Consider the following 72,089-nt stretch of genomic DNA (forward strand, 5'->3'; position numbering starts at 1 on the left):
ACAAAAAAACCAAGAGTTAACACTCTCTTCCTATAAAATTATCTTAAAATTAAGAATTCTCAAAAGAATCTGTATTCAATATACTGTTATCTTTGTACTGATTTTCTGCAGTATCACACTGAACTGAAAGGGTACTCATGATTTAATTGCAATATCATTTCATTTGAACTTCTAACATGAGTTCCAAACCAGCCTTTATAACTTTTTCTCTCCCTTCTTTAGGTTATATTTTTATTTGATCTTTCTTCTCATAGTCCCATTTTATCTGTCCTCCCTTTCTCACAGCCCAAGGCTTACAAGGTCACGCCAGTGACTCCCATATTGAATGAGACACTGAAACCAGGTAACACACAGTGCAATTGATCCCTGATGAGTAGGGGGATATTTCCATCTAAACGAGCAGACTGAGCTCTGTGGTTCCCATTAAGGTTAATGGAGGTTATACAGCTCAGTCCTGGTGTATCATAACAAACGCTTACCCCCTTAGCTAATCCATTTCAATCCTTTAGTTTTAATAGAGGAATTTAAAAAAAAAAAAAAAAAAAAGACAAAACAAAACATCAGATTTAGAAGCCAAATTCAGACTTGTTCAATGTTTCTTCACTAACTTTCAAAAGTGTTTAAACAGCACATTTTACCACTTTCCACTTCATCTGCAAAAGTATTCAAGTTAGGGAGAGTTCTATGAGAGCCATTAAAAATCTGTCAGAGAAGTGCTGGTCATGGCAAAAACATTTTTCAGAAGCTGTCAATTTGCCCAGATATCCGCCAGTGCTACCAGGCACAACAAGGGATTCCTCATTTAGAAAGTGTCAATTCTTATTATTAATGTCATGATGAAAACACCTGCTAAGTGTACGTGTCTGACAAAGTGAGGCTCAGTCACGGGAACGAGAGGGTGAACGCCACTCAGATCAGTGAGCAAAGTGGAGCAGGAAACATTTTTTCACACTTAGCTAAAGACAAACAACCTATCTTTATCCTGCGCTGGGGCTCGTTAAAGGTGGGTTACAGAGAAAGCAGTAAGGTATAACTGATGAAAGATAACGCGAATCTAATGTATTAGGTAAAATTACATGTTTGGAGAGATCAGGTTCTTAGTCATTCATTTTGTTTGCAAACTCCAGGTATAATCCGTATGAGATATACTATACAGTTCATGTTACACTACAGATGTTGGTTGCTGTCAAAGTGCGACTGTAGCTCCTAAGGACACACCAAGCGAGTTTGGCTGCTTCTAGCAGTACTGCTACAGCTAGGTGGAGGTCAGGGCAGCCAAGCTGCAAGCACAATCGTCACAGGCACACACAAATTTCCAAAAAGCTCTTTCAACCTACGTGAACCTCAGGATGCAGTGCCTTGCCTGCTACTGCTAGATAGGCATAGAGCGCTGCAAGCTGTGCTCTGCTTTTAAATAGCACATAGAGAACAAATTTATCCTATGCCTCACTACACATTCTTGTATATATAGATATAGACAAAACTGAAATGGTAGCTGCTGTCAGTCTTTAAAAAAAAAACAAACAAAACAAAACAGAAACAAAAAACAAAAAAACACAACACAACCCTACCCCCCCACCCCACCCCATCCCCAACCAAAACCAAAAAATATGTCAATATTGTAGCCATGGAATTATGTGAGCTACCAAAGATGATACCATTTGTGAAAAGTCTTCCTGTGTTTCAAAGGCAGGGTTTGGAAGAGGATTTCAGACTTCTCTTTTGTATTAAGACAAATCATATTCAGTAAGAAAGGTTGCCATTAAGGAAACTATTCAACGACTTCTCTCCTTATTCCTACATCCATGACACAAGTTGAGAAAATACTTTGAGGCAGAAGAAAACACTGTAAACAACAGTTGATCCAGCTGGCCATATGCTGACAAACAGCAAAGTTGCCCACCATGAATCAAGTTTCCTTTCAAAGCAATTGCTATAACAACATCTCGGCTGGCACCAGGCAGGTCTGCATTCTGATGCTGACACCACAAGGCACTTAAATATCTGCTTAACTTTAAGCTCAGGGCTTTAAGCACATAGCATTAACCGTAATGAGTGTTCTTGTATTCTTAATCACATACTCCGATTCACTGCTAGAGAAGGCATGAAGAAATAATGGGCCATATCTTCAGTTTGTGTAGATTGGTGTGACTTAATTGAAATGAATAGAGTTGTGTCAATTAATACCAGCTGATACCAGATCCCAAGGGTTCAAATTCTCGCAAAGTGTAAAGTCAGCCTCCAGCGCAGCTGTTACTGCAGAGTTGTTGCTCTCAAACTATCCAACTCCTCCTTGCCTTTCCACCAAGCAGGAGTTAATGATCATACATCTCGTTTTTGAGATACTGAGAAGGATAACTCCAGTCTTAGCCAACACACTTGTTCTCTCAGTAAAAAATTCCATTATCAAGGCTTGTGTGAGTTATTAGAGCACACTTTGGCTATCATATTTCACTGCAGAGCCTGTAAAGTGTAACTTACTGTTTAGCTGGGTGCCTTAAAAGCTTTTGCACACGTCATTTCAAATAGAAAACAGATTAATTTGCTTTTAAATAGACTTCATTTAGATTATCTAAATCTTATCTTTTTTTTTTCTTGTTGCCTATTTTAACAGTCTCTCTAATAGGATCAATGTCATCTTTTTTCTAGTCAGTGCAGAAGACAGTTTAGCACATGACTGCTGTCCATCCTACTTGCACACTGACCTGGTATTTCTGGAAGAAAAGTAGGATTTAAAAATTTGTAAAAATTAGATGTCACAACTACTTTTTTGCAAACATTCTCATGGGGAGAAACAAAAAGCAAATTTTTTTGGACCATGCTACAGGACAAAAGTTTACAAAAATGCCTACAAAGAACAAGAATGGTTATATTTAACCAAAATATAACTTATTAAAGGAGGGCAGTTTTTAAGTATTCAATTCATATGATGTTTTTGCAGGCACCCACCCAAATAAAGACTCTAAACCTTGTTTTCCCTAATATTTAAATCTGATTAATCTATTTCCCCATGAAGAACTTCACAATTAAAAAGATTTCTGTTCAGCAAAGGACTGAACCCAATGCCTAAATCCATCTCATATCAACAGCACATGCCAACAGAAAAAAACAGTACTTTGGTAGAATTTCATTTCATAATTAGAAGTGCTGGTATGCATCACTGCATTTTGACCAGAGATCAGGTGCATTGGAGGTCTCCTACCAAAGCTATGTTATTCAGTCTGGAGCACTACCTTATATTAGCTCTTGATGGAAAAATTAGATCTCACCTATATCACATTTTGCAATTAAAATAACCATGCTCTGAAATACACACAACTAAATCTTAAAATATTTTTTAAAAAATTATGAACCATGTAAACTTTATCCATAATTCTTTGCTTGATCACTTTTACCAGCTAACTGCTCCTGACAACAGTCCAGATTATGCTTAATAGATTTTGGGTTTTTTTCCAGATAAAACTTTCACTTACATATTGTTGTACAATCAGTATTTATTTTAATGGGAATATATACACTTCCAAAGTTTTTAGTTTTTAACTGTAACATGTCAGTACATAAACATTTTACTAAATACAGATATTTGGTTTTGGGGGAGGAAAAAGCTTAAAGCAAAATATTTCAAATATTTCAGGTCCATTCATGCAATCCTAAGCGCTGAGCAGGAATTTGCAAAATCCTCCAGCAATTCCTGCTTCCATACATAGTCCTTTGGCAAAAGGACACCAAAATGATTTTCTGTTCTAATGCTTCAAACAGAAAAGTGGTACCAGTGAATATTTTTGGGGATAGTAACTAGATTTATAACACCTACAGGAACCATGGGGTAAGGATGGCTTGCAAAATGTTTCTTCTGGCCATGGTATGAAACAATTAATTAAGACAGTAACGCTGCTGAGAGAAGTGACTGCAAGTTTTTTAAGTAAGGGGTTCAAACATAAACATTTGTCTGAACTAAATAGGATTTGGGACCTGTTGTCACTTTCTTTCAAGAGAGTTGTTGCTGTAGTACATAGCAATATTTTCTGACTCCTGGTAAGTGGCTACTTATAGAAACCAGAGCAAGGATGTTCTGTAAGGTCTAGTAGTGGCCATGCTCCAGGACAGGAGCTGCTGCTTTCCCAAAACCAACATTCTGTCTGAGAGAGGCAAGAGCTCCTAACTCCCCTGTGTTCCAATTCCCACATGATCATTATCCCAAGTGTACTGGACACTTTTCCTCTCAGAGGGTGACAAAATTTGATACACTCCTTCCCCCACTTACTAGTACCGAGAACCTAGATTTATAGCACAGGCATTGAGCAAAATGTCTAAAGTCAAATATTGGAACTCTCCTATAGTAAACTGTTTGCTTGGCTTCAAAACAGCTAGTAGATAATAACTTAATGAGCTACATATGCTGCTATAGTAAGGGGAGAAACTTAGAATTTTAGTGGCCCAAATTCCTCTTGGAAATCATCCATGGTACTTTCATGGAAACAGAAAGAAGATGGTGGCACTCTGTTACATGGTGAAGGCTGGAATAACTGAGCACTGCTTTATCTAGCACAGGTTTGCTGCATCCAGACAAGAGCAAGGAAACTTCCCATGTGTCCAGCAATAAAATGTTGGGATGGGGAGACAAAGACATGAAGAAGAAACTCTTACAATTTAAATTTTATAAACAAACTAGTTCATGTCTTCCTGTTCCTTTAAATCCTTTGGGTTTTGTAGATCTAACCGATAACCTCTAAGAAAGCACCATCACTGTGCTTCTTGTGGTACCACATCTTAGATGTTTAAAAAATAACCACCAATAATGAGCAAAGCATTATTCTCACTTTTCTGCCTTCATGTAAGAGGTGAGGTGTGAGACCCAGCCTCAATAAATACACACAAAATATTAACAGAAAAATAGTGTGCTCTTAATGCATGATACTTGGCATGAAATGAACACTGAGTTCATTCATTTACTCTATTTATATTTCAGTTTTAGCTCCTCTCCTCTCCACTACTTTTTTATATTACTTCTTTAGGGAAGGGATAGAACAGGACAAAAAAACTAAGGCAGCTTTGTTTACTTTTGTTTTGTAAAAAGCTAGAAAGTTTTCATTAAAACACACATGTATGAGAAAATAATCCTTTATTGTGGAAAAGGTTTAAGGATAAACAACATGAACTAAAATGCCTGAGTAGCTCTACAAATTTTCCTACTTCAGGCTTGGGTTTTTTTTTCTGTCCATGTTCAGTACTTAACATTACCCTCTGTTTCTGCAGCCCATCTAAAATTAGATCATAAACTCTTCAGGGTAAGGATTGTGATATGTTCTTTGCACAGTGCCTACTGTCATTTAGATGCTTGACAAAAATAATATTGAAATGTTATTTTTCCACTTTCTTGTCTAAAACTCTAAAGTACTACGAAAGTATTACCCAAATAATGTAGATGGCAGAGATAACAGCCTGTTTTAATGACTGAACACAAACACTCCAGATGTTTTGCCTGTATTATTCGCTCACTGCTTTTGCTGTTTTCTTTACTGTTTATAAATCCCTGTTGGTTTTGACCATTATATCAGTATTTCTTTCCTAGTTAGCCCCTGAACCCAATTCCCATCAGAAAAAAATTGAGAAGTACACACCCAGTATACTAACAACCACTGCATCCAATGCACATATGGGTTCTATTGTATGAGTCACTACCCTAATGATAGCTAAGCATATTACTGCCTAGAAAATTAACTCACACACTGTGAATAATCACAGAAAAGAAATTTGTTTTGCTACAAGGTTGTTTTCCAGCTGTTTTAACGCAGACAATTTTTTCCTGAAACACAAATTGGGGGGAAAAAAAAAAAGAGAGAGAAAGAAAGAAAAAGACTTTGAAAATCTGCATAATTTGAAAGTGCTTAATGTAAATTAGATAGATCAGCCTAATTTTATTTCAGTACTTTTTAATTGCATTTATAATTAGTAAAATACATTAATGTGCTACACAGAAGGTCAGGAGTTCTGGTGAAAGAATCTAATTAAAATGCTCTACTGCATTTATGTCACACATGCGCTTAGTAACCTTGAGGCCTTTCTGCAGCAGCAAAGGAGTTTTTTGTACTTCTGTTATTTATAACTTTTGTCTTCAACAGAAAAGCCATGACTGTATGAGTAGCACATGTAATGGGAGTCTTCTAATCTCTCACCCTATCAGAACAACATGCTAATTATGATGGCTTAGTCCATTTCATATTGTACTTTTGCATGACAGACTAATAAATAAAAACAGGTTGGCTCCCTTTATAATGAGGACTCCTAGATGCCCACCTGCTGCCCAGTCTTTCCCTCTTAGCGGCCCTGAATCAAATTATACCACATATAATGGACAAACAGAGAAAGATCTGAAGTTTGTGCCAGTCAGAAATTTGAGTATATGTGATGTTAGGTATTTACCCCAACACCTGAATCCACTAGCAGCATGTATTTAAAAAAAAAATAAAATATTTTTTTGGAAGAGCTTACAGCAATAATCAGCAAGCAATAATTAGTGATTATAATTTTTTCTACTTAGAACTCATATTGTGATTTTATTACATTTAAATTACACATGCTCAGGTGTTCAAATGCTCTCCTTTCATCACCCTCTTAGGTGGTAAAACATCATTAACATCCTTCTAGCAGCAGAATGATTACTCAGTAAGATTACAGATCTCTGCTTTGCTGAGTTTTACACATACTCCTGTGATAGGCCTGAGCAAAATCTAAGGGAAACAAAAAAGGGAGGGCAGACTTGAGTGTTATACATACACTGTTATTCCAGCTTTTGTCTCTCTACTAGTAACATAACTTTCAAGTTTTGGAATAATCACTGGAATAATAAATTAGTGAATGTCAGCTCTGTCTTCAACCAGAAGAAAAGTTACCTCAATCTTTAATAAGAAGGAAAACCACAAGAATGATTGCTTCTTCTCAGGATGGAACACTGAAGTTTTCGAAGATTTGTTGCTTCATACCAGCCATAAAGGTCGGTCAGTGTCTGTAATCACTATTTATTGGCCTGAACATCACTGGAAAGAAAACAAGCTACGAGGCATACAGTGTAAGTAGACTGAAACTTATGTAAAAACAAAAAACATTCATTCCTTTCTATTATAACCTCTCCCACCAGTTGTAAAGCAGTCACCGGGTCCTGTGGACATATCTCTAATAGTTTTGTAATAGAACAGAAATGATTCATTTCTCTTTCTGCTTTTACCTACGGGGTGGAAGTCTTTTCTGAAATAAAAGAATGACAAAAAATGGCAGGGCTGCAGGCTTGCTCGGCCTTCTGGGACTCAGCTATTAGAAAACCTGCCTGCCTACGGGACAGGGCTGGCTCAGATGGCCAGCGAGTTGGACACAAACTTTTGAGAACTGGCAGCCATGAATGCAGAACATGTGAATTGGCAATAGAGTGTGAACAGAATATACTACAAGGACTGTGTTTGCAGAGCACCAAGAGAGGAAGATAAGAAATCTCGGGAGCTGTGGAGCAGGGAGAGAACTGACATTCGCTCACTTAAGTTTTGCTTTGCCACTCTAATGTAACACTAAATATTGTATTACAGCTGGCAGATAAACACTGGCTTGCTTTGAAATGTCTGTCCTGAATTGCTGGCAGTTCCGTCAACCATATCGCTTCCTGTTGGCGTCCAGCATCTACCAGGGGACCAAACTCATTTGGATTCCACAAAGAAATGAAGGGATATTGAAGCCAGATGGCCCAAACCCAAAATAGTTCAGCTTCATGGCTTGCACTTTCAAAGACACGGAGAGCTCGGCACTATTGCAGAGAAGGGGATGTTCCCAGGAGATCCACAGGAAGGCTGGGAGCAAAGCCTGCTACCCCAGACCATGAAAGCCATCCACTCCATTAACCTCAGCCGAGGACCCGTCTTGCCTCTGCATCAGAACTGCGGCAGTAGTTACATATAGTTGCCACCACCACTGCATGATGCATGGACATGGAGAATCTCGAATCCATGCACCTTAATGAAATTCTCCTCTAATCCTAATTCAGACAGAGAATCAGACAGCTACTGGAAAGAATCAGCAGCACGGAGGACCTACGGCTAGTAGGCAGCAGAAAGTTGATGCTCATAGTAATGGCTCATTTTCCCTAAGCCAAATATTTTTGGTTGCTGCCTGCATTGCAAGATAGTTAATATGCAAAAGGGGTTGAAGCTGATGTCAATGGCCAGTATACTAATGTGCTGGAAATTAAATGTATTTGGACAATAGCAGCAGAAAACATCTCAGTGCTGTACAACTTATTTGTAATTGCTTACTTCATCTAAACTGGCCGAGGAATTTAATTTTTTAACTGCATGTATATTGGGCCATATGTAACTAAAAGCACAAACTGTACCAAGAATGTTTTAATCCTTATTCTTGTCCTTTAGACCACAGAGCAACAAATCACCAATGCCATTCCTAAAATTATTTATCAATTACAGTATATAAATTTGGCATTGCATACATTTGTGAATGACACAAAATATCAGGTTTTCAAATACAGGTCATCTTCTTCTCCAGTATTCAGAATTCTTGTATATTGCAAGTCCTATACAGAATTCACTGCTGATTATGCTTGCTATTTCAGACAGGAAAAATAGTTTTAAAATAATTATACTTCAATTATATAATATTCCTCAAAGTGCTGAACAGTACTCTTGGGAGAACTAATCTCAACTCCATACATTTATTCCTAGTTAAGATTGCTCAGGTAGCTTCTCTGAAAGTGAAAACTAACCTCGAGAAAGTATCATATCCTGCCATAAGCTCCATGGAGATGTTTAAATCTCACATTAAAAAAAAAGAAAAAAAAAAAGGGGGAGTGGGGTGGGTGTAATTTTCATGACATTTAAAAGTATCAACATAAGGCAGACACAGATTATCGTGAAGCCTTAATTGTGCTAAAACCCATGAACAATGTGCTGAAATTTTGCAAGGATCTGTTTTCATGGCAATCATGAACTCAGAAAGAATGATACATTTAGGGAAAACACAATTAGCATCACAATACTCAATAAGCTTATCACTTTACATAAATTAAATTATATATATTATATATATATAGATTAATAAATAAAAATCACACTCATAGCAAGAGCGTACAGAGATTTACAGAACAGAGAAGGAAGTAAAACTCTTGGATTAGGCAAATGTAACCCTCCCAACCTTGACTTTGCAGTCCATAATATACACAGAGAGATTAAGATGAAAAATAAAATCTGACACATATAAAATATTAGCTTTTTTCCTAATGATTGGTATTCATATTATTAGCATTATTGTCTCCATTCAAATCTAGATGTCAATTTCTCATTACACACACAGGGGCCAGGTCAATGTTACAGTTAATGAATATCTGCTGGTGCAAATGCTTATTGTATCTTAGCCTAATTCTAGTAAAATTTAAATGGTCTATTAATTTTCTTAATAAATTTAGATATGGCTTCTGACTGCAATCTGTCTTTGATTAGCTAACAAAAGTGTGCGAAGATCCTGCCAAGCTGATGGTTCGGAATATTTCAAGGAAATCATCATCTACATCAAAAAAAAATTAAAATAAATTTTCATTTCTCTTCCGTACAGGCTTTTAAAATGGGAATGATCCTAAAGTTTGGTCTGCGCAGGCCTTCTCAGTCCTGCTTCATCAGGACTTTTGAAACATAAAAAAATGTTACCACTGTTGGAAAGTCTCTTATATGCATGTACTTTCTGGACTACGATTACAGTCCATTGGTTTATTTGGACATATAAATAACTTCAAAGATTTTTTCATCTTTGGACCCAATAAGGCTTAACCTTTGCTAAAATCAAACTCTGTTCTACCCTGCCCAGCTGAATGGCCTGCAGGTACAGTACCGCCCGGAGCACAGAGCAGTGCTCAGTCACAAAAAAGATTCTCTTCTGCTGACTTAAGACTTCTACGGTGGTTTGCATCTCTTCATACTCAAAAAAGAAGGGGGATATGTAAAGAGCAATTCACCTGACCTGTTTTAGACCTGTACCTCAAGGAAAATTTTATTTATGGAAAAGCTACTTCTGGATTGACTATGGAAAAAGGCAATCCAATCCAATGTATACAAGAGAAGTTATCCACCCAGCTGATTTTTTCTCAACATTTATATAGCATAGGACTGAAGTAACAACGGCATCCATGAAAAAGGATTGCAAATATACATTGTTATTTAGTGGTTTGTGCTACTTCTGAAGTGGCAATACAGAGGAAAAAATATCATCATCATGACCTAGAATCATCAGGGGAAGGACCACTTCCTTGTGACATCATCATGAATTTAGCTTGTTCACAAAACAAAAACACAGTGGGACAATGTCTACTGAGAAGATATACCTGGAAAATACCCAAGAAAAGTGCAGACCAGAGAAGGGGAAAAGCTATTTAAACTAAATAACATTGTGTAAAAACAGATAGACAGTCCAAGAATAAGTTCAGGATTCTTGAATACGTTCAGTTTTCCGAGCACCGAATGAGCAAGCCTCTGACATGGCCTTCCAAAGCAGCAAATGGTGGCGTTTCCCAAGTTTATAAATATATGACCTTTACCTGAGACTACAGGGCTAGACCCTTCTTAACACTCTTTTCATTTCAGATCAGTTTCTAAAGATGGTAACACACAAATCCAAGGCAGTAGAAGCCAGGGATGTAAATCTGCTAGCTGTACAAGACAGCAGTACAACTGGTCCCAAATGCACACGTAGTGAGAGAAAAGTCCAATGGTACCTCTAAAGAGACCACTGCAAAATTTTGATCTTTGCTTGCAAAGCACCTAGGTTCCTTCAAACATGAGCAGAATCAGAATAAAGTATTCCTGTGACATACTGCAACACTGAAAAATCCTATAAGTATTAATACAAATTATTCAAATGTTATCTGTGTTATTCATCGAGACAAATCTGTACTAAGATGGAAATGATGATCTAACCCCAGATCCAAACAACTCAAGGAAATAGATGTTTGGAGACATAATATTCAGCTTTCCTCGGCACAGTAGTACAAAAGTTCACTGGAAAATAAATGTTTTGCAGCCTTAATTATCTCTGAACTGTTTTTTGTTTCTTGTTTTGGGGCTGGGTTTTTTTACATTTTAATTACAGTTGGCAACCGAGTGTCTCCTGCTGGTAGCTGTAATCAAAACTGCAAACTGATTAAATGATGCAATCTATGCCACTGGGCAGTTGTTGGGGTCTGCAGCGGGTGTGCAGACAAGTTAGTTGACTTCAAAGACTTAGCCTTGTACCTTTAAGACAGCCACAAATTGTCAGGTATATAAACAGGGTGTGAAGAATCGGAACTTAGAACCACAGCATACGGGCACCTACAGCAACAGCAAATAGCAAGCAAGAAGAAGGACACAAAAACCTATCAGGGTCTAACACCTGCACTGTCTAAGATATATAAATGGTTTGTATAAACAATAAAGGCCATTTTGTCCGAATCCAGCCACGCAGACACAGTGTTTAAGTCCGCCTCGACTTGCGTCACCACAGGCAGTATTATTAGATCCCAGTGCAAAAGACACTAAACCAATCCAATATTTAATATACAAACAATATTACAGCTCTCTTTACAGTAAATAGTTTGGAACATTCAAACCAGGTCTCGCTACCTACCCAGTCATATATGAGTAACACCATGCCACAAAGCAGTCATCTCTGGATTCAGTCGACTGTTCCCATTACATACCAACATTTCTATCCATTACAAGCCATAAAAGCACTGGTGTGTGGTAAAAGCTGCACACAGCACTGCAAAGCACCAGGCTGCATTGGTCAGAGAAAGCCCCATATGTAACAACATTATAGATTCCTGAGTGCCATCTACTGGCACTTTAACTGTTAACTAAACCTAACAAAATTTTAAGTTCCTCATCAAAATTTCTGATACATGTATATTCATTTTCATTCCACGTCATCCCATATGAAGTTTAGACAGATTTTGATGCATACTTTTCCCCACATTTTGCTGTATTCACTGGAAAAGAAATGTTACGACGTTATCTAGTCAGACATACATCTCAATGTCAAAATCAAGTGAAACATTTTACTTTGTCTGCATTCAAGACTGAAATATGTCTGGCTGCACTGATTTGGTGCCTTATGGAAGTGAATTGTTTGCCCATCCTCTTATATAAACCACCATTCTCCACTGGGCCTGTGTACACCATGATGGGTCACGACAACATTTTTAGGGGACGGTTTGATGTTTTTTGTAAAGCATAGTGCAGATTAGGAGCCAAGGGAGTCAAATGGAGATAAGAATAGTAGAAATTGCAATCCCTGTGGACTAATATTTAGGCAAATAACATATACCTTATTCAGGAATTGGTAGAGAGGATCTCAGGCATTTCTGAGGGGCAAAAGAGCTCAAAGCAGCTGGCAGATCTTTTAGGACAAAGCCCTCCAAGCACAACAGTCCATCCTGGTATTCAGGAAAAGGAATAGAGGTAGCAGGACACTGGCTAAGCAGGGAAGTCATGACTGATCTCCAACAAAATAGGATGTACACTGGAGGTAGAAGCAGAGACAGGCTACAAGGAGGAAGATAGATGAGCTCATTGCTCAAGCATGCAGGGAGGGTGGCAGGAAAGCCAAAACCAGGAACAGTTGCTGTGGATGCACAAAGATAAATCATACCTGACCACACTGACTGCATTCTGAGCTAAAATGACTAGGGAGTTGGACTAGGGACTTACCACAATTCCTTCCAACCTGAATAATTCCATGATAATACATTTTTTAGAAATGTTGTTTTTCAGATGAAAGAAAAAAAAGTATTTTTTTAGAAAGCACGCTGTAAGGTAAATAAATAAATAATAAAACAAAACAAAACTACCACCATGAGAAAACACACACACAAAGAACAACAAAAAACCCCAAACCAACAACTAACCCTCAAAGAACAAAACAACCCACAAATACCTTCACTGTTTTTAAATGGGAAAAAAAAAAGGATTTTTCAAAGCTCACAAAAAAGGACCTATCTGAGTAATTTTCTGACTAGCAGTAACTGGAGAATGCAGTGGAGAACCTCCTGCCAAGCATTTCTCAGGATTATGACAAGATATTATTCAGCCCACCAGGATGATGAAGATGTCTTATTTAGTGAAAGTCTTTCCTGTGTGTAAGCTCATCCATGACCAGCAGTCTTTTCCACAATTTCTTATATCAAAATGGCAGATTAACAGATGGATTAGGGGAAAAAAGCAAAACCCTTCAAGAGCGAAATTAGTTTACTTAAAAGATACTCAGTGGTTCCTCCTCCATTCCAGCATACCACTGAATGGGTGCCTTTCTCAGTAACACTGTATTTGTTACAAATAGAATTTAATAAATATGTTGATTTCTTTAAAGTGGTCTTAATCATGGGAAATGTTTGGTACCTTTCTCCTCTCTGGTTCCATACAAAGTACATCTATTAACTAGGTGTAAAGCATCCAACACTAGAGTTTCAGGAACTGTACTTTTACTCAAGCTTCTTGATTGCCAAAGGTAATCAGGTGCTAGTTACTATGTCAGTTTGCAACTATGGTAAACAAATAGTAATTTCAGTGGTTTGAAACAAAGCAACTTCAAAAGACAGCTATAACATACTTCCAAAGAAGTGTTCTTGACTCAGCAGTATGTGAACTCTCAGGAATTTTAGGCAAAGTTTGTCCGAAATTAATAACCTCCTCATTCTCAGCCATGACACTAACATCTTACCACCTGCCGATCACAATGAAAAATCTCACACAAGAGGAATTCTGTCTCTGTAAATCTTGAGGGCATCCAAAGCATCAAGAACACACAAGCTTTCAGTGTAACTGCATGGCCTCTTAATCACCAATAAAATCAATGAATCAACAGGCAGAAAGGTAAACTGTAAAGAAAGGAAACATTTTGTGCTCACACTGGAAACCAGAAAAGCTACAAAAGATGGCTGCTGAAATGCCTGGTAGACCCATCATACAAGTCAAATTTTGTTCAAAATATACGAGAATACAAATGTAATTATACATGCTTCATGTTTTGAAAAATATATTTTAATTAGAAGACTTGGAGTTAGAAAGCCTTAGGAAAAAAAAAATATCGAAAAACCTTGTCTTGATAGGAAGAAAAATAAACTGAGAACAAGATTAATACAAACCACAAGGGCTGCTAAAAAGATTTTCCTTCGAAATATCTTTCCCAGATCTGGATTACAGATGGAGCAAAAATTTTTAAAGTATTTACTTTCAGTGGAACATTAAGTCTTTGGTTATTGATGTTCAAAAACGAAATGCCAGAAACCTGAAATATTTCAGTTTAACTATATTCTAAATCCCCTCAACTCCCTAGCATGAGAATTCCTACATCAGTTCTGTTCCTTTTCCTCCAACGTAACAACAAGCAACCACTTCACTAGCAAATCTAAACAAACTGAAAAGACATGAGCACCTACACAAATTTGCCTCTAAAATTCCATTTCTTGAAGACAATAGGACTACTCTAAAACTACAAGTCTTATTTTTTTGTATCATATTTATCTTTGCAAGCTTAACGATTATAACATTTGATTGCACTGGCTGTTAGGAACTGATACCTAACACATGGCTGTTTCTGCTGGACTGGGCTGGGAGGGAGCTAATTTTCTTCACAGGGGCTGGTACGGGGCTGTGGTTTGGATTTGTGCTGAAAACTGTTGCTATCACAGGGATGCTTTCGTTATTGCTGAGCAGGGCTTACACACAGCCAAGGGCTCTTCTGCTCCTCACCCCGCCCCACCCCACCCCACCCACCAGCAGCATGGGGGGCACAAGAAGTTGGGAGGGGGCACAGCCAACCCCCACTGGCCAAAGGGATGCTCCATACCATATGGCGTCATGCTTAGCATATGCAGCTGGGGGAAGAAGGAGGAAGGGGGGATGTTTGCAGTGATGGCGGTTCCCTTCCCAAGTCACCCTTACGTGCGATGGAGCCCGGCTTTCCCGGGGATGGCTGAACCCCTGCCTGCTGTGGGGAGTGGGGAATGAACCCCTGTTTTGCTTTGCTTATGCGCGCGGCCTTTGCTTTCCCTACCAACTAAAGCTTCTTTATCTCAGCACACGAGTTCGCTCACTTTCACCCTTCTGATCCTCTCCCCCATCCCACTGGGGGGGGAGCGAGCAAGCAGCTGCGTGGGGCTTAGATGCCACGTGGGGTTAAACCATGACATAAGAATACTTCTTTAACACATTATTTTAAAAACAGGCAGGTTTTTTAAGCAATTAGTCTTATAATACAAGCACATTCCATAGCAAAGAATGTCCAAAGGAAAGTCTAGTAATCTGTAAATAATTTGGTCCTAGTCACTCATTATTAGCAGTGCTGCCTACTTTCTCTTAGACCTTTTAGAGTTGCTTTTGATTATTTTCCCCCTTTAGTTGGGTATGAGGATACTTACAAGGCATAATTAATTCATACTTTGGACTCTCAGGATTATGAAGTATTATAGGATGGCAGTGCTAAGACAAAATGCTTTAATTCACTAGCTGTCATGTATTTAATTAGAGATTTTGATGAATCTTTCCTACTTAGATGAGCTTTCATACTTTGCGTTCTATTAAAAAAAAGGTGAGACAGACAGACAAGAAAGAAAGAAACAAAAGACGCTTTTAAACAAGGACTCTAGGACTCTGATAAACTTTTTGTTAACATGGCAGACTTATCTATCACATTAATGTTAGACCTGGAGTCAAACAACTTGTCAACTGCCAATGCTGACGTTTTCCACAAAGCAGGAGTGAGGGTGCAGGCTCAAAAATGAGGCTTCTATTATAGAGAGAGACAGAGAGAGCATGGACAGAACTCCCTTTCAAAAAGCTGGCAAACCATGCATTTCCAACCTCCCCTATTTTGCATCATCCAGATACTCACAAGGGCAAAACAAACTTCTTTCCCAAAAAAAAATCTAAAAATACTTTCCTTTATGATCTCAAGAATAGTTTATATTTTGTATTTTCCATATGAAATAAGGCTATTCAGCAATAATTAAAGCTATAAATATAAATATTTAAATGGATCTAAGAGTCACGGGTTATCTTTGTGTACATCATATTAGCAGCAGCATATAGAACACAAAGTGTGAAAGATGAGTTTATAAAACTGATTCTTATTCATGATATTGTGAGACATCCTTTAAACATTTTTGCATAAAAATTTCTCTTCTTATAATGGTAGTGTATAATGCACCGTAGTATTTTCAGTATCAGTGTCTATGTTAATAAAGCACTTCTATGACACTGCAATGCAGTTAACATTGCATAAATATTTTAATTTTTAGGTTTTTTTTTAAACAGGTTATATAGTATCCAAAGTATATAATAAATTGTTGCAGTAGAAAAAATATCCTACTATAATTCTATCTTGAATCTTATTTCTTTATTCAGCATGCATATTAACGAACCGATTCAATGATTCACCTTTCTAAAAATCTTCCATTTTATTTAGGTTTGGCAAGCCTGACTCCCCCATGAAAATATAAGTTCTTGATATCCATTTCAGTTAGATGGCCAAATGACAAATCAGAAACAGTCATAGAAGGAAAAATCTAGAAAGTTTTTAGAGAGAAACTTAAATATTGCGCGTCATTTTAGTTTGCATCTATTAAATAGCCCTACCAATGTGAGGTGGTTCTTGATGTACTGCATATTCTTATCTTATGTTAGGCTAGTAATTATTTAGTATTAATTATTAATTAATTAGCATTATCCATCTCCACTCCCATTAAAGTCAATGTATGATTCAATATTTAAAAGGAGAAAAAAAATTGAAACCTGAAGTATTTCCTTGCCAAGGGACCACGAGGGGAAAAAACAAACAACAAAAGGGTATAAGAATTGTTCTTTAGTGAGTCCCTCTGCAATAAAAGGATAATGATTGCGGAGCGCCAAGCACAAATAGGTACTATTTTTCTGGCTGCTGCCTGAGATGTCTTATCGGTGTGGGCAGAAGGAGCTTAAAGGAGATCTTAAATTTATGATCATTTTAAAACAAATTCCCTGGAAAAATTACTCACCCAATTACCAAGGCTTTGTAAATATAAGACTAGCAGCACAGTACAGGCTTGTAGAAATTAGATTTCTAGTTCTGTGAACAAACTGAGGTTTAAATTTTGAGCATTCTGTCACCCCAGACTGGAACCGTGTCCTTACTCCCCTTCCTTCCCCCTGGTGCTCCCCTCTCACCGCAGGGCTCAGTGGCATTGAGAGGTCTGAATGCCCATTTTGCAGAACCGAAGATGACAGCTTTGCAATTATCTATGTAACCGTTATGTGGACAAACCACCGAGCTTTCTAGCACCTTGGTGCCCTCAGCTGCTTCTCATACAGGTATTGGACTACCAGCAGCACCCCAGACCCAGCCAATGAAGAATCCCACAAAGTCTACATCAGGCTCCCTAAGCTCTCCAAACTGAGCAGCTACGGAGGAGAATAGGTGTTTGGCTGGGAGACAGGCTGCCAGGAGCCCTTCACGCGAGATGCAGGGTTACAAAACCTCAACTATTCTAAAATCTTTATTGGCTAATGCAGGAGGGGAATGGAACTGGACAAAGCAAGGGAGATGATAAAGCAGCAAACTATTTGCCTGTATGGTTTCTCTGAAATGTTTTAGTAGAAACACCTTCTCAGCTCTAGTATCTGATTAACAGCACTACTAATCATCATTGCATCTTATGGCTGATGGCCTCTAAGACAGAGCAGGACTCAGTGATATTACAGAACAGCACACGTTGCTGTAAGCCATTCAAGGCCATTTTGCCCGGCCCCTGACTAACTGGCATAGCTGGACCTGCTGCTTCCAGCACCCTGCAGCGCGAACGGGCACCACTGCTACATCAGCAGCTGCCGCAGAAAAAGACTTGCTGCAGCAGCACCCTGAGCAGGGAGGTGAAAGTTATTGGAATTCATTTATTACACGCTTGAGCAATGGCTGGAACAAGAATTTGGTTGGGGCCAAACTACTTTCACAGCAGGGCCAGGTGATGGTCAAGGAGAGCAGTTCAGCCTTTGGCATAGAAGAGATGTTATGCTCCACTGAAGAAAACGTCTTGCCATCATTATTGACTGCTGAGAAAGAAATATTGTTATTGGGCATTAATTCAGCAAAGCAGCTTTACCAAGGCTAGATTCTAATTGCACATGATGACTTAGAATCACTGATTGTATTTAGCTAAATGCAGAAAGATTTTCATATCTGCTTTTGTTTTACAAATGAAAATATTTTCCGGTTTCAGGTGTCTGTGAGGACAGCATGATCACAACAAATTCTTGCATACTGCATTTTAAATAATGCAATAGGTCTATTAATTAACTAGTGCAAAATTTTTGCCACTGAAAGACTAATCCATGGGCCACCACACAGCCCATGCCCCACTCATACCCCAAATACTCACTTGTAGTAATGGAAAAATTATGTTTTCACTAAGGAAAAGAGGGGTTTTTTTCTTTCTGTATATTATATTGAGTTTCCAAAGCATTAAATCTGTCTAAAATTAAGAGCCATGTACCTTGCAGATAATATATTAGGCCATCTCCTGGAATCCATATGACAGGACTACAGATTATGGTGCCATATAGAAACATGGCATCACTGAGCTTTTACTGTAATGCATCAGAAAAAAAAAAAACCAACACTTTTTAGCATGAAGTTAGAATTCATTCTTTTTATTAAGAACAAATCTTTTTCAACAACTTTTGACTTGGGTTTCCAATTCCATTTCTTATGTTCTAGATATACTATGAAAGTCTAAAATACGACAGGAGTATTTTCTGGCATAGAACCTCCTCAGAAAGCTGTATCCCCCTGTTCCAGAAAAAAAAATTCCATTTCTTAATCTATTTTTACCATATCTGAAACTATTATTTCTAAAGAAAAAGCAGATTTGCTGCCTATTGAATTCTTCATCAGGCTCAGAACAATGAAACAACTGGAAGCTGAAAATGGCTCTTCAGCCCATGATATATATCTATAAAGGAACACTTACCTAGTGTGCAAGACATTTTCACTTACAATTTAAAATATGTTTTCTACTGACTGAAAATAACAAGGAACTATATATACACATATAAAGACATGTCCCAGTTTTAGCCAGGACACACCATAAAACATAACTACGTCACTGAATATTAGAGATTAGTCCATCTCAAGTATTAACACATGAATTCATCTGCCTTATGAAAATTTAAATTGCCCTTTTGTTCCCATGGACCCAACAGATGATTCAGTCAATGACAAAGTGTAGCCCAACTACCCCCAGGTCCTGAATTTTGAGTTTCAGCGAGAGAATCACCTCCAGGATTAGACTTCAGAAAGTCTAACAGGCAGAAAAATGTTACTAAACAATACCCCACAGAGTTTCCAAGAGACATCTGATATTCTTGTATCATTTAATAGTCTGATTACTACTGCTACCATTTTTCCTGCAGTAACACCACATGCAACGTTCTTTCCCAGATCACTGTATCACATCATATATTTAAACATTGTTCTCAAATACTTATTCTCAAAATGTTATTCACTTCCCCTTCTCATCACTTGCCCTGCTCCTTGTCCATAGTATGCGAACCAGCAGTCCTGGAACAGGATAGTTTATTATACTTTAAAATAAACAAATGTGTAATTTGTTTCCATGATGCAGTTGGTAATTTGCATCACAAAAGTAGTAAATCTCAAAATTTTTTCTACAAATCTGACATTAAAAATGCTCTTTGCAGTATATTTGAGGACTAGTTGGACTGACAACCCCTTCAAAGGAAATGATGGCCTCCAATTAGTTCTCACATAGCAGACAGTGCTATCAGAAACTATGAATAAATGATTGTCTTTAATTTTCATGACCCCTTTCATGGGGTATTTGAAATTTATATTTTGATAGAATTATGCCTATTAAATGAAAAATAGCACACCATTTTGCAATTCTATCATTATTTATGTCAGCTATGGGCACTTCTCAAAATACAGAAGTTCTGCAGTGGAGTTTGCAGCACCTCCGCAGGACAGAGATAACACAGCTGAGCATTTCCCTGAATCGAGATCACGACCCTGGGAGAAGCTGAGGGACAGAACTGCTGCTCAAGTATTGCTCTGACAGTACATCACAGCAAAAAGGACCTAACATGCCTGCACGCATCCTCCGTTTCTTTATAAATTGATATGAAAGAAGTTTAAAGAACAAGACATGATTCTTACTAGATTTGGAAAGTTTTGTTTTTTGTTTTTTTTTTTTAAAGGGAATGTATTCTACAACACAGCTGTGCTTGAACAAGGATACTACTTGGAAATACCGCAGTTTTCTTGAAAGGCGTATGCTTTGCTGTTTTAGTGAATAAACACAGGCAAAAATTGCCTCTTTATAATCCTTTCAGATTTTATTGAAGAACACTTTTGATTGATTAACATTTTTCTCTGAAGTGCAATAAGCAAATCCTTATGGAAGAAAACTTTTTGCTTTGCTATCCTCAAAATAATAATATTGCATGAGAATGCTTGTCTGCCTCTTGATGTGTTTATAGAATAACAGATGATCAGAGGCTCCAGGAAAAAAAAAAAAAAAAAAAGAAAGGAATAATTCTTTGAAGAAATAGATGAGATGGGTTATATGTATGATCACAAAAAGATTTTTTAAATGCACGTAATGAATTTTGTGGTTTGTAAAATCCTGACTCTGAAAAATAATTGGTTTATGCATAAATCATCTTCAGAAATATTTATGATGAAGCTTCCATTCAAAATAAAACAGACAAATGTCTTTAACCTAATGAAATTGCATAGTAAATTATTTCCAAGAACATTCCAATGTCAAGGTAACTCACTTAATTATCCATTATCATAGAAATGTAGACATAATGTTAATTAAAATGAAGGGGCAAAACCATTTCCATTTTTTATTAAGATCCATTGGCCTCTTGAACAGCTATTAGCCTTGCTGTCAGGGTTAGGTGGAGGACAAAATTTGCCCTGGTAGGTAGACCATTGCAAGCTGATTTCAACAGCTTCGGAACTGCAATGTCATAATGAGAGGCAATTGAAAAACTATCTGCAAGCCATTTGTATTGACAGCACACAGGAAGCTTTTGTACGACAACCATTATTTCTGCAGTGTACTTTGCAGCTGCAGTGCACAGTCACCTCAAACAATGAAAAAAATTATCCACGCTTGCAGCTGAGAATACAAATATACCTGCACATTGTTGGCAATTCTAAGTGACAATCTGCAAATAAAATTTTCCAGCAATATACTTGTCTTAGTTAGAACTTTGTCAGATTAATTATACTGCTTGTACATGCAGATATTTATTTTAGGAGTCAATTATCATATGCTGTACGAAATTTTACCTTCAGGGCTTAACAGCGTAGAAGAAGGAGAGTGAAAGGCCTGTGTACATTAGAATGCGCATTATACAATTCTGGTTAAAGTCCACTTGGAGCAAAGTAGCTGTAGAAATAAAATGGCACTTTTGGGAAACTTTTGTATATACTTGTGTCTGTCTGTACATTCAATTACAGTTCCAGAGGAGAAGCATTCTACATTTGTCTAACACTGTTATGATAAATCATCAACCATCTGTTGCAAATTAGATGCAGACTGATAGAACACATAATGCTGCTCTGCCCACCAAGACACCCCCACACCAAGGTGGTGTGTAATAGCTAAAACAACGAAACAATGATAGTACATTGACTCTGCTGGCATGCTGCTGAAGTTTATTTTTCAAAATATATTGTCGTTGATAAAATAAATTCACAGAACATGTATGTTTGAGACACAAATGCCTGTATAATTCTGTTTTACATTCCTTTCCTTTTTTGTGCCATTCAAAGACTTTTATAAAGCTCCAAATAACATGACTTATGGTTTTATTAAGTAAAATATTTGCTTAAGTGGTTCGAATAATGGGGGCAACAGCACTCAGTCTTGTGCAAAACTGATGTACTGCAAAGAATGAAATTCAGTATTTTTTGTTTGTTTGTTCCACATTTAGTTCCATGTCATTTTATCCTTGAATCACATTTATTAGTCTAGAATCAAATTCAGATTGCTACTGTTATTTTTCTGACTTCTAGTTTTCAAGTTATACATTGTATAGTGAAATAAAAAGGAAACGCTGATGTAGTTAAAAGGACCTAGTCTTGATGAAACTGTTGTCAATGTCTGTCTTCACATATGGAAGTAGCTTATTGTAATTCAAAACTTCTAAAGTATTTACATTACATTTAGATGTTTGCTGTAACAATACTTGAAATATGTCAATAAATGCTGTAGGTGAGTGCTATATACCACATTATGTTGCATATTATATGTAAAAGTGTTTAGAGATATACAGATTCAAGATCTTGTTCATAAAGCATACTTCCACGTTTTCACTGTCACAACTTTATTTTATCACACTATCTAAAAACCTGCTCACCTTATGCACATTAACACGACTCAACATCATTGGGGATTTTCATGAGTAAAGTGTTTCATGAAATTTAAAACATATATTACTTCCTTCAGTCCTTTGAATGGTGAATTATAATTGCTTTAATAATTCAGAATGACATAAAAATGAATCTAAGGTAATAACCGGCTTGCATATTACCTACCACATATTGCACTTTAAAAGGAATCAGGATAGATTAATTAACCAAATCTTTTTTCTGACAAAAAAAGGCACAGTCGCTGGCAACAGAAAGTTTCACTGAAGTGTACTAATGTTTCCAAGTTGTTTGAATAATCTTTTTCCATATCCCTAATAAACCTGAGACACTTCAAGAAATTCAGCATATCATAGTAATTTTCTAAATGCCTAAACTTCTTAATCTTTAATTCAGAATTACTCTTCACCATTATCTTACAGAAGTTAAAAATAAATTTAAAAAATCAAAACAATTTGTTTTCTTCTTATCCCAGAATAAGCTTATGTTTGGCTTGGGATTTTTTCCCCCAATTTTGTAGTTAACAAATTGCCTGGATTTACTTTAGAATTCTGCTAAAATAAGGAGTAGGACAGGGAAAAAATTGTATCACATCACTAACCACAGTGTTAAAGCAAACCTGCACATGAAATAGAGTCTTCTAAGAATTTGGATGCTACTATGCTGCTAAATATAATTTTAGAACGAACAGCAATTATGGAAATAGATAATGCTAAAAATTTTCAAAATTTTTGCATGCAAGCGCACCCACTGTCTCAGAAAGTGCAGGAAAACACATCAAGGACCCTGAAAAACTGAGCTAGAATAACAAAAAAAGGAATTAATGCTAAGCAGGTTCCTCCCAGCTCTCCTCATACCTGTTCAGGACATTCTTTAATCTAACAACATGACTGGCTTTTGTAGGAGGGAGAGGTCCTGTCCTCTCTTCTTTCCAATAATCCCACAAGGCCGGAGGAGGTAAAGCAACAGTTATCTTCCCAAGTACTAGCAGTTGCTTTCCAACGAGCCGACTGACTCGCAGCAGCTCAAGGAGTTCCTCAGCAGCCACCCCACTATCCAAGTAGATCTTGCACCTTGGCAGCTGCGAGGCAGGCGCCCTGCACCTTCTGAGCACTCGGGCCTTTGGGAATCGGGGGCAAACCCTGAATGAGGTTTGCATAGCATTTTAGCTCTAATAATCAAGTTAATCACATCTGAAGGATTCTTACAACACTGTGTTTAGGTCCTCAGTTTGTAGAGTTTCTGTTTCCATGGTTACCCACACAGTCCACATTTCAAAACTGCCACAATAAAACAATGATAAAAATGAGCCAACTTAGCGTAATACAAGTCACTGCACATCTAACAATCTTTCCCCTCCTTTCATCTCCCCTCCCTGCGCTTTATAAAGCTCTCAGATTTCTCGATATAAACAGCCTCTCAAGGAAAGCAAACACCTCTTTTATTGAAAATGCCCAATTACTGGACAAATTTCTTCTCTCCCCCCAAGTAACTTTACAAGTCCTGTAACAATGAGGTACAACGGTTACTATAGTAACATTATTCTGGGACTAAATAACAGTATTTCTTCTGTTTCCTTTCAACAAATAAAACAAAAAATATGAGCACACTCTGGATTAGCGGCATTATTTATTTAGAAGCCTTGGTGGATTGTTATTTATATTCAAAACCACTAGCTAGTTTTGGTGCAGCATTCTGTCTTCTCTGAGTAATCAGGGCTACACCGAATAAACAAGATCTTCTAGTTGCACTAGTGTTATGATCTCATTTGTCAGAAGGTCATGACTGACAGTGCTAAATTGATGGAAAAACATGTTACACGCCTTGAGGGCATCAATAGGTTTTACCAGCCCTGAGCAACCCCACCTGGGACTAACACCCGGGGGCCCAGGAGCTCCCATCCAGCTTGGGCCCCTGACCCTGCCTCTTGCCCCAGCTGATTCCAGACAGGCTGACAAGACGTTGCCAAATGCCTTGTTACACGTCTGGTTCCAACAAGAATCATTCTTTTCTGGGACTGAATACCCTGAGGGGGAATCCTGCTTTAAACTCAATTGCAGAATGTTGTTACTGTGGCACAGACACTCGCGGACTGTTTAAAACCAAACCAAAATAACAACAGACCTGCTTGTTGGGAGCTCTGCATAGGGCAATGCTTGCCTGGGGAGCCAGATCGCTTGAACAAGACCAGTGATCTGTGTCATGAACGGAGTCTCCACTGCAAGCATGCTGCAGCTGCATCTCCAGGTGGACTGGAGCCCAGAGAACACTATTCTGCTGAATTCTTAGGTGCTGCTGGGTCCATGGTCCTGTGTGACCACTCCAGTACCCGCATGATCTTAAACTATATACAAAACATCCAGCTATCCTAATTATGTACAAAAGAACTGTCCTAATGTCACCATTCCTGCATCTGCAGGACCAGTTTCTACTGGCTGTGTACTGGTATCTTACGTATACAGCTTGGGTCACTTCTGCAGCAGGAACTCCTAAGAAGAGGCTCTGGGACTGCTAGACTCCCCGCCGGGGAATTAATCACACACTGAAGCACCAAGTTGGTGTATGCACTGCAGGAGCTGCCCGAAGGAACCTGAGACTGTCCAAAATTCCCATCAGGAGGGGTCCTGCAGCAGTTAGTCATTTGCTTTACTGGAAAGGTGCCATGGTGTTCAGTCAATCAAGTCACCCCGACCTCTCAAACCATTCCATGTTCTCACCCACTGATGACTACGCTGGGGAGTTCCTGGACCGCACAAGGAACTGAGGACTAAAGAGCGCCAAATGCACACGTGCACAACCCTGATACCCAGGCACACCACGAGTGTCACTACAGGACCAACCTGAATTTCATCTTTGTATTTCACACAGTGTAAATGCTATGACTCTTACCACACCTCCTACACTAATAAAGTAAAATTTACATAGAACAGGGAGGCTGGAAAAAAGTATATTATTATCGCAGTGTTTAACTGAGGTTTAGTTTAGATTAATATTTACGGAAGAGGGATCTCAAAGTAATAGAAACTGGAGGTTGTATCAGAAATCACAGTAAACTGTGGTAAGGAATTTGCCATGGATGAATCATCCATGTTATTATGGAACCAAAAATGATTCTCCACATACTAATGGTACAAACAGTACAAGATGGCCACCATTACAGTAATTCCGATTGTTAGGTTTTGTTGCATTTTATCTGCATTTGTCTAGTCAGTTTGCATCACTCTTGATCCTCTGCAAAGAGGGGAGTTTCACCCTAAGGCAAACTCAAGGCTCTTTGAAAATAACATTACTGTTTTTCCACACGAAAAAATACACTGACAGACAGACATCAGCTTCACTATGGTCAGCTATTGCACTTGCCAGATACAATCCTTTTCACACAAACGTGCAAAGAGTAATTTGGCAGTTCCATACACAACTTTTCAAAAAAACAGATAACTGTAGAAAGATCTGCTTGCATAGCTTTCTGCCGTAAATCCTCTCTGCCCATATGTATCAGCAATAGAGTGAAAAAGCACATTAAGACAATGAGTAAGTGTTGCAGACAGCCACATTAAAACCACTGGGGATTTTGCAGAGTATCTTGTGATCACAGATTGAATGTGATTTTTAACTGAATGTGATCACAGACTGAGCGTGACCCATTGGACTCAAACGTCCAGCAGCAGATAGGAACATACGAGTGTCAGAGTCCCCTTGATTATTGAATCTGGTCTCCTGCTCATAATAAACAGTGCAAAGGACATCGGAAAAGTTCAGGAAGGCACGCAAACCCCTTTTTCTACATATTGCTCCTCAACATCAGCCAAAATTTCTTCCCTGGCAGCCTACAACCCACTGCAAGATGATCTACAAAATTAAACTCCCAACTGTAAGATTATACAAGAGGAAAGCAAGCTGCAAACTTGGACAGTTAAACTCATGGGAAATCAGCTCACCATGAAACATATAAAATAATTTAAAATATTTAGTTTCTTAAAAAAATAATCATGAAAGTTTAAAATTTTTAAGCATAGTCCATTGGAGTGAAAATTGATCAAAACACTAGATGTTCCCTCAGAATTTCTGATGAGTTGTTAAACATAAGTTCAGTATATGCAAGACAGCAGCTCTTGAAGGGATAATATACTGGATTGTTTGCAGTGAAAGAAAAGTCTGATCAAAATAAGTACAAAGAAAAATACCAGCTGATTTCAGAGCGCTGTACACTTTCAGTCCATTTCAAATATCTCCAAAGCCTGGAATTTAAGGTTGATGCTCTTTTACAAGAGTCAAAAGAAAAGTGCTGAGTTTCAGAGTATTAAAGATGCTCTACTTTTCTTTTTTTCAATGCAAACCCACTAATACCAGTGTCTTTGCCAGCCTTTACACTCTCAGTTGGGAACTAGATGAAGACATGTCCTAAAGCCGAGAGGAACAAAAGCAGCCAATGAAAAAAGCAAGCTACAAAAAGATAGCGTATGTGAATTGTTAACCAAATTGAACAATCATATTAGCTTTCATGTCCAATTCCAAAAGTCCTTGTATTCCTGCTCACAAAGAAAATAAATAAGCAAGCTATGTCCAGGAAAAGTGCAAAATAACTGATACTGCTGCAGATCACAAGCACCAGGGTTCATTAGAGGCAATGCTTATCACAGTTATGGTGAAGGCATATCAAATACCACCCAAAACACACATTTCAAACAACAGTTGCTTCTCTCCCTTTCATGAAAGCCAAATCTACACTTTCACCAATTTTGAAATGTTTCCAAAGCCTTTTAGACCGAAAGGACCAGGCCATTTTCTGCCCAAGCAGCCTCATTTTCATGGAAATGGTCAATGTCTTCATGCAATAATTTGCTGAAAAACACCTTTATCATTCAAATTTTTCCCATTAAGAGTAATAAATTCATAAATAAGAGGTGCGATGAACATTCCTAAGACATGATTTTTTCTGTCTTGAATGAAGTGAACAGTTTATGACTCAAGCAAGGTATTGGCACTAATAAATTATAAAGGCCTCTCCTCATGAGTGGGATTAATCTTACATATCATAAATACTGATTAGATATTCTATATGCAATATGGAAATAAAATGATCGGTTTATTCATCCTAATATTGTGAATTATGTTCAAACGGCTTTAGAGCCACATGATATAAAATCAGTAGGCCGTGATGAGAAAGCATTTCTAAACAAGATACACATCATAGTTGCAGCAGAAAGCAAGAGAAGCCACTGACAAACCTACAGGACCCCTCATCTACTGCCAATGAAAAATGATTTCATTCACCACTTGCATCCGCACTGCCTGAGTTGAAAAGGTCATATCCGTCGCCAAACACACACATCAGGATTTAAGGGGCAAGAGGGCAGGAAAATGCTATCATTAATATAATAGAAGGTAATGAAATTAGTGTTGTACAAGCTTTATCTTCCATATAACAAATACTCCCTCAAAACGCTTAGAATTGCCCTTTAAAAAGTGCCCACACTTGGCTGTAAAAGAGATCCAAATCTGATTTTAGCATTTCTAACAAATAAAGAACTCTCTATAAGATTTCTTGGAATATTCTCCCAAATTACTAATCACATTTAAAACCGGAAAAATTACTTTTTTTCTCCAAAATGAACTCTTCCTGTTCCAACTTCCTGTCAACAGCTTTTGCAAAACTTTATTCTGGTAGGCTGGAAAACCTCTATTAGCAAAGTTTTGTTCCTGATGTTACTTATGATTTGTGATCCTATAACCTCCTCCTGGTTAACTTCATCAGATTTTTCTCCCGGAATCTCTCACTACAATTGAAACTGAAGGGTAATTTAAGTTGGCTGAAAGTAATTACATTGGTTAGTCAGAACCATAGCACTAACAAGCCACTTTGTATGGAAAGTCCTTGGCATCATTAATGACCACAAGCCCTCTAGGTCTCTTTGACTCAGAAGAGCTTTGAGTAGCGCAGCACCTCTGTGAACTGTACTGGGACACAGGTGTATTACTCACTAATTTTGTGACAAAAAAAGTTCCCTTTCCTGAAATCCAGCTTTACTTTTGACTTTGCCAGAAGCACTTGACTGATCTGCCTTTCTCTTTAGCTTATGAAGCTTCCAAGTTGCGTAGCTGGGTGAATGTTTAAAAAACCACACAGTCAAACTATGATGACAAACGCAATACCAGGTTCTTGACATTGAAATATTAAAGTAGTTTTACAGTACATTTGTCGCTTTGTAGCATGCTTTATCACCACACTGCAATCTCTATTTTCAGAACAGCTCATCTCAAACCGTAGCATGAAATAAAGATGATAAAATCTGCTTATGACTGTCTTTGTGAATATTTTACTTTTTCAGTCTTTCCCTTTGCTTCACTGTTGCAACTCTCTCACCTTTCTCTCATTGACTATCAAATTTGTCCACAGGTATATAGAAATACCACTATTGGTAAATATAATGAAAGATGATTGTTAATTCAGCTTGATTACTTGATACTACACAGGAAATCTTGTAACTCATTGAGGTTTTCCTAGATGTCACTGGTGTAGCTTTTGGAAATCCTCCAATGCTGACACTTGCACACTCCTCACATACTATGTATAAATCAATTGTACGCCTTATCTATATAAAAAAATATATTTTGCATTTTGTTATGTCTGCAGTTAGTAATAGATTGATAATAAAAACATTTCTAGAATTCCCATTGGATACCATGATTGCTCATGAAAGCCAGCAATTCCTTGATAACTCTCCTGATCAACAACTGTAATCCCCACAGGATTATTTTCCTCCTTGACTGTAGTCATGATTAGTTCACTCTCTGTTTGGATCCAAGAAGTATGTGTTTGTGCTGGATCCTACTGAACCTTCAAATGTAAAACAGCTCAGGTCAGAAGGCAGGCACTTCCTTCCAGGGTGAACTGCTATAGCAGCCAGTACTGGTAGATGTTTCACCAAGTTCCAGACACCATCTAAGTCTACAGTCCTACCCCCTGTTGCATTGCCATGAGGGATGGTTTTGATGGTTTTCAACCCTTTGGAGGGGCTGGGATTTCCAAGCAGACACCTCTTCGGCAATTTCTTTGCAATCTTTCCTACATCACTAGTCTTTTCCACTCCTTCCCATGTCAAAATAAGTTACCTATGTGGAATCTAAGGTGATGCAAGGTAAAGGTTAACTGTAATTTTGAACATTATCAAAGATACTTTGAACTGCCAAAACATACTTTTATTTTTTAATTTCTATTAAAAAACACTAGCAACAGAAAAATCAACTTGCTATTCACTTGTGCTTTACATTCAACTCCACGCTGATACTTACTCAGCAGTCTATTTTTTCCATGAATAAAGAAACTAATATGAGACACAGAGAGAGAGGTTCCTGCCTGATTCTGCAATGATGTGGAGGAGGGAAAACATTTTTGTTTCAGTGATGATTTTATGCTGGTTTATTTCAAAGCCTAAGTGGGCTTTAGTACCCACAGAAATGATGTCAAAAGGTTTGGGAAAGCATTCCATGTAACTGAAGCCCTTACAAAGAATTCAGGGTGAAGGAAACCTTCATGAAGGTATGAACTACACCAGTAGCTCTTTCACTTTGGAAAGCTCATAATATGCTACCCTATGGATCAGGCCCTATTCTGGATTCAAGAGGGATAGACATACAGGTTAAAAAACTTATGTGCACTTTTACCAGGAGCTATTTTGGCGCTGTATTCTGATAGCTTTTCTGGGTAAAGACTGCAAGAGAGGCTCTATGTTATGAGGGGATTACATAAGGAAAAGTCCACCCCATAGGTGAAAGCTGACGTTTACAAGTAACTAGCAACTCCATCTCACTCAACACAGTAAAACCTGAAGACTAAATGATCTTGAAATAATCTTAAACATTCAGGATTCAGAACTGTCATTTTTCAATTTTCTACTTAAATCTTATATTCCCACCCTATGAAGTGTAATATTAAGACATCTGCCAAGACATAAACCAAAGATCTTCAGGTGTAACATCTCTGTAATCTCTGCTGTATGCTCCCTGCCCCCCGGCAGTTTAGCAGGCAGTGAGTGTGTCATGACTGCACAGCCCAGCTCTGACCCTACACACCTGCCTCATCTCCACTGAGACCACCGAGAAAGAGCTGTAAGAAAGTCTGTAGAGAGATAAGGAAGGTAAAAATCAAGAGAGATGGTATGGCTGAGGCATATTCACAGATTCAAGAGGAAAAATGTCAACATAGAAAAGTATAAAATCCCAATGTGTGTGTGTGGGGGGCGGGGAATAAAACATGAAGGCCAGTCAGACCAGTTAGGACAGGAAGAGTTGGGTAATCATGTTGAGCTGTCAGCACCATCAGTTTCGACTGACCTTGTGGCAGAGAGCAGCTTGGCAGCACTGACTGTCCCAGAGAGCAGTGGAGACCAGCCTCTCCTCTCCTGACTGGTGCCTGTTGGGACAGCAAAGACCCTTCAGGTGCTTTAGGAAGATAAGGATATTAATTTTTACTTGAATAACTCATTACGTACCGTCTATATTTTGTGTGTCAGCCAGTAAATAATCACTTTATAATTTTGTTCCATATATTGTGCTTTACTTTGAACATGTTAGAAGTGGTCTGAGCAAATGAAACCCAAAAGCGGGGCATAACAGTTTGTCTCACCCAGGTTATTGAATTTATTGAAAGCAGGTAAGAGCTGTTTATTTCCTTGCCTACATCTTAAATTTAACAAAAGTTTCTACTCTAAGTTTCACTTTCAGTATAAAATATGTCCTTGTGGAAGCTGTTACAAATGTCAACACTTTAAGGAGCATGAATTTATGGTGGCATTGAATTTTAATGGCACTATAAATGTCTATAGTAATGGTGATATATCTATTGCAATAAATTGCTATGAAGAAATATAAAAATAAATGTAAGATAAAAGATTGTGTATAAAATATGTTTTTACATACTCTTTAATGATTAAAAATCATAGAAAACTAGAAGTTATAAATCACTGAAAACTGCTGTTCTATTTTACATGCTGTTTCACATTTACAACATACAGATATAATTCCTTGATCAGAAATTGCACCAACTTTAACAAGGACAATCTAGATGATTCTTTTGTTGACTTGAAGAAAATCTCATTGACATTAAGGATCACTGAAATACTGATATTAATGACCCTCGTTACTGAAGCCATGCCTGCTATGAAAGGGAAATTTATGGAATTTAGCATCAGTGGTTAGTAATGCTTCCTGCCTGGTCCCTTCCCTCACACAGCTCCCCATTATTCACCACAGCTCATCTCATTTTAGTTGAGGAGAACTGTTCATAGGACAAAGGTATTTTCACATTATGGTAAAAGGGAAACTTGAAAAAAAAAAAAATTCATAGACCTGCAGAAGAATAGACAGTATTTTCTCTGTGTAGGTCAGAAGTAGTGCTTGATATAATGAATGATCAGTCTACACTTCCATTAATTCACTGCCTTAAAAACCTTTATGTCCTTGATTTATTTTCTTAAAAAGGGGGCAGCCAGAAGTTATGAGATTGCTCCTTGACAGTCACTGAAGTTGACATCAATAAAACCTGTCCATCCAGGAATATCAACGGGGGATAGGAAACAAACAACAAAACAAACAAACAAAACAAACAAACAAAACCCCACACACAAATGGAGTTTGTTCAGGAATGAATACTTGCCAGGCAAACAACAGAAATCCCAGTAAACACTCTAGGCTGGGGCAGTGGGGTAGGTAGGGGGAAGTCACAAGAAAATTTTGTTTATTTTATATATATATTACAGTCACTTTAAATGCAAGAATCAGTTTTTCTCTGGATTGCAGTAGTAAGATATCTTAATAACTCACTGAAGTCCCTGAGATATGAAAGCTGACCTGGAAGATTAAGCGATGTTGCTATAATTTACATGAACAGAGATTTGTAATGACTGGATGAATCTGAGTCCATGTATTACATCCATTTTGCACAAGGAGATCTGAGGTAGAAGCAGCTGTAGATAACGGGGTATCAGAATACTTCCAGCAGCACAAATTGTAAACCTGATCCCTGCCTTTCCCTTCATTATGCCTAAAACAAAAGCAGGGACTAACGAGATTAAACTGTCCATGACCTGATTATCGGTGACACTTCTGTTTAACATACATAAGCAAGACCTAAGTGCACAATGAATGGAAGTAGTCTAAATGTTGCCAGCAAAATAAAGAGCTGCAAATAAAAACTCTAGCACCTGACGCAGCATTGTCAGCTGTCACCAGGTGCAGGGTTGCAAAGAACTTGGTAAAGGGTATTCCTGCAGTGCAGCAATCACAGCCAGGAGGATGAAGCAGTAGGAATTTTGGACTAAGGACTGTGCTCACCTCACAGTGTTGTAAAAGCACCTTCTGTGCAAGTGGATTCTGCAGATACCTATGGATGTGGATGGAGAAAGAGCTGCCAGAAAATGGCACTGGAAAAGTATCTGTGAAAGTCTCCCAAGAAGAGATAATCTCTGGAGACTAGTGATGATGTTGAATCTGCAAGAGCTGATAAATTGCCAAATCTGTCCAAGGCCACCAGTATACACTAGCATCAACAACAGGTTGTACAACTTGATGTGTGTCCGTGAGGACAATGGCTGTTATATGCATGCAAAGACTACAAGATTATACGAACACTTTACAGAAGAAAGGAAACTGTGAGTGACGTCGTGAACATGTACTTGCAAGCCACAAGCCTTCCATGTGATGGAGGTTATTTGAAAACTTTCTAAGCCTGAAGTATAATTTTTGTTCTCCAGCATGCTTCTTATGGGAATTACACAGATAATTTTGAGGAATCCCTGGAACTGAATGAATGATAGTATCTTCATGTTATATCTTTAGGATGAGATATTCAGGGCTGATTTAACTTTAGTCTTAAGAAAATTAGGAAAGCACAATGTAACAAATGCAAAGCACTTTTTAAAATTTTGCTTTGGTTGTTTCTACCCCTAAAAACAGTGATCATTGAGACAGAGACCTGCAGTCAACTTATGACAGGTACAGTCTCACAACAAAGATCATTGCTGACCAGTGGGTAAAGGTACCGGTTAAAAAAGCATGAAGGTAATAAAACAGAGGTTCAAAGAAAACATGTAGGAAAGAGCAAGCTTAAACTTTTTAACAAATACTCTCTAGTAAAAACAAGTTGTGGACTTACTGAAAAGTCTGCAGATATTGAGTTCAAATGACTGTTATTTACACTGCATACTCTTCATTCTCGTGTGGGCATCTGGTGCTGCATACTTTCTGCAACCTCATTGCAACAGAAAGAGCTCAGTACATGTAGAACACCACATACTCATTTTCCATGTCAATCATAATCTCCTTGCCTCTTACACTTCTTATTTCTTTTCCATCCCTTTCAGGAAAAGGAAAGCAATCATATCACTTCAAGACTCGTTATACAACTGAGAAATTTGTATTTGGGAAAATTTTTATATTATGTATTTCCTTGTCTTACCCATTCTAATTGATGCTCAGGGCATACTATAAATATTAACATTACACATTTTCTCCGGGGAAACGGCTATGTAGAAAACCTGAAAGAAATATCCACCATTTATCTGCTCCTTTGTTTTTTGCTGCTCACCTCTCAGCAGGCTGGTGTGGCCTCCCTGTTTCCATCAGACACCTCTGAACTCAGCATGGGATGTTATTCATTATATAAGTATTCAGCTTACAGAGTCATTCAATTGCAATATGGTGCAAAACACCTGGGCACATTAGCTTTCTTGGGCTTTTGGGGTTTTTTTTTGCCCTTACTTTATTAAATTCTTATCTATGGTTATTATTTAAGCATTTTCTTTGGTTTCCACTGCTTGGGGTCTTTTGTCTTGGAATGACAAAACATTTTCTTGACAGATAGCAAAGTTTTAATTAGTATACTCCTATAAGAACTGATTTTAACCGTTTGTTACATTTTAAAACCAAACATTTCCCTGCACCATTCAGCTTCTTAGTGCATTTTTTTTCATGAACAGGATACAACTTATGTTATTAATAACTTAGATTTAATTTTATCAGTATGAGATACAGACATATTCTTATTACAGGTAAAGAGAAATGGATATCTGGGCATATGGAATGTTTTATTAACACACCGCAGATGGCACACATCACCTTTCACTGCTAAATAGGCATCATTTCCATGCTGAGAGGTGAACTTTTCTCACAAAGTTATCACATGAGTATTTCAAACACAGTAGCTTCTCCTTAAACTAGGTTCTTCCTTCATGCATAAGAATTCCAAACCAAGAGTGCAAGATCTTTGAAAAATCTCTCCCTGTGCTTGAAGAAAGCTCATGCAAATATGAAATATTACATCACAATCATGGCCTTGCTATTATTTCTTTAAAGATGTAGAAAAAGGTGATAATATAGGATTTTCTTATTTCAGTAACCTATTTCATTTTGTTCACACTTTCATCAAATTTTGTTTTCTTGAACACATTAATATTTCCACACACATGCACTTTACATAAAAGACAAGAAGGGTCTAGTCACGCAAGATGAAACACATCCAGGGAGGGAGATGGAAATGGTCATTGTCAGAGAAATGGATAAAGTATAAACTGTTATCCTTACATGCACAAAGTTTTTTTTAATACAACATAAGAACTGGTTGGTTTGTTTTTTTTAAATGCACATTGTCAGTAAAACTTTCTACAAGATACAGCCACTTGGAAATGATTACAAGATCTTCCATTCCATCACAGGAAAACAAACAAACAACCAAAAAAAAAATAAACCAACATGAAAAAGAACACCAAAAAACTAAAGGTGAAAAAGAAAATCTATCCAAAACTACTATTAAGTTTTGCCATAAATAGCAACAGATGGGAACTGTAGCTTTACCCAAAGTAATTGAGATCACAGACAAAAAATATCAGCATCACTGTCAAAAGAGTGAACAGGGAGTTTTTCCTGCAATTCTAAGCCAATAAATTGCTGCCATCTAAGTTTATGCATGGCACAAAGCAGCAGTCAGTTTGGGTAGGACAGTCATTGTAGTGATGCATTTGAACCACCTGCTGCCATTAACCAAGCTGATGCATCTTGATGTAAAGCAATGTGCTAAGGTTCCTGCTAGAGCTTTTAAATAAACTGGTGTTGTAGATCAGCCCCTGTAGACAGCTAAGCACCACCCAGCTCCTCACTCAGTCCCCTGCAGTGGGGTGAGGGAGAATCAGACAGGCAAAACTGAGAATAACTTGTGGCTTGAGATAAAGGACAATTTAATAACTGAAGCAAAAGAGCACACCAAGCAAAGCAACAGAAGGAATTAATTCACTACTTCCCATCTGCAGGCAGGTGTTTTGTCATTTCCAGGAAAGCAGTGCTTTATCACATGTAGCCATTACTTGGGAAGACAGACACCATAACTGCAAACATCCCCCCTTCCTCTCTCTTTCCCCAGCTGCCACTGCTGAGCACAACACCAAATGGCCTGGCAAATCCCTCTGGTGGCTGGCACCAGCCGTCCCAGTGGTGTGTCCTCCCAGCTTCTTGCTGGGAGCCCCAGCCCCTGCCTGGGGGGCAACCCCAGAGGCACCAAAGCCCTTGCGGCTCTATGAGGACCATTCAGCAGTAAATAAAACATCCCTGTATTATCTACACTGCTTTGGTAACAAATCCAAAACCTGTTAGCAGCTATTATGAAGAAAATTAACTCCATCCCAGCCAAAACCATTACAAGTGGATAGTCAAATAATGGGACATGACCTGTGTTACAGAACCAAACTTATCCTACTTTAAAAACTACCCTTAAAAAAAAAGGCATGGGGGGTGGCGGTGGGGGGATGAGTAAGGATTTTAGATAATTTTTGTGGTCAGGATCTCAATTGCTCCATGAAGACAGCCCAAGCATTTTGATAGAATGTTTAAAGATGTGGTCTAGATAGAGCATGCACAGATGACATTTTAACTTTTAATTCGTCTGCATTCAGATGTAATTATATTTTTTACTACTGTTAGCTAACATCATAGTTTGCAAGCCTAAGAACAGGTGTGTAGAAATTTATGTATGCACATCTTTAATTTTTGTCAAAATCTACATATATATATTCTCATTCAGTTGCTAGGAATCTGTCTAACAACTTACATTAAAGATTTTTCACATCAAGAGTGCTGGTTTGTTCCCAAGTATTATGAATACATGGTAAAATTATAAACAAAGAAAGTTTAAGATAATTAGTTTTGCCTTTCCTGTGCAACAGCAAAAGACTTTTTTAAAAAAATCAATCTTTAAACAGGATGCAACAAGAGTTACTACCATATTCTCACAGTGGCTGCAATTAAGTGCTTACCAGAAGATTTACTGCAAGATCTGAACAAGGGGGACATATTTGCATGAAGAAAGACCAGAAACTGTCTTTGTTTCAGAGCCTTTACCTGATTCAATTTCTCTCTTAATTTCAAGAGAAACGTTCTGCACATGTCCACATTTGACACATTTTACTTCCCCTGCCACACCGACCTGTGCTTCACAAAGGAAAAAGGTCAAGTCACCGTGCTCTCAGTTTCCTTTAAGAAAAGGAAGGTAGTAGGTTTGCAAGAGCAGTTCTTGGCAGGAATCCCTAAGAAACAAGGATCTTTTTTCCATATGAATAGGCAGGTGTCAATTTAGCTAGACCAATTTCCTGAACCAACTGCTTGTACAAACTAAAGAAAGGGCATTTATCTTGCATTAAGCTTAAAGAAAACTATACAGTTTTCAGTAGGTTAAATCCATAACTGACACTGACTGCTAACCTTCCAGAAAACTGTGGCACTGACACAGGTGTATGTGCATCAGCTTCATCTGTATCTGCTCATTCTATGTGACTGTTTTTCAATTGCTTTATGCTTGAGCATTTATTGAGTCAAAACAGTGGGAGCAAAAAACAAAGCTCTAAGCTGTAAAATCTCAAAAAAAACCAACAAACAAACCCTAAATACAAAATCCCCCACAGCTGGACACACCGTTATAGCTTTGTAAAGTGACAAATCAGTAAGTAACTATGAAAAGTCCACCTACAAAGAGTCCACAAGAAGGATCTAGATTTTCATTTTGGGAAACATTTTCAGGTAAAACACTAAATAAACCATACTTGAAAATGTCTCTTTCATCAGTTATGCTACAGACTCAAAATTGATTATAAAGTGACCCATTTGATGGCAGTTACAATAATTTCTCTGGTACTCACATAGCACAAGAGTTCTTCGGATGCTTGCCCTAAGATCTGCATTTATAGAACACCATCTGGTACTTCACACTGATCAAGTTTCGCTGTTACCAACATACTACAAGGTCTTGTTTCCCTAAATATAGAAGTGTTAAAATTATCCACAGTGTTATTCATCTATTACACTGAACTAAATAGTGCTCACACTGATTTGTGATTTTTGTTATTGTTTTCCTAAAATGTGCTCAACATTATAAAATTTTGCCATTTCAAGAGAGTGTGTGATGATAGCTATACATAGATACTCTTGGACTGCTAGTTTCAGCAGTGTCTGAAATATAAATTCCTAAGCAGCAGAAATAGAAATTCTTAAGTGGCACTTTGAAAATCAAAATTTTGGAGGGCACATGACCAAAGCCACATGACCACAATGAGTGCTATTTGCAGTTTTGTCTCAAACTAGAATGCCCTCTTGGTCAGAAGTCACAGAAACACCAAAAGGTCAAAACAGAGAAGACTTAACTGTACTCCTTTCCACAAGGCACAAAAAGACAGATGAACCATCCTGGATCAAGAGCTCTGGGTTCTGCACCTTCCCTCAGAAAAAGATTGAGAAAAAAATACAGCACAGAACACTATTTCCTAAATTCTTAGTAATACTGCTCAGACACTGTGCCACATACAGCAGCAGTCAGAAAGTGGACTGATACAGGCTGGAGAAGTGAACTATGCTGGTACAGTCATGATATAGCCATCAGCCCGGTGATAGGTCCTGTGTTTAGTTATACCAAGATACAGAAGCAATGCATGAATAGAGAAATAAAGAAACTCAGAGAAACTTCTGACAAGTTGCAAGAGGTATGACTAAAGTGAAAATAGCACAGAAGAAAATGAAAAAGTGGTCCACTGTTTAAAGGGAATACCCATACTATCATCCCTCCGAGTCCTGACAGGCTCCAAAAGTATCTAAGGACCGACAAGCCAAGTGCTAATTCCATAAGGAGGCTACAGGAATAGATGCATGAATTATCGCTGAAACACAAACGCACAAGGAAAAAAATAGGAAGTGCTCATGATGAGATCATTTACAAAATGGAAAGTCTTGAGGGAAGAGAGCAGCAGGTGTCAGAATGTGATCCAGAGACTCTCAAAAGAGACAGAGGACAAAATACCACCTTGGCCTTAAAGAGTGCTGTGGCAGGGGCTGCAGTTCCACTATGCTGCAGAGCATGGGCTTCAGTTGTAGGAAAGCCCCTTTGCCGCTTACGACAGGATTAAAGGTCCATAGAGTTAGAGTCAGACTCAGACAGCTCATGGCTTTGTTTTGGATACAGCTGGGGATACATGCCACAAATACGCTTGTCAGCCTATCGGTATTGACATGAAATATGGATTGCTTCATTAAAATAAGTCAGATAATCTTTTCCTATGTGCAAGGCATTCCATATTATTTCCCTTACTAATGCAAAACTTTTCAGAAAGTACTTTGTGTTTGAAAGCAGCTGAACTCAAATGTCTTCCAACAGACAGGTTTCCCAAGTTGTTTTTGTTCTTTTCTCCATGGAGTAATGATCACAATTTGTGAGCTGGCTAAAAATACACCTATGAGGAATTTCAGTGCTTAATAATACAGTGTTGTTATCACCACATACAAAACACCCAGGATTATCTCCAATGGTAAGTCAATGGATTTTAGTTTGATTGGTGATTTAACTACAGCCTCGAAAGAGTTTTTGAAGTTACTCATAGCTGAATTCAGCCTGATGTACTAAAAAATATATCACTACTAAAGTACAATGATTTTTTTCAACATTGATTTTAAAAGGTCAGTTTATGTATTCTCTTTAGGCTAGTAAAGTTCCTTTTTTTCAGCCCTAGAACAAGCTATAGCAACACTGTAAACGCTATTCAAATTGTATCTGGTGTTCTACAGATGGGGCTAACATATGACGTATGTTAACATCAGGAAAAGACTGTTTCTTTCAATTAACCTTTGCTGTAAGAACAACCTGAGTAGTCACTCAAGGAGAAACACAAGGGATTCACACTTTTCAAGCATGTAGCAAAGCAAGATTATAGCCTCATATCCTCTGACCTACTAGCTACAAGAATCACCATTATCCACACAGCCCTACACATAATCTACAGGTGTGCTTACTGTGTGAGACAAGGCAGTATCTTTTGAGCAAGGAAGAAAAGGGAAACGTATTACCGATGTTAAGAGAACCACGTGCGACCCCATGGGGTACTCAGATGGTGCACCTACATGGTATTTTGCATGAACAAAGTCATTTCACCTATATTTTGAGATGGTTAGAAGCCACACTTATTAAAGTGAAAAATGAGATTAATTACACCTCCATGACTTCCAATAAGCAATCAGTTTTAGCAATATCATAGCTGTCTCCCCACTACCTCAATATTCCTCAAAAATAACTGTAAAGTTTGCTACCTCAATTTTGGGGTTTCCATCTTGGGGAAGGAAAAAAACCAACCACAAGAAGTGAATAATTTAGAAAAGTTCACCCGTCAGAGTAGTGAAAATCATGATCATTTGATATAATAACTAAATACATGACAATGATTTCAATGGCAGTCTTCTCAGTCCTGCTGTGTGCAGGTTTTTTAGTGTTATGACATTTCAAAAAGTCTACTTTTAATTCAGGAAATGTAAAGTAAAAAAACCACAGTCATAGTACTTAGATTCATGAAATAAAGATTAACTGTGAGATCACTGGTTTATTTTAATCAACAGACTATGCTAAATCTGTACACGTCAGCAGAAACTGCAGCCCAACTGTGCCTAATGCTGCATGTTTTATGAGAGATCCCTTTCATAAAACAGATCTCAATCTAAATAGACATGAATAACATGAGACTTCCTGATCTCTCAAACTGTTTTTTTTTTTCTTCTGGACAATGGTATTTGGTTCTTACGTACAATGACCTAACAAGTGTTACTGCATTAAAGTGAAGAATGACACAAGCCACAAAACAAGAGTAAGCAGTAGATATACAATAAAAATTCAGTAATCAATGAGGGAATACAGTAATGTGATCTAAAGGAAGAGAAGAAAGGAGAAAAAAAAAGCCCAGTTATTAAAAAAAAAAAAGTAAAAGGAGAGAGGTATGATTGAAAACACACACTCTGGGATTATTTAATGCACTTCCAGCTGCCTAGATCAGTCAGAAAGTTAGAGACAGGCCCAGTGGGATATATTGAAATATCATTTATCATTTTTTGCAGCATGGAGATCATTCTGGCAGGTCTACAATGCTGTATGCCTACTCACTGCAGAGCAGTACATGGTACAACTGATAACAAAACAGAAAATAAAATGCAATTAAACGTACGTAAGACCTGTGGGTTTTAAGTTACTTCATACCAGCTGACCAGCACTATTGTACACAGGCATCTCCAGTTTTCCCACCACAACACGTACAACAGGGTGGTACACAGCCCTATTCTGACTGGAGTCTGCAAGCCCCCTCAGGTGGGTTTATTTATCATGTGTCTGGGGGCAAACAGCCTGGATGTGAATCAGGGGACACAGCGCTCCTCTCATAATAAGCGTATTTCCAAAAGAACAACCGTCTGATCTCACATATCTGATAAGTTTCTGATAACTGCTACTTTCAAGGCAGAATGCTTCGGTAGGCTTTTATTGAAAGAGTTTCCTTTTTCCCTTAATCAGAGGTTAGTGAATCACTTGATTCTTCAGCAATATGAAGATTTTTGAGGTTTTTTTGTAATCCACATGCTGATGTTCAAATCTGGTTAATTCTGCTAGAAAGCTGAGCCCTAGTGTATAGTCCTTTCCCAAATGAATCTACAAGAACTGATCGTGAGTCCTTCACTGACACTAATGACCTCAAGACCTGACCTACCAGCTGATGGACCATTATATCATGATATCCTTTCCACTTTTCTGGTGATTCCCTGAGTTATACAGTGCTTGCCCTGTGTGATAATGAACTGAAGGAAGAGTGGTTCACTCCTTCCTGTGAAAACAGAGACGATTTATGAGGTGATGACTCTAAGTTATCCAAAAAAATCCTTCTAGCAATGTGATTGAACTATATAAATCTAAAACCTCAAGACTCAGCATCATAAAGTCAGCTTTGTTTAGAATAGGATCCTTTCAAAATTGCTTGCTAGATGGGACAACACAGTTGCAAAACCATTCTTTAAAGTACCTTTTCAGATTTACAAGGGCACTATCAATCCTTCTTTCCTAATTTTAATTCTTTACACACAAAAAAAACCCAAACCCCCAAACTCCCTCCAAAAAAACCAACTAGAAGATTCTACCAAAATCTATTTGCTGAGCATCCAGTCTTGGATATTATTTACACTATTTGCACTTGTTTGAAAAAAATATTCTTCATGATGAAGCACTTGCAGCAAAGAATATATGATTAGCAAAGTACATAAGTACATGCTTACACACATGTTACCTAGAAAACACTTATGTTTGTAATATAATTTAGTTTGATGTTTACAGTACTTTAATCACGTGCCTAAGCATCTGAAAATAAGCACGATGTTGCTTGGATGTTTAACTGTCATAAAACCCATCAAGCCTGGAATATTTCATTTAAAAGTGTGCACATGTAAAGTTTCTATTTTATTCCATAAATAATGTGTTAGCATTCAATACTAAGCTATACATGACAAACAGCTTCAAAGGCAAGCTACAGATGGTGCCCCTTGACTCGATTACACAAGAGAGAGTTTGAGGTCAATATGCATAAATTTACTGGCACATTTAGGATCCCTCCTACCTGGACTCCAAACTGTTTTGTGCCAGTATCCCTTAATGATTTAAATGATTGTAAAATTGTATACTTAAATACAAAGAAACCAATTTTCAGGTCTGTCTTTAGAGTCAGTGGTGTACTCTTCTCAGTTTGCAGAGTGCTACTATAAAATAATCTACCTGAAGTTATGCATCAACTCATCACCGAGGTTCCTAAAGTTGAAATCCAGTCAGCTACATTTTCTGTTCTTTAAACTTGCAAGTTTGTTTTTAAAATTTACTGTATTAAAAAAAAAAAAGTTCAAATTTTACTGGGGAAAAATTATAGGCTGAAATTGAATTTTATTTATGTGCCTTTTTCATTCCTGGTTACTATTTAGATAACAATGACCATAAGAAGAATTAAACAGCAATCATCATCTAGTCTAGGTATCAGAACTGGGTTTGATTCATTGCACATTCAACTGTGTTATTGATTTTCTTCTCTCTAGCGGGCAAGTATCTGACAAATCCTAAATTTAAGCATGATAACAAAATAAAACAATGACAACTTCCATTTAACAAACCTATAGATTCTTCTGATTTTTCAGGAAGTACTTTTCCTTTTTCTGAGATAAAGTAAAATTCATATTTGCACAGCTGCTTCTCAACACTATCCCCATCCTTATGCCTGAATCCTGCTGCCAACTGAGCCTTTGAAAAAGCCGTCTCAGACACTGCCCAGACACAACAGTGCTCACAGCCAAGTTCCCTGGGCAGCCTACACTTTGGTGGGCCCTAAAGGGTTTGATTGTACCCAGTAAGTGCCAACAGAACAAGATAATCCAGCACAGATATTGACCATTGCTATACTTACTCCAGCTACTACACTTCTTTTTCCAGAGAAGGATTTTCAGGATATCATAAAATCAAAAATGTGAAAGGAACGTGGTAATGCACAGAAACAAAAAAGTAAAGAGTAAAGTGGAATAAAAAAAAAGGAAGTAGGAAGGCAAGACTGAAACCAATGAATCCTTCTACAAATGTCCTCCACTTGAGTAAGAATGCAATCAATACTATGGCAAGACCATATCCTTGCCTGCTATATTACCAAGAAAAAAGCACTAAGGAGCAACCCATTCCCAATACTGCAGTTTCCTTCATTCTTTAATTTGCTTTCCCTACTTTGAAAGATAATACCCAGGACAAGGCTAAAGGATAGATTTGGCCTAAAAGCCATGAGAAAACTGGGGAGAACAGACAGTGCACACCTGCGAGAAAACAAAGCGTTTGTTTTTTACAAGCGATAGCAACCAGAACATTAAAAAATTGTTTCATTCCAAGTAACACAATTTCAGTCAGGAATGACGTACTTAATGCATTTCAAAATGCCATTCAGATCATTGCCATTCAGATTGATTTACAATAATTGAAATCACTGTTGTGTATCTGATCATTGTATATGTCTGCATGTGTATAAAACCCTACTTTTTTTTTTTTTTTTTTGTCAGGGCTTCAGCTTTTCACTGAAATAATTATACTATACTGATACTTCATGTAATTCCCCTCCAGGTATAAGCTGAAGAGATAACGTTATTACTTTGGAATAACACTTAGAACTGTACACTCAGGAGGGAAGAGCTGCTTCACCATGATGAAATAGATAAATTGGCACTACTGAGTGTGCAATCAAGAGATACGATACTAAATCTGCATCTATTACCATAGCATCAAAATCCTGTGATATCATCATCATTGTAGCAGCCCTCTGATGTAACTGTATTCCTAGATTATAGATAGAAGACCAAAATTGAAACTCAAAAGGAAAAAACTGCAATAGAATTTAAGAACCTGGAATAAGACTTAAATGGAATTTACATACTTAAGTCTCAGGATGCAAGCTTAAAATCCCTACCCAAAGGGGGGAGGGGTGAAAGAAAAAAAAAAAAAAAGAAAAAAAAAAACACCAACAAAACCCGACGATAAGTACAAACAAAAAAATCCCAATAACTAATCAATTAAATAATGAAAAATACCCTTTTAATACCTAAATTTTCGCTGGTTTTGCTGTAAGGTTCTCTAGGCCTGGAGAACAGTTGTGTGTTGGGTCTGATTTTGTTTCTTGATGCTGAAGAGATGTGCTCTATCCCAAACCTAACTCCTGTTTTGATCCACAATCTAGGTTTCCTATACATGTCACTGCTTTCTCTCACAAGAATGTTCATAGGGATTTTCTAGCTCACCATGACCCAACCCCAACAACTGTGATACCTGTTCCCAGTTTGAGCCCCTCAGCTATATCCCACCACTTTAATGTGCCAGCCCTTTAAACTACTGGGAACCCAATCAAGACACAAGGTGTACAAAAGTGTTGTGCTGCTCTTGGCTGGGAGGGAGCTAATTTTCTTCACAGGGGCTGGTACGGGGCTGTGGTTTGGATTTGTGCTGAAAACTGTTGCTATCACAGGGATGCTTTCGTTATTGCTGAGCAGGGCTTACACACAGCCAAGGGCTCTTCTGCTCCTCACCCCGCCCCACCCCACCCCACCCACCAGCAGCATGGGGGGCACAAGAAGTTGGGAGGGGGCACAGCCAACCCCCACTGGCCAAAGGGATGCTCCATACCATATGGCGTCATGCTTAGCATATGCAGCTGGGGGAAGAAGGAGGAAGGGGGGATGTTTGCAGTGATGGCGGTTCCCTTCCCAAGTCACCCTTACGTGCGATGGAGCCCGGCTTTCCCGGGGATGGCTGAACCCCTGCCTGCTGTGGGGAGTGGAGAATGAACCCCTGTTTTGCTTTGCTTATGCGCGCGGCCTTTGCTTTCCCTACCAACTAAAGCTTCTTTATCTCAGCACACGAGTTCGCTCACTTTCACCCTTCTGATCCTCTCCCCCATCCCACTGGGGGGGGAGCGAGCAAGCAGCTGCGTGGGGCTTAGATGCCACGTGGGGTTAAACTACAAGAAGTGTCAAAACACATTTCAATCTTCATGATAACAGCTCTTGCTCCAAAGACTGTTTATGTATTTGACCCACTGGGTATAAAATCCACACACAGACTGGAACAGGGACTGCAGCTCCAGCCCTCCCCTCTGCAAACTGCAAACCTACCAGTGTCTCTCATCTGCTGCCCTCCTGCCTGTCCTAGCTCAACTGGGTCTCTTCTCTATAACCCAAAGGTGCTCCTGTGGCCTTCCCTATCACCCCCTTACACCCATACATGCAGCTCCCAGCAAAAACAGAAACACTGAGCCTCCTCATGAACATCCTCAAAAACATTACTAAATTACTGAATAAAATTTGATCTCTCTGTAAGTGTCCCACTTCAAATGAGAGGCTTCAGTTTTGATGCCCGTCTCCAGGACAGAATGTAATCATCACGGCTTTTGAAAAGAAGAGTATGCTTCCTGGTACCTAGGTATTAAAAAAAGTTGGACAAAAAAGGGCTGTGATTTCCCATAAACTGCCGGGCCCCATCTCTCAGATGAGACCACTAACTTCTGTAGATAGGAATCGAATACCAGGTACTTTATAAGAAAGCAGACATAGGGCTTGAGTCTCTCCTTCAGGCAGCAGGTGCATAAAAGACCTTCACTGCAATGACTAAGTTTTGTTGCTCCAGCAACCTTTTTGAGGATTTGAGTCTACATGACCTTGCCCGGGTCACAAAACACTTTCCTTCACAGCAAGAAGTAAAGGCTGACACCATAGTAACCCAAATTTCTGCCTGAAACCATGGTAACAGGATCATCTTGCTTCAGGCATGCTGCCTTAGGTATTGAGCACAATTTCAAAATATTCAAATTGAAATAAAACACTTTCAAGCAAATCAATTTTCTGACACTGGCTCCTTCAAATTATTACAGCATAGATTTTCAAGATGCCCTGTAGCTCCTCTTTAAGGGTAAATGCTTTAAAATGGCTGTCCATTTATCTTGATACACCAAAAAACAATGGGTAGTTAAGAAATTCTGTCCAAAAATTCCCTTGAAAAAGTGGTACAGAAAGACACAAGGGTTTCCGTCTGTTCACCTGTGGGTGTTCTTAAAAGCCTTTTCTGTGAGTTTCTCCTTTAATACAGAAAAATGTTACAGAAAGCACTACTAGTTGAACAGTCTAACCAAAATGAAGAAAAAATAGGAAGGAAAAGCCTTTTTGCACTGACCAGCTCCTTTCATTTTCATCAATATTAAGGTTATTTGTAGCACAAATAAGTGCAAGACTGCTGCTTTCAGTTTCATTAATCTTAAGGTTATTTGTAGAAATAACAAGTCCAAGATTTTCTGACAAAAAAGTGATTTTCATGTGGTGTTTTTCCTCTAAGCAATCAGTAATGCAATAAACAAAAGAAAATATAACCTTCTCTTCAAGCTTTTCTGCAGGCTATATCTGAATTTATGACTGATATGCCTACATTTTGTCTGTCATGAATAAAATAATGTGGGGATCACAGTATGCTGTGTCTCGTGGACAACCACAGAATCCTAACAGCACCATACAGAGGTTTCCTAATTGAAAATGTATCCTAAATGAGGTTTCCTAATCAAAAGATTCTGCGTAGTGAGATGTGTACACACCAGTTAGGAAGCAAATGGGACAGAAGGAACAATACTGGTCAGAACTCAGCTGATAACTAATTTTTTATAATCCAGTGACCTCTCATTTGAATGCAGACATCATTTATATGAATTTAAGCAGTTCATTAATTACAATGGAAGAAACTGGTTTACACAGCAGTATTTTCTATACCAAATACAGTGAGAGTTCTCAATAACTTAATGCCAGATTTTTTTATAAAGTATTTAACTGCCCAACTCTAACAGAATTATTACAGATCAGACTGCCAGGAGGGGCTGTCTTCCTCACAATAGTTGGTATATGGTTTTAAGCAAGAGAGTTTCTTTTAGAAAGCGAGTTTTAAAAATATCTAGTGTAACTGTCAATATTTCATTATCCACATAAATGTCAAATCCTTTTGTGAATATTACTATTTTATTGGCATTAGTATTCTGACAAGCTGTAACACATGTTAATTATGCACTGCATAGTATTTCCTTAATTAATTATGGCCTTTCTTCTTGATGAATGTCCTTGGCTTCTTATATTGTTAGAAAGGGTAAACAGCAGCACACTATTTCACTTTACACTGTTCATTTTAAAAGTACATCTTCCATTCTGTCTCTTATCTCTTTTTTATACTAAGTAGCTCTAATGCACACTGCCTATATGCAGACTTAATCAAATGCACAAAAGATTCATCTCCAAAAAAACAATTTGTGTGAAGGAATACCCATTATGTAGAAGTGGAAAGAGAACTTCAAATTCAAGTCCTTTTTTGAGTATGGAAGTACAATTTGCCTGTGCAGTTCATCAATGGCTAAAACACCTGAAAAGCAAGACTATCTAAGGCTATTATTTGGGGATTTGGTGAGAATACATTCTGCTCAGGAATAAGTAAAAGAAAGAAAAGCTAATTTATTTTTTTTTTAAACCCTATTTCCTGTTTGTCTGAAACACACACCAAATCGCCAGCCAGGCATTCAGTGATACTCAGAAAGAATATTGGACTGAAGCCAACAGTAATATTAATATTACTACCTGATTAAGAACAGCTAGAAAATATTAATTCAGTAAGGTACTGGAAAACTTATTCCCCTCACAGACTTCTTCAGTTCTATGCAAAAATGTAAAATGAGAAAGAGCATCTTCAACTGCACAGTCCATGCCAGTAAGCTGGGATAAGCCTGGATTGTGCCCATTGGAGATGTGTACACACACAGTTTTAACGTGTATATCTACATGCACTAAAACCAAATAAAATATACTTTGACTGTGACCTAGCTCTTCAGCAGTACGTCTCCAACCGCAGTGGAATCTGCAGCAAAGCACTACCCGCAAAGGCCTATGCAGTGTGGCTGTTCTTAATGGACCTACCAGCACAGCTTGAGTTGACACCAGGGGATTACCAGGACTGTCCTCCTGACCGTGTGCTACACACCAGCCCGCGCCACCGATGGCATGTCCCGGGAAGCTCAGCACATTAGCTAATTTGGGACACTTTCTGCTGGTGTCAGGATGTTTAAATAGTGTATGAATACATTGTATATGTATAAACATATCTATTAGTAGCTAAAAACCTTCCCTCCCTCCAGATAGAATGACATTATACCCATTTGAGCTCTTTTTATATCACATTTATTTGCAGGTAAACATGAAACAAACCTAATGATTCTCTGACAAACAAGGTGTTTCAACCAACAATGAAAAGATATTGCAATCCGACAGGTTAGCTCTTTTGCTCAAGTTCTGAAGCTGCTATTATGGTTGGGAAAACATTTATGCAAACTGCTCAGAAATTCGCCTTGGTCTACTGCCCATCCAATATCTTATTACTCTGATGGAGTCTCATTTCAATGTAATCATATTCCCAGTAAAAATTGGATAGTGCAGGAATGGGAGATTTTGACACAAGTTATTCAGTTCAAAATATATGAAACACTATTAAACTTGGCCATAAGGATTTTCAGGAGAGAGAAGGGAATATTTACTTGACTACATTTAAAACACATTTTATGTGAAGTTTTGATTTTATAGCAAATATCTCTGCTGATCCCTTTGTTGCTTCCATCTGTAGTAAACATGATCTGGTGGAAACATAAGGCTTATTTCAAATCCTAAAAAGTAATTAAAGCTGAGACAGTCCAGGAAAAAAAGAAAAAAGGAAAAAAAAAAAAGATCACCAATGGTTTCTCTGTGCCTAAGGGAAGTTTTAATTAAAAGTCACAGGAGAATAATCTGCAAGAAACAAAAATGAGATGGCTGCTGCTAATTTGCCTGGGTCTCAAGCAGATAAACAGTAAATAAGCAACAACTAAAGTTGCTGTGATTGTGCTCATTTTAACACTTACTGGGAAATGTGTTCCCTTGTCGTCTTCCTCCCGAGTGCTCCTCGGCAAGGCAAAGCCTTTGCTTTCCCAGCCATGGGGCTGCCAAGTCCACCACAAAAAGTTTTCCTCTTCTGTAGCATGGGCTGAGCAGTGGGTCCAATGTCATGCATTTTCACCAGTGTGCCGGTTCCTCTGGCATGAGGAAGGATTCCAGCTCATCATCCACAGACATCCGTAAAAAAAGCCCTGGAGCAAGCTGGGGAAAGAAATCCCCTTTCCTCAGGCTAAACCGCCTGCTGAGGCCCTGCTCTAGCTATTGAACACAGTCCTGGGCTCTCAAATTGCCCTGCAGAAAAATGGCATAGAACAGCCTTCCTCTGATCTTTTTTTCAGAGCAAAAGGGGGAGGTTTCTCCCTCTTTGCTGTCTCCAAGTTCTCTAATTCCCTTCATCAGTCAACTGCAATTTGCAGCTCTGTGGCTCCACCAAGTCCCCCACAAGAGATGACAAAATTTCATCTGTTGATGAAATCAACAGGGTAAGGACAGCCTTTACCCTGTCCATGCTCTGTTCTAAACTCTAAGCTTACAATGGTAACACAGAATACAGGTTTAACAGTGTATATCCATCTGCCCACCACAGATGTCAACCTCAGAAACTACGGGAATAACTGTTATCCTTTCTGCTCCTGGTTTGCAAAAGCCCGGCTAAATGTCAGATCAAGAAAGTTGGGATCTAGTCTTCATTTTAGGAAGAAGGAAATACGGTGTACTGTGTACATACGGAATTACCAAAGCTACATTCATTTGCTAACTGGATGAATAGCTGCCATATATTCCATTTCTTTCCTCCAAATGGCAAGTTGCATCATAGGTGAAAAGTAGCCATTTATATCTGCTCAGAGCTCTTACCCCAGCTTCCTCCTGACTGACATCACAGATAAAATCTAGTAAGACAACTCCTTTTTCAAATTAATCTTTAATACTCTTCCCTGCATTCGTGACAAAGAAAATCACATCTATTTTGGGTTTTCTTCTTGTTATAGAAGTAAAAATCTCTACTCCCATTTATCTACCTACATCCACACTAATTTTGAATTTTAACAGGAGGGCAACTCCACTTGCTGGAAATTCAGACATTTCCAGATAAAATGAGCAGAAAATCAGTTCTTCCTACAGTGCACGTTGAATTGTGCTATTATCCTACACACAGCAGGTGCCAATTTTTACAAAATCATGAAGTGTCACAATTATAAGCAGAATTACTTGTTAAAGTTTAAGAAGCAAATAAATAGCAACCAGCAATGTTGATTATCCAGCAACGGTAGAAAAAAAGGGAAGGTATCTGGGTCTGATGAGACCAGTATATTTTGTTCTAAAGGGCAAGATGTATTTCTTAAAAATGTAATGGTTGCTTTAGAATATTTTTAGATACTATTATTTTAAGTGTTTCTTAAGTTACCCATACAAGCATTTTTCCTCAGAAACATTTACAGATAATATCATTAACAATTTTGGCATTAAAACCGGAGATGCTACATCCACTTACACTGCTTGGTAGCTATGTTTAGAGGAACCTGAAAGTAAGGTGGAGAGGCAGCGTCTGAAAAGTGGTACTGCCATGCCTTTCTATCCGCTAGCTATTGTTCTTGCCTTCCAGCCATAAGACACCTTTCACATGGAAAGCCCTGATCCCAGAACTGTCTGTGTGGTGCAAAACTGATACAGCGTTTTGAAAACACTGAGAATAAGGCAGGTGCAGCTGAGGTAAGAGCCTTGCTGCTGCTTCTTGTCTACTGTAACCACTGTCCATCTCATGAAACAAGTTTCCTGAAGATGGTCAGAACCGTAAACGATTTGTCTTTTATAGCAACATTAGTAAATTGTGTCACAAGTATTGTTATTCCTTCAACACCCACAAGAAATGAATCAACACAAGACAGATGTAATAACAATAGAATTATCCTGCCAAGTGCCTGCCCTACAACAGTTGCCATAAGCCTCCTCCTCTGCCCTGCTCTCATTGGATCCTCCAGCTCTAAAGGGACACCTCAGCCCGGCAATAAAGTCTCTGCTCCTGTGCAAACACTGCTTACTCATATATATATCATATATGAGTATGAAATATATGAAATCTCATATATATATCTTAGGTATGTGATCATATGCAAGCACATTAATATTGCCACTGAAGTCTCCAAGAACGTTCTAATACCTAAGTTATGACAGTACCTTCCTCCTTAAACCCACTGCCTTTACCAGTAGGCACCTCCTATAACCCGCTCCAATGGACCTCCATTTTACCACTTGTTTTGGTCATCCCTACTGTGCCCACTGGAAAGGTAGAAAGCCCTTCTCCATACATTCCAGTCTCAATTGACTTCTGTCCAGAACAGACTGTTTTGGTGAGATCAGGCCCCTCTCCTTCTGTCATTTTAATTTTATGAGATTCTAGTTTCTACCTGAAAATTTTATTAGCCTCAAATTCCATTGCCGTTTTATGTCACTGTTTTATTCTCTTTGTATTATTTATAGGTGGTGTTAATGCAGTCTATGTCCCTATTTCTGAAAAAAATGCATTTCCCCAGCATTAACTAAAAAAAATTAGGTGCTAAGAGATGACATTCTTGCAAAAATTATACTGACTATAACACTCTGAAACTCTTCCTGATCCACTACGTGCCTTGCAAAGCCACTGTATATGCTGGAAACTGTAAATATAATACTTGGACAATTACCAGGGCTAAGTGATGTAAAGGTCATTTTGCCACAATTTATCACCATCAGTTTAATGCAGGAGGTGGCACAATGTTGCAGACCAAAGTGTTATGTATGAAATGACATATGACTCAATGACGTTTTTCCTCCTACAGAGGAAACGCAGGATCTGTATAAGCACCTCAGATGGTGAAACAGGCAAAAAAGAGTACAAATTCTTTATAGGTTTTTAACCATCCCCTCTGAAAGTAAACAGTATGATATTTACAGGAATAGATTTCAAGCTAAATTGAAACCAAATACAAGATGCAGAAATACCAAAAAAAAATGTCATATTGGAGCAGATCAGCAGTTTACTCTCCTGTTTCTGCTACTGGCTGTCAGTTGTTTTCGGGAACTGCCTTTTGGATACACATCCCTTAAGTGCTTAATTGCAGACTTGCCATGCCCACTCAGGAAGTCATCTTCCTAACTCTGTAAGAAGGAATCCTCTACTACACTGTAAAAGAACTCAAAAGGACAAACACCATCCTGAAAGAGCTCAGGTTTAAAACAGTTCTTAAAATAATAGTTTAGCTCATTTTTGTGCAGTCAGGTTTGGAAAATACTGCAAGATTCAAGAACAGGAGACACTATGTAAATATAGTATTCATGTCAACTTTTTAAAAGGCTGACCACACATTTAAGTCTAAAGCTACATTTCCCAGTTGGGTGCAGCTGTAAACAAGTGTTACCAGTTCCCTTGACCAAGAAATGGTTACCTGACGTTGGATAAGGAACACCCATCACAAAACTGAACTGCTTAGCTATATACTAATTCAATAAAACACAACTTCATCTTCCTATATGCACTGCAAGCTAAGCAATACATGGTCCATAGAGTACACCCAATAATTTACTTTCAGTTGCCTGCCGCTGTTTAACACTTTGAGATAAATAATTGTGGTGGGTTGGCCCCAGCTGGCAGCCAAGCACCCACCAGCTGTTCAGCCAGTCCCCCGGCCGGCCCCCACCACACAGGGCAGCAAACAGGAGGAATGAGAGCAAGAAAACTCATGGGCTGAAATAAAGACAGGGAAATCACTCACCAGTTGAGGTTGCAGGCAAAACACACTCACCTTGCAGAATTTGACTTAATTTATTGCCAATTAACATAAATTATCTCTCCCCCCTCTTATCACCACAGGTGACGCTCAGTCCCAAATGTATAGTTTCATCTCTCAGGTATACATCTGCCATTATTACATGGTGTATATTTTCCCTGGAAAAGCAAAGATGACTGAGCTTTCCACTGTTCCATGGTAATATCAATTTTCGTGTGTGACTTTGGGGGTTTTTTGTTCATCCACTTGCAGTCTGACAGGAATGAGAGAGGCAAATATCTTCAAGCAAAGCAATTTTAAAAATAAAGCAGCAGATTACTCCTATCTTTATAGACTGTAACGAATACACAAAGGAAGAGAGAATCTGACAGAAATAGAGAACACATTCCTGAAAACTGGAAACACAGCAGAGAAAGAAGGCTTCTGGTCTACAAGAGCTGATACCTTAATTAGGCAATTATAACTATTAAACATTGACAAAGCTCCAGGCCTAGATGAATTACAACCAAGAAATCTGTAGAAGAGTGGTAAGGGGAAAAGGAAAGCCCACGGCAGGATTTGTGATAACTTAGTAAGGAAGGGAGTATAAGAGAACTGCAGTGGCAGTTAATATCATTCTTTTTATTTTAAAAGGTTCTGAGACCCTAGAAAGCCCAAGCTTCTTATCCTGGACTCAGTTATGCAGAAGACAAAAAATTATTAAACCACACTTAGAAATGCATGACTTGCAAGACCATGACAGCAGGCTGAATACGTACAAAAAGGAGGTCATGACAGACAAATTTACTCAAATTCTTTTATTATGTTACCTACCTGGAGACAACAGCAATGTAATAGACAATTTATCTGGAATTCAGAAAAGTGTTTCATACCACATCACAAAGCAGATTGATTTGAAAAGGTGGCGTGTTTTTGAGAAGAGCTGACAAAATAAATTCAAATAGATTCAAAGACACATATCAGAAAGAAACAGGCCAGCTGTTGAGTGCGAGAAGAGAACTGGAGCTGCTGGGAACATTATAACTGACAAGTTTAGATTATTTTCTAGAGCTGTGACCTTGGAAATGTTATGTTCAAAATTACTACGTTTGCTAATGGCACACTATTTCTAAAGGCAACAAAGAGGAGAAAGAGAAAACAATTTCAGAATGACGTGGATAATTTAGGTTACAGTCTTATTCATGGCTGACATAGTCCACTCTAAAATACAGTGAGAGCAGCCACCTAAACTAATTCCATAATACTGGAAAGTGACCACAAAGAATAAATATAAGTAGGAAACCCAAGAAAGTATTGTGCTTAACACAAAAAAAAAAAATCATCTTCTGATTACAGAAAAAAAGCAAACAAGTTGTGGGTTTTTTACCATCAAAAGCATACAGAAAAGAAGTGGAAATTATTCTAGAAATGTACAGTGGGGTGTCATTTGAGAGGATCATATCCACGTTGAGAAATGACCAAGAAAGTTATTGAGCTGTTTCCCTGTACCAATACTGGCTGATAAACCTGTAAAAATAAAATACAACTTAGATTAAATGCTCAAGAGTTATGTGCTTTCTGGACATCAAGGATTTGTGAATTCTGTCCAGAAATCCGCCAACCTTTGTACTTGAAATTATACACACTAACACTTCAACTTCCATACTTTGGATGAAAATTACGATTATTAAATTACATGCTGCTGAATTCTAAGTTTTTTAAAAGGTCTCATATTTGGTTTGATTCTATACTGAGCCACAATTCTGGGGAGAAAATTTTAGGTTTGCCCAATTTATACAGGTATGAGATGAGAGATAAGCGAGACAAAATAATAGATTCAAGTCTTTAGCACCGTAGCTTAGAGGAAGATAATTTCTTAGGATTACTGAAGAGAAAGCAAAAAATTGATGTAAAAAACTGTGACTGGAACTAATACAGAAAAAATAAAAACTATGGCAGCTTTTCTGTTGTAGTATAACATGCCGAGAACCCATCCTTTAAATAAATCCAGCATGAGAACAAATGAGTGAATTTAGTGAATTTAAGATGAAGCTGAGTTTGTGGCTGGAGGAGGAGGAATGATGGTTTTGGGAATAAAAAAAAATGGTATATAAACCAAACTGCCTCTGTGGCGGAAAAGGCATGCTTTGATGAATCTATAGTATTTTCTTGTCCTATAGAGATATTACTATATGTTTCTGATTTTCACGTGGCAAGACAATAGGATTTCCTGCCAAAGTACCACAGAAAACAGCCAGCGAGCTCATTTGACCGGCTGGAGGCACAGCCTCTGACTGTGAAGTGAGGAATTCATTAACTGCTAGTAAAAGACTTCCATCCAAAAACATTTTAGGGGAGATTTTGGATTACTGGATTTGCAACTTTGCACATATAATTATAACTTTCATGTTAATGAAATCCTTGTGCCATTCAACTGATTCATTCAATAATTGCCATGTATTAGAGTGGACAATCAGAAGAGAAAGCTTAACCTCCAGCAGACACCATTAACATCCAAGTGGCAGCTTTTTGCTTTTATGTGAATATTCAGGTTGTGTATGTATGTGAGTCTGCTGATTTTACTGTTTATTATGTCCTTACCTTCACTAGTAAAGCTTACAGTGATAATTTTGGCAGAGCTGTTGCCTAATGACTTTCAAATATAATTAAAAACATATTTTGATATAAACTGTATTGCCAAAGTCAAACATATACCAGCTAAGTGAAATTAACCTTCAAGTGATACTTGAATAACAGTAAACCACAAGGGTATGTAAGAGATTAGATATACTGTAGTTTAATTATGTTACAATAATTCACCTCATTAATCTCCTAGGAAACAATAACCACAACAGTTAAATACTGTAATTAACAAACCTATTTCAAACTTAATTTTAATTTTATACGACTTTGCAATATTATCCAGCGCAATTATATAAAAGACAAACAAAAGATAGAAGCAAATATCAAGTTCTCTGGAGAAGACATTAAAAATATCCTCACCTCTGCAACCTGTAATGGGAAAGAAACAAGGCCAGTGCTACTCTGACTTATTTCTGTCCCAATCTATGCAGCAGTGGTTCCACTTCACCTGCAGATAATCTCAGGATCTATCAACTCACAGCTTCTGCTAGGTCACAAGCACTCTGTGGACGTTTCTGCTTCTCTCTGCTACCAACATTCCTAATTCAAATAACACTTCCCTGTGAGAACTACCAGTTTGGGTAACACACTGTAGCTTAACAATGGGGATTTAATGTGCATTTGGGGTTTTTGCCGTTATGTTGGACTACAATACTTTTTTTAAAAATTACATGCAGAAATAAATCTGTCTCTGTCACTTGCCAGAAGCCTTAAATCCTTCAATGCTTCTTCAGCTGCTCATAGTGTTAGAATTGCTATTGTAGGCACGGAGAGAAGCAAACGGCGAACTTCATGGGTCACAGGATTCCACCATATACACAGAGAACGTTCCTCCACACCTGCAGTGCCGCTGCCTTGGGGCAGTATGGGGAAGCTGACATTTTGCATCAGGAATGCTGTGCCCCAGAAGACAGGTAAAATTCACAAGAAAATTCTTTGGTAAAAACATCCCTACACCATGCACACCTGAGGATTATTGCCTTACATAGGGCTCTGAGGGCGTGGTCAGGAATCACAAATATAATGGTACATAGAAAAGGAAACTGATACAAACGAGGCACCTCAAATTAGCAAGGTGAGCCTGGCACCTTAACCGTTATAACTCAGATGGTACCAATATCACAGAAACAAGTTCAGTACAGAGTTACAGGAAAACAGCTCTTGGCTATATCAGACAACACTGAAATATCAGTTTCTTGGGGATCTTCTGTCTGTTTACAAGGTAAATAGAGTTAGCCTTTGTATTTAATGAGCTCACAGTCAAAGTTCATAACAACTGCAGGTATTTTCTATGTGGATTAAGACAGGTATCGCTTAGTTTACAGCTGTAGATCGAACCCCCATTTTTAATAAACTTTGGTATAGATTATATTCCTCATTCAATTACAGTGCCAACTAAGAGATAGTTTGTCTTGATTACTTTGATCTTAGCTTTTTAGCAGGTGTCATCGTTATTCCACAAAACTTCTGTGAAATTACATTCTGATTACGTATCTTCTGTCTTTTGACCTTTTTTTCTTTACAGCTCTCCAAGGAGAACATGAAATATCTTTATAAAATCAGTGAGTGATAAGAATTTCATGTTCTCATAGAACAAAAAAATAACAGCATTAAGAAAGCCATGTGCAAAAATATAAATGTTGCGGGCAGAATAAAACTCATTCATTTATAACATTTTTCCATTAAAACAATGTAATGACTACTGAAGTTCAAATGATGTATGAGTGTCTCCTTGAAGAAGCTATTCTGTACATCTGATAAACCATAAATACTATAGAATGTACCTCAGACAGAACAAGCACATCTTTGCGTGATCCTGGAAAATATACAGTGTACGTGAGGGTGAGTAATGAAGGTGTACAAATGTAATATATCTAGCTGCCCGGTGGACACCCACAATTTGTAATTTAATTATCTACATGTTATGGTGTATTCATAATTGTATTAGACTTTGGATAAGGCAATACTGGTTATATTAAGCTTAAAAAATAGCCCACCTTTTCAGGTTTATGATAATTTATAAAGGAAAGTATAGTTATAAACAAGGTGAATTAAAGCATTAGAGCTGCACCAAAAAAGACAGTATATTGCAGACACATTCTTGAATCCACAACATATAGCGACATTTTTATCATTGTCATCTTGTATATATTCGATTTACACAAGAAAAACCCTAGTATTATCATTCTGCATTACTGCCAAGATATTCTTATTAATTTTTCTCTGTAAGATATTCTTAAGAATATCAAGACTTTCAGAGTGAAAAAGAATTGGTCAGTCTTGAACCACTACTTGACATCTAGAGGCACAGGCATTATACCTACAGAACCAGATCCTGGCAAAATTTGATTATATCAGAAACTCTATTTTACATAAAATAGTTTAAAAATCACTGAACTAGATAGAGAAGGTTAACTTCATATTTTGATGGCTTATACACTCACCTGGAATAAAGCACAATGATTTTCCACCTTTTTTTTTATTTATTTTTTTCAGCGAACATCTCATTATTTAAAAGAAAAATGAAGCATTTGCTTCTAAAAGACTGAGAGAGATCATAGTATAACAATCCAGGCTACTGCAAGTTTTTGGAAGTAACAAACCTTAGTTCAAATCTCTAAATTAAGCAGATGTTTAAACATGATCCTCCTTTTCATATAAAGTTAAACAATATTAGCAACAGAGACTGAAGGAAACGGTTCCTTCATGCTGCATCTGATCATTTTGTGAGCAGGACATCTTTCTGTGCACTGACAGACATGCTAGCCCTCTTGTGCATGAAAGTATTGGGCCCCTTGCACATCCCCACATTTCACAGCAGAGACTTCCCTCAAAAGGAACAGCAGCAATAGTAGCTTTGAGGATCTAGACCTTTATTTTCTCTGCTTTGCTCACAGGTACATTTGCTCTTGTCATGGGAGGGAAAAGAATGCTATTAAATAGAATTCCTCATTTGAGTAAAAATTCTTTCTTTCAGACTTTTTGGGTTGTAAAAATTATGAAGAAAACATTATTTCAGTTTGATTTTAACCATTTTTTTTTTTCCATTTTCAGCATTAACACAGAGCAAAATGAAGGAAAAAAAACAACAGGAGAAAAACATTTGTTCATGTAACAAAGTTCGTGGTGTTCTGAGCGTGTATTGATGTGGGTGGAAAAAGGGGAGATGCAAAGGGCACTGAGGGCATGCTTTCATCTTTTCAGTGGTTCCTGGATTATTAATTTACCCTGAGGATCAAGGTTAAACTGAAAGAGGAGGAAAAGGAGAGACCTGAAGGATAGCAGGAAATTGGCCTCCTTCACAAAAATTCAAGCAAGGAACTGCTCTCTGATTTTGTCAGTAGAGGAGGGCTCTCCAACCTTCTTGGCTTGCACAATCCCCTTTCTGCTTGAGAATCATGTCCTCACCAACCCCCTTGCTCACAGGTCTGAAGTCTCTGCGACAAGAGTTGGGCAGTGATGTATGATGGGCTGGGTTACTCTCAGTATGCTTTTAGCAGACATTGATAGCAAAGACTCTGAAAGCAAAGAGGTCTCAACTGAATTCCCTCAGCAGTGGAGTGAATTAGGTGACTGGGAAAGCCAGCATGTGTTTACCAAAGACAACTCATGTCAGACTAACCTGATCACCTTCTACAACAAAACATTTTCTGTTGACACAGGGGGAGCAGTAGATATTGTCTACCTGGTATTCAGCAAAGCATTTGAGTTTCCCACAGCCTTCTCCTGGACAAACTGGCGAGCTATGGTCTGTGAGATGGGGAGGAAATTGGCTCACAGGCCACATTCAGAGGGTGGTAATCAATGGTTTTTATTCAGGCTTGCAGCCTGTCACAATTTGAGTCCTCCAGGGACCGATACTGGGCCCCATGCTGTTCAACATCTGTATAAATGCAGCATCACCAAGTTTACTGATGACACTAAACTGGGTGGTGAGGTGGACCCATCAGAAGGGAGAGCTGTCTTACAGACCTGGACAGCCTGAAAGAGTGGGTTAGCAAGAACTGCATGTTTAACAAAGACAAAAGCAAGGTCCTGCACCTGGGATAAGCAAAAGGCACAGTGCAGGCTTGGATCTGTGTGGCTGGAGAACAGCCGTGCTGAAAGGGACATGCCAGTCACGGTGGACAATAAGCTAAACATGAGTCAGCAGCAAACAGCTGCAGCAACAAGGCAAATCAGATGCTGGGCTGCAGCCACAGGGGGACTGTTAGCAGAGACAGAAACATGATTGTCCCACTCAGCACTTATCAGGCTGCACCTGGAGTGCTGTGTCCAGTTCTGGTCTGCATGATTCAAGAAAGATGCAGACAGACTGGAGAGGGTCCCAAGGAAGGCTGCAAAGATGATCAAAGAGCTGGAGAACCTGCCCAGTGAGGAAAGGCTGAAGCAGTTAAGACTTTTCTCCCTGGAGAAGAGACAGCCTAGGGCAAACCTAGGAGACATGGAGAAGACAAGGGGCAATAGGTATAAGTTGCACCAGAAGAGGTTTCATCTTGATACAAGAATGAACTTTTTTTACAGTGAGAACCACCAATCCCTGGAACAACCTCCCCAGGGACACAGTGGAGTCCCCATCACCAGAGTTCTGAAAACGTGACTAGACAGGGTGCTAGGTAATCTCATCTAGGCTGGACCAGACAATCTTTGAAGATTCCCTTCCAACCTGAGCTGTTCTATATTTCCTCATTTTTTTCCCTCAGAAGCCAGCAAACAATAAAACAGATGACATTCTTTCAGATGCTGCAATAAAAAAAAAAAAAGGTAGCTAACATAACATTCCTGTTAAATCTCAAGTCTTCTTGCTCTGTTATCAGTGAAAGCTTCAAAAAAAAAAAAAAAAAATCACACTATAACATAAAGCCCTCTCATTCCTCCCCAAAAGACAATCACATAACAAGATCTCTAATAAAAAAGGAAAAGATTAATTGGAGAGCTGCCTTGAGAGACCAAACGTTCCAGACCTGACAGTTTTATAATGTAAGTAATTAGGGCAACATTATGAGTTATGTTATCAGAGCCAGCAGCATGATCAGCAATTGTTTGTATTTCAGGGTCTATTCATGAGTAAAGTACACAGAAAGTAGAGCACTAAAAGCAGATGAAACAGATGTTGATGGAATAGAGCTGACTTGAATGCTGTTCTCACCCTGCCAAAGCCTTCAGTGAATTTATCTTCATTAAAAGGAATGTAATCTTCAATAAAAGGAAAAACTAGTAAACTTCTGCTTATCAATGCCGCCTGTAGAAGTTAACACAAATAGACTTCTGCAGGTGTCAGATCAAGTCAACTTCTTTTGTAAAATGAAAATTAAAGATGAACACAGCAGTTTGGGGCAGGGAATAAAACCAATTTGCACTATCCTGCACTCATTTCCACAATTGTACCTTAGCTACCTTTCTGCTAGTTGTCTTGAATGATCTTGGTTCCGGTCGGGGAATGTGTGTGGCTCCCTCCCTCGGCATGTGGCTACACAAAGTAGAAAAGAAACAAAAGCCTAAACACCCAAAACTGAGAAAGCGCGTGCCCCTGAACTGGTAATGCCAAAGCCCTTGATCAGTTGCCAGGTTAAACAGTAAGAAAGGAATTGCTAAAATTAAAAAAAGAAGTCAGCTCAAAAAGAAATATCCAAGCAGCATGAAAATTTATAACAAAGTGGAGGGAGAAGAGGGCAACACATTACCAGTTGGACATTAGCTTGATATTTGCCAGAGGTAACCCCAAGAGCATCAAAACCTCCACGAAACTTGAGGGAGGTAGGGTCTTATACCCCACAAAGAGGATGGAGAGAGAGGTGTATGCAAAACAGAACAAGCATGTAAGGAGAATTAGACACTTTTAGGGATTAATTAGAGGAGTGTGTAGAAATCTGTAGATACATATTAATGTTTCACAACTGCCAAGTATTGCTTATCTGAAGTATGAATAATTGTTTCTGAATGTATAGTTCACTGATTGCCAGTTAATTACATGCCATTAATAAATCAATAAACTGCTTTGTGATTTAAAGAATACAAATTGAAGTTTTCCTCTGACAGCTGTTTCTTCATCAAATCATAGCATTTACTTATTTAGCTTTTTTTTCTTCTTACTTCTGTACTTGTTTCAGACCGTAACTGGTATCATATGTTAAAAGACATTAATTTCAGCTCAACTGAAACTTGTTTTGTAATCAATTCCATTTTTGGTTTTGTCAAATGAAAACTTGGCAAACACCATCAAAAGGGTCACAGATACAGTAAAACATTGGATGCTTATCAAAACCAGAATTAAAAACACTACACGTAATTTATCTTCCATCAAATAAAATAAATACCATATATCTGACCCCAAATCACATGAAAAATTCTACAGGTGCATGTAGTGCTTCCGTACAGCAAGAGTAAACACACCATCACAGATAAGAAATAACACACGACAGGGATGAACACAGGCTGGAATACACTTTGTCCAAAAAACATGCATTAGTGGTACTTCCAAAAAGCACTAAAAGAAATCACCATTCCATCTCAAGGTGCCTAGTGTGCAGTGGGAAAGGCTGAACTTCCTATTCACTTTGCCATAGGTTTCTGAAATCTCTTGTCAAATACCTGCTTTTACCCTTGATGGGCCATCGACTTGATGGATTTTTATCAATATATAGTTTTGATGAAATGTAAAAATCAAGGGCAAGAGTATTGTTCAAAGAGAAGATTCCCAAGCTTCCTGAAAATTCTGCATTATAGCCAATCCTTTTATTTCTGTGCCATGAAACAGCAGCAAGAAATTTCATTTAGAATCCTACTTCACTTTCAGCAGTAACAGAGTTCTCACATGGAGAAAAGAAGCATAAAACATTGTTACTACATTCTCACTTACTGGGAAAAAGCCTAGTTCCTAATATCTGTTACTATATTGAACATGTAGTTTTCTCTTTGGAATAATTCCAACCCTGGCCTCACCATTTCTTATATCTTGACAATCAAATGAAAAAGTTACAATACCAGAGGGAGAAAAATATTAAATAAAATTTTAAAAATCACAAAAATAATCCCTTGTTGGAAAACCACAACTACCTAAAAAGTAGCTAATTGGTGTGGTTTAACCCCAGCCAACAGCCAGACACCACGCAGCCGCTCAACCCACCCCCTCCCGCCTCCCTCAGTGGGATGGGGAAAAGAATTGGGAAAAAGGTAAAACTCCTGAGAAAAGAACGATTTAATAGTTGAAATAAAGTAAAATATAACAACAACAGCAACGAAAAGGAGAGGGAGAGGAATAAACCCCAAGACAGACAAGCGGTGAACACTGCAGTTGCTCACCACCCACTGACCGATGCCCGGCCAGTCCCTGAGCAGCAATTGGCAGCCCCCAGCCAGCTCCCCCAGTTTATATACTGGGCATGTTGCCCTGTGGTATGGAATAGCTCTTTGGCCAGTTCGGGTCAGCTGGCCTGGCCCTTATCCCTCTGGGTTTCTTGTGTCCCTCCTCACTGGCAGAGCATGGGAAACTTAAAAAGCCCCTGACCTAGAGTAAGCACTACTTTAGCCACAACCTCGGTGTGTAATCAACATTATTTTCATCCCAAATCCAAAACACAACACTGTACCAGCTACCAAGAAGAAAATTAACTCTATCCTAGCCGAAACCAGGATACTCATTTAAGTTGATAAGGCAATTAATGCTCCAAAATGAAAACAGTATTGAATTTACAGCTGTACTTTACATTTGAGGAAAACTCCACGTAAAATTAAAACAATGCAAGTTTTAATTGTTAAAAGCTGACTTTTCTTGCAAAATATTCTAGTCAAAATAGTGGTATAAACAAACTCCCTGGGAAAATACAACTTTAATGAAGAACTTCTATGAAAACTACATTTTAAATCATCCTTCCAATATGTGATTCATTCTCTCTAATCTTATTAACAACCTAAGGAAAACATTGGGGAAATAAAAAGATATGCTTTATGCTGCAGGAGTAACACAGGAGCCAGCATCTTCAGGCTGAGCAGAGGTGAGAGACAGAAATTGCTGGTAAACACATGCATTGACAGTTTAGGCAAAGAGGCAATATCTAGTACCTGTTCAGGTAAAGGACAAGTCTAGGACAATTTAAGGTAAATGCTTGTATTCATTAAAAATTTTACTTACCGCTCAATACAGAAACAAGCCACACTTCCAAACTTTTATTGTTTCCTGGGCTGTCCCACAGATTTCAGTCCCACGGTATGACGTGTACTTTAGCATGTGCACCATGAATTCAACTGAGTTATTGACACATGCAATGGTAAACCGTTCCTGAAGCACTGCACTAGCTTGGGCTGGGATACTGAGTGTCAGACAGGAGCAAGCTTCCAAATGGCAGAAAAAAGTTTCTCTTTATGGCACATGAAAAAGGAGCATTGCTTACAGTGCAGAAATCTTTCCTTGCTCATGTCCATCCATCTGGAACAACCTGCCCACATGAGTACTTGCCCAGCAGCAACTGCTGCTCCTCTGAACCAAGCTGAGCTATAGGCTGACACCCACATCTGCTGGGTGATCAGAGCTTTCTATTAGCCCACTGCAGCCTGGCTTGCACAAAATCCTGAACCACATGAAAAGGGATCACGAGTTGATGGGTTTGGGCAGGGTAAATCTCATCTCACCTTTTTCACTGACAAAACAATTTAAACTCTTTAACAAGTTATGTATGGTAACTCATGACAAGTTTTAACACTCTGATCTATATCTAGTATAGAGATTGATCTTTGACTTCTACTACAGACACTGAAGAGGACACCCAAGTGGATAAATACCTTTTTTACACCAAGTATATAAATTTTCTTATCAATGTAAAGTGATTTTTTGTTCCAGAGAATCAGATCCTAAACAGCTGCTTTAATCCTTGCATTACAGATGGAAAAAATATCAAGGTAATATGTATCACAACACCAGTATAGCCTTGCTTTATAGTTGAACTAAAGGTTCAGAATAATTTAAACAAAGTAAATAATGTAGCAATGATTCATCTCAAAGGAATACTACTGTAACCACTGAATAATTACAAGCATCGGTATTTATTAGTATGCAAAGGAGCCAGATCTGTTCCCTTTCCAGTGCAGCTCAAAGGATAAAAAGCCAAGGAAGCAGCACACATTATAATAAATCACAAACAAAACCTCCCTCTTTGTTTCAGCAAATATCTTTGCTATGGAAGCACAGAGTACAGAATTCTTCTTAAGAATTAAAAAAAAAAGAATCTGTTTAATTGCCATTTTCACTGGTTAATCAGAGTTCCTTCAGAGCTCGTTCAATTGAGAAAGTATGAAGGCTTCAGTTTACAGAAGTTTTGTTAAAATTATTACAGAATTTGTCATGCATCAATTTCCAAAACAATCTGTGTTATTTTCCTCTTACGATCTCCTTGACATTTTTAGTTCTTCAGTGGTGACATAAGTTTCTATTTTCACAAGAGTGGCAGTGTTTTATCTGATAAACAGCAAAAGTTAGAAAAAAAATCACAGACATCTGTGACTGCATTGAAAAACCAATACTGTTAATTATTTTGTGGTTTTATGTATAAAAGCATACATATAGAAGAAAAAAATGAAGTAACCAAGAGAAGAAAACATTTTTAAGGTGTTTTAAAGACACTGCTTCTCATAAGAAATCACTGAAAAACTCATCTTTGCCTCTTGTGTATGCATCTTTACAAACCCCTTTTGAGGAAATGACAGAACAAAAATTATATGTGCATACTCTCAGAAGCCACACAAAAGAAAAGAGAACGGTGAAGTAAAACCTTAAGAAACATAATGAGTCATTCTAGCAGGACATGAAACATGATATACCTAAGAAAGCATGGTTCTACTTCATGACAATAAAATAAGCAGTTAAAACATTCAGGTCAACTATTTGCCACTGGTCTTTTGTTAAAAAGTGTCAAATCAAGACATTAGTGATGGAGGGGGAGCTAAAAATTGTCTATAAATAAGGTGTTGTCTCCATAAAAATAATGAGAAATGAATGTTTGCAAAAAAAATGTAAATGCCTGCCGTCATCTCAGAGAAACTTTGTGAATAGCTGATCAGATCCTCAAAGATGCCTAGAGTGCAGTTCCCTTACATATTAATGGGCAGTGTATCTATCAGAACTACTGCCTGCACTACAAATCTGTAGCCTGTCAAGACTAAAGGAAATCTCAAGGGATACACATACTGCTGTGCTTGTGGGATGAGTTATTCGCTGTCTCTAAGTTGAAAGAAAAAGAGCTTAGAAACATCTTGGTACTTAGAATGTTAGCACCAGACCTTAGAGATGCTACTGTCAAATTAGCCTTTTAAAACAGAAACTAAGGAGACTTGGTTTCCCAAAGCTGTCCACTGGACAAGTCACTCACACTGTTTTCCCAGTCTGCCTCATTCACCTTCTGCCTTCAGAAAGAGCAGAATGAAATAGTTGCTTTCCAGTTTCCACTTTATTCCACTTTCTTTCACATTTAGACTTGCTTTCACTTACAGTTCAGAGAATCACTGAGTAACCCTGGGAATAAAATCACAACAGCATTAGCAAGTTGCCCAAGTACACAAGATTTCAACAGGTTTATACAGTACACCATGGAAGTGCAAATCACCACATCTTTATCATTGTTGGTACTGCCCTGGATGAAATGCACAAGACACAGCTCTACACTGTGCTATGTTAAAATCAGTCTCCAGGTAGAATATGCTGACCTGCCTGCAGCTGAACAGGGGTAGCCAGATGAAATGGCCAGCACCACCAATTTTCCACTGATGAAATTGCAAATCCAACCCTGGCATATACTTCTGTTGTGTGGCCAAACAGACTTATTGTCTGGTAATTCTCAGTGGAAAGAACTGACCATCCCCTTCCTCCAACACACGATCAAGGAAGGGCACCTTGAGCTAACACATTTACACCAGTTTTTAAAATAGCAAATACAAATGAAACCAAAGAACCCCAAGACAGAAACATGGGAGAGGCACAGCTAAATCCTGTTATCTGCACCTAAGACTGTCAGAATAATGAACCAGATGAGAATTCTATAGCCAGTAAATACCACTATTCTTTGAGTTTTAGCAACTGTAAATATAAAATGCTTGTGCACATGCTTATCAAACACTTGTATTTCTAATATACTAGAAGCATACTAGTAGTATATAGAAGTGTGCTAGTATACTTCTAGTAGGTAACTAATCACCTGTATTTGTTGTTTTCACTATATACAGGTATATATGGCTCCCTGTTAAGCTCAGGAAGGAATTCACTGAGCTTCAAGTCCCAGTGACCACTGAGAACAGCTGAAGGATTTCCAATATGTTTCATGAATTACAACAGAAGTAAATCAAAGCCCTGGTTAAGAAACAGCTGTATGGGAAGTCTGCAGCCCAAGCATAGGCAAAGAGTGTGGGGAAGCCTTTTCTGAGGCATACTTAGTTAAGAAACCAACAATAGGGTCTGCCTTCCTCTGTGAAATACCATTTTGGCCTCTCTCTCTAACGTTCCACAAAACAACGCACAATCTTAAAGTTAACAGAGATCCTTTCAAGCGTGAACTTAATGTACTTCTTGCAGGCTGGGACACAGGATGCCTCTGTTTGGCCCTGTACCTTCCATAGTCTAAAGATGCTCACTGCACAAGTAGGCTGCTGAAATTAGTATCTAAGTGAAATTCCTGCCATGCTATTCTTTGCCATGGATGAAATAAATCCACAGAGCGGCACACTGGAACTGCCTGCTTAGAGAAACACAGCTAAACCCTACAGATTTTGTGCTCAAGTCTTCGCTGCAGCCAAGAAACAGAGAAGCTTGCCTTTCCCACGAGAGTCTCATCTGAAAGATAGCATACTCCCCAAACAGGTGAGATAGAGGAGGCACTTCCTTGTAATTATTTAGTGCAATTGCTTCCGAACACAAGCCAGATAATTACCAAATGTTAACAGAAGCTGTTATTTTCTGTCCTGTACCCCAAGTTTGTACGTGGCTACAGGCAAGAGCTTTCCTGATTATTCTTCCCATTCTCCCTGCCCCTAAAAACAATAACAACAAAAAAATACTTTAGAACATTAACCAAACAGATTCTCCTCTTTAATGCTCGTGTACAGATTTATACTGGCTTCAATGGGGATTCTATCATACCTCAGAACACCCATCAGACTAAAATTACACAGGTTTGCAGGAAAAAAGATGATCCAGTACACACATTTGCCAAATGACACGTATATAAAGGGAGGGTCTATATGTGGGTACTCAAAGCTTTAGAAATGTAAATAATGGAAACATTAGTAACTTAATGGCAAGACAAAATACTAATAATTAAATTAATTTAATAGTATGTCAAGATGAGGAATAACAGCCTTGAGAAAAAAGACTGGTAAATTATTATCCCCCAGGCTTGTTCTACACGTTGTTGAACTGTGAAAAAGACAATATGCAAACTCCTTCGCCATATATGTAGCTTTAACACAGAATTAGTGCCTGCAATTTCAGAGCTACTGTCCTTCAGGAATTTTGTCATTCTCACCCTTCTGGATCAACTAGACTGGTGAGAAAGATTTAGAGACAAGTAAGTACTAAACGTGATGGGTATGTGGATTTTTTTAAGACCCTAAAATATACAAATAGGATAAGAAGTTTGCCTCTCTACAGAAATATTTGTTTCCTTGTCATTTCCCAATACACATTTGGGCATTATATTCAATATTACTGTAGAATAGACAATGAATTATGTGAATAAATAATAAGCATGTGATGCATAGTTATTGAAAAACACATTGTTACAGATTTTCTGTTGGGCAATGTTGTAATTTGTAACCCCCATGGATCTATAGGATATCTGCAATAGACAGCACTCTATCTGATCTTATTTTACCAGCAAAACATACAATCAGATCTACCTTTGCAAGAAAACATAACACACGTACTAGTTCTGCAATTAGTTACATATTTAGTTCAACTGATATCCCTGGCAGTATGCTCATCTAAGAAAACAATATAACCTACCATAAACTTACATTTGTTTTAGAAAAATAAAAATATTTAGATTAAAGCTTCATTTTCATAAATATTAGGACTACACCACAGTGTAATATAAACTCTGTTACAGTCATTTCCAATAGCCACTAACTTGATTGCCTGAGGCAGTGTGCATTTTTTTGTCTTAGATTTACAAAATATTTTCCTCACAAAATATGTGAAAAATACTTGCAGACTGTGGTCCAGATCTAGGAACCACTTAGTTCTAATAGCTATGCTTATTAAGACAAGACAGGAACATACACATTCTTGCAGATTAAGATTTGTGTAGTTATAAAATTATAGAAAATCAAATATTTACCAGTTTAGGAGACAACTAAACGAATAAGACAGAATTAACAGTGGAAGTGATTCAATGGCCAAAAGGATCAGTCCCTCTTCCAGTATAAAAACCCATGCTGTCTTTAACATCCATACAAAACAGCCTAGTTCCTTTTCCTGTTCTAAAAAATATCTTCTAGCAAGTATTAACTGTCTGCATTTAATAGCATTTAGCCTTCCCAAAGAAAGATACCCTTATCTGCAGTGGTTCAAGTGTTTCAATTTACAGCAAAATTTACACAAACAGTGACATTTTGGGGGCTTTGTTGCTGTTCCTGGGATATTTTTAAAAAAATTCTCAAAATTCACATGCTGTATCAAGAAGTCTAGTACTGTCGTAGTGTGGAGACAACCGAACGATTTTTATCCATTGTCTATCCTTTCTGAAATCTGCCTTGTAACGCTGTAAGAGTACTTGGGACAAAGTACACCCTCGGTGTTCGCATACTAATCCAAGCCAATGTAGAGCTAAACACAACTGCCAGTTCTGTAGTGAATTTTCTGTGCTATCTTGGATATCTTTCAGTAAAATTTTCAAAAATACATTCAATAGATTCTCAAATCCAACAGGAATCAAGTTTTTAACTCCCTTGGTTCCTAAGATCTTGACAATATAATTCAAAACAGATAATTTATTTTCTCTTTGCCTTTCTTTAAATTTCTGACCCAATACATGACATTATGGGATAGGGTTTGTCTCTTATTATGCAGACAGATATAGATGTAGATATTCATAGGGTATATATACATACACACATTAATGTATGTATACATAGGTAGCACATCTGATGCAGTAAGGCCCTGCATTCAAATGAGACAATCCGGATTAGTCAATTAAGATCAATTTCTTTCACCCTGTAAATCTAGAAGTAGCTGTCACATATTTTAAACTGAAAGAGGTTAGATTTAGATGTGATGCTAGAAAGAAATTCTTCACTATGAAACTGACAAGAGACTGGCCCAGGCTGCCCAGAGCAGCTGGGGGTGTCCCAGCCCTGGCGTGTCCAAGGCCAGGCTGGACAGGACTTGGAGCAACCTGGTCTAGTGGAAGGTGTTGCTGCCCATGGCAGGGGAGCTGGAACTAGGTGATCTCTAAGATCCCTTCCAACCCAAAACATATTGTGATTCCAAGATTCCTTCCTTATAAATTCTCAAGGTCAAATCCCAAGGTCATCCAAGAGCTCAGACATCTCCACTTGATTTACTGAATATTTTCAATTAAATTGACTGCAGTATAAGTGTCTGACAGATGTGAAATCTATTTTAAATATAAATGAATGTAACAGAGCAGAAATATGTAAATCACTCACTACAAATATATTACAGTACTAGAAGTATAACAATTAATTTGTTGTGTACAGTAATTGGATTCTCTTTGCACAATTTATTTATTGCACATATTTCAACAGAACATGCACATTAATACTTTGAATATTTCCACTTGTGCTTTCTACTCTCACAAAAGCTATTTTGTCATTCCTCGCTTCTGTGGTGATTCTTTATTCTTATTTTAATTGTAAAAAATCTCAATAAGTGCAGTGAATTCCTCACTCACAATTATTTTTAACTAGTTTTTCATGTCCTGTTGAATCTAACAGCTTAAAAGCTTTGGCTTTAACTGCACTTTTTGAACCTCCTGTCCTTATAAATACAGAGACTTTTTCTTAATAGGATTTCCAATTTGATGTGCCCTGAGATGCAAAGCCAGAAGGATTACTTAAACTGTTGAAATTTAATTCTAAATCATTGTGGGTTTGATCACATAACTGAAAAGGTTTTACTGCACATTGTACAGGGACGTGCCACACAGGCCTTTTTCACATCAGAAAGTTTAGAAAAAACAGTGTTTGTAGGGCAAGCTGATTATACTTTAGTTTTTTGGGCTATAGGTCTTATATACCATGATTTTTTTTATCATAGGTTTACATATTTCTATTTAAGTAGATATTCTAAGGGTCAAGCTCAAGCCGTTCCTAGGTCTCTAAATCAGGAAGAATAAGGATGAATGACAAAATACTTTAGAAGATTTATCACATTGAAAGCATCTATACCACCAGGGAATCAGATCCTCAGGAAGAATATTTGTGCTTTTGGACAAGGACTTCATTTCTTTTGTAGTAGATGCAAGAGAAGCAAAACCAAAAACTGAGTGGGAGGAGCCAGAATCTTTGAAATATAAGGAGAAAACCCATGTGGAATACATGATACATGAAGAATATATTCACATAAGCATCCAGTAGATGACAGGAAAGATCTTCAGATCATTAAACAGCCAACACGAACGCGAAGTCCAAGTGAACTAGTTGTTCAAGTCTTTCAGAAAGGTAAGATGTTAGACTTGCACATTCAATGCCATTAAAAAAATACTGACCCACAGTCGCTGAAAAATAAAAATTGTAATCCGATCTGTTGTGTAAAATACCCCAGAGTTTCATTCAACATTATCTATATCAAACCCATAACTAATTAGAGCTGAAAGCTGCCTCTTCAAAAATTACTGAAAGTCCCTACTTCAAGTAAAAAATTTAATATTTTAATAGACATTAACTTATTTCTTAATAAAAACTTCTCCATTTTTATTTTTTTCTGACACCTCTAGCATTATCCTATAGAAATTCTGGTCTTTCTGTCTAAAATAAAATAAAGTACTCTACAAAGACAGTATTCTGTCTTATGGACTGCTCAAAAGTTAAATATCTTTTGGGACTCCTGAATTCCTACAGAACACCATAAAGCTTCTACGTGAAAATTAGGTGTCTGTATCTTTTCTACAGAATCACTGTGAAAAGCTGAAATTTACTGTTATTGCACACTTGTCAGAATTGACATTTGATTTTTAAACAAGTTGAGATTTGTCTTCACTCCCTTTGATGGCCCTTTCAAGTTACTTTTTCTACCCTCTGTTTAACCCTATTGTATTTGTCACCTGCACCAAGAGTACTGTATCCAATCTTCCCCGTACTAAGGATGTAGCGAGTCCAGAGGAGAAGGGCCACCAAGGTTTTGACAGGGCTACAGCACAAGACAGGAGAGACTGAGAGAACTGTGTTTAGTCAGCGTGAAGTTAG

Source organism: Falco biarmicus, chromosome 4 (genome assembly GCF_023638135.1).
Source record: "Falco biarmicus isolate bFalBia1 chromosome 4, bFalBia1.pri, whole genome shotgun sequence".
In the NCBI taxonomy this organism is placed as follows: Eukaryota; Metazoa; Chordata; class Aves; order Falconiformes; family Falconidae; genus Falco; species Falco biarmicus.